Genomic DNA, 66,484 nt, shown 5'->3' with positions numbered 1-66,484 from the left:
AAATAGTAAGGAACATCATGGAACGTCAATACAATTGTATCCCTTGAAGACAGTAAGAGCATCACAACCTAAACTAAAGCCAAGTTGACAAAGGTCATTCGCCTGGTAATTCAACGCTCTAAGACCCAACTGCAACAACATTCCAACAAAAGAGAACAAAAAACCATAATGTTTGAAATGATATTCTTAATTATCCAATGAGCATTTTGCGGGGATTAGCAAAAGCTTCTACTACAAATAAAGCGTCAGTTTCAATGCAAATTTTCGACCATCCTGCATTATGGGCTAAGGAAAGGGCAAGAAGGACCGCAACAACTTTTGCTTGTAATAGTGATGTCGTCTTGATGGGTGCACACCATGACTGGATGATGATTTGATTGTGGAGTCGAGCTACCCCAATATCTATGCTTTTTCTCCTCTCCAAGCTGCATCAGAGCTGATTTTCTACTGTCCAGGTCTCAAGTTCTGCACAGCAATTCTCAGGGGCTGTGAAGTTCGATCATGTAGAGGGTCCAACATAATGGGTTAGTTCTCCGGCATGTCAGGACATTAGAGGTGGCTACACGCTTCAAGTTGGGGAGTTGCCGAGTTGTTGGAAGGTTGTGTCTGCTAATGGTCTATATGGCTCAAATGCTCCATCAAAGCGATGCGCTGCAGCATTCGGTTGAGTTCGGTCCTGGTTCCTGCGAATAAACTTTCATTTCTTAGGTTCCATAAAGTGTAGAGAGCAACCATAAGTTGAGAAAGACAAAGAATCTATGTGGTTAATAAGAAGCATAGTAAGAGGCTGCACAATAAAATTTAAAGTATCCGACAAAGAGTTTGCAGGGAAATTACCTGAGATCAAGTTCCATGGTGATTCCCTCCAAGTCACTCGATAATAGATACAACCACCAAATAGGTGCATAAAATTATCATAACCGGATTGACAATCTAACAAATTTGTAATATTCAGCACACTATCAACATCTACAAATTTGTAATCAAAGGAATATTCCACCTTTTCAGGTGGAAGAGCGTTAAGTCTCATGCCTTGCTGTCGTGGTTGTGTCAATATCAGGTAAGGGTTTAAAATTTGTCATACTTGGCACCCTTGGGTCATTCCATACTTAAATTGAGGCTCCGTTACCGATAAAGTGGAAAGCATCTACTTGGAGGGTGTCGCTACACCATTGCAACCCTTTCCAAATGTGTAATGAGCTAGTCATGGATCTTTGTTTAGGGGATAGGAAATTGCCATATTTACTTTCATTACCCTCATTGCTAAGCTATTTTGTTTCAAGTTAAAGCTCAAGCCAATTTGGAGAACATGGCCTTATTGGAGTCTTTTGCTATTCTAAAATCCAAGCCACCTGAGGTTTTCGATTGGCAGAGGTATCCTAGCTTTTCAGGGCGTAGGAGGAACCTGATTCCTCTTTGCTTCCCTACCAAAATCGTCTGATGAGCCGGTTCATCTTATTTAGAGTGGTCTTTGGTAAATGGAACAAAGACATAGTATATATTGGAGTAATACCAAGAATTGAGTTAATGAGGGTCGCTCTACTTGCCCATGAAAGGTTTTTTTTATTTCTAGGCCTCTAACTTACATTTGATCTTGTCTATGAAAAATTGAAAGGATTCCCTTATCCTTTTGCGGAGAAAGAGTGGATTGCCAAGGTATTAAGCATCGGCCTTGAGCTTTTTCATTCCGAGCATGTTCTTGATGCTTTGACGCTTTGAGGCTTGGGTATTTTTTTTTTAGAAGAATGGCCCAGATTTGTCAGGATTATTTGTTGGTTCAATTCATATATTGATGTGATGCTCGTGTTAGATGAAGTAATTCTCGTGATTTACAGGTTTTGATCTCCCAAAAGTGATAATCTCTCTCCTTTTTTTTATTCCGACAGATGAAGGGATCGAAGCCGGAAAAAAAAAAATTTTAAGCAGACAATTGCCAGTAAGAATAATAATCTACAAATTATAAAACAAGAAAAAAGAAGATGCGCAGCAACTTCGTCCTTGAGTGGGCTTTAGATATCCAACCTTGGACCTCGTCATCTCATATCCATTGTCCATTGGGCTTGTGGGTTGAGTGTACAAATTGGACCTAATGATAATGAGTTTTGCACTTCAATTAATTTGAGGCCCATCAGATAGTTTCTTTACGGTCTTAGAAAAATTCTACATCCCGAAGAAACAAGCGCTTTCGACCGTCTGTAACTATCAGGTTTTAATGTTTTTCATCATAAAAGTTGATATGGTGATTGCATGAGATCGGGATCGATCCCTTAATAAGTCATAGTATAATCTTCCTATACTTAAGGTCCAACTAATTCAATGATTACTGGCTCTCCCATATGGGCCGAATATATCAGTCGCATGAATTGATGACTAGGTTTCCTATAATGCACTAAGCTGGATGGTTTAGGTTTAGTTCGATTTTTAGCCTAAATGAAAATCAAATCATAAAATCTGTATCCATATTCAAATCGCTTTTAAAAAATAAAATCAAATTATGATATTCATTTTTTTTCAGTTAACTAAATAATCAAATTCTCTTTTGAACCGTATTAGACCTATGTATTGAATGATATTTTTTGAGTTAAGAGGTCAAAGGCGGAAAATACACTTTTTTTTTCGCTAGAAAGAGGAGGCCGAAGCCTACAAAAAATAGAAATACACTCTATGTAAGCATGGATAAAAGGTGAAGGAGAACCGGTAGAGGATTAAGATGTTTTATTAGGATTTCTTTAGTTTTTATCTTTATTTTCTTTTTCAAATTATAAAATTAAATTAAAAAGGATTCCTAAGGTTTGGGTTCATTGGAAAGAGAAATTCTATTTAGTAAAATATAAATATGAACTAAGGCCAATGGGAGGGAAACCTCATAGATAGAATATGGTTCCATTCAGATTTACCACAATTTTTTTTCCGAGTTATAAAGGAGGTTCAAGATAAATATAATGAAAAAAAAATATTAAATACTAAATAACTAATAAAGAGACTCGAGTAGTCTTGCTAGGTATTAAACTTGCGACCTCAGGTCAATAGGTAAGAATATGCGTTACTATGCTATTTTTTTTTAATGAATTTCCCAGATTTTCAATTCGAATATGCGTATTGATGTCGGTTGGATTTTTATGGTTTTCGGTTGTCTGATTTTTCCTCGGAAGCCCTACCCATTAAAACTAAAGTGCACCTCAAGCTGTCATTCCCTTGACAACTGCATCAACGTCTCACAACTGATTTTCAGTTATAAGGGAGGTTATGACTTAATATAAAAATATTGGATAACTAAATAAAGAGACACCAAAGTCCCGTTGACAAGAATCGAATCTAAAACCTTATGATTTCGAGTTAGTGACTTATGCAATTACACCAAACCTCCTTCCTCGTCCCACAACTAATTTTGATGATCCTATAATCGTGTCAAATGTATGAAATACTCAAACAAATACTTAACAAGGTATTATATATTCTTTCGTTTCTAGTTTTTTTCAACAAAAGTAAATTTGGTACTCAGAAGGTAGAATATTAATTCTTTTCCCGCTTAAGTTTTCAATGAGAAATAACATACGAATCTCGCACCCGAGCAGATCCTAACCATTGGTCACGTAAATTAGTGGTCTGGAAACATCTCATGTAAATTCACTGCAGACGTTGATTTCTCTCGTAAATTCAGTACAGTAACGTTATTCTCAACTTAAAATAACAATTTTTTTTTGGAAAAATAAGGGGGTTGAAGTCCAAATGCATTAAAATAAAGAGTTTAAGCAATACAAAGACGGGGTATGATAGCCCCTACAATATCTCCAAACAAAATAAGGTCAAGACCTTGAGGGCAGCTCGTAAGTCTATGAATTCCAAGAGGAAGCGTAATCGCATAATTCGCTAACCAATCGGTACACATATTCCCCTACCGATATACATGTTCCGTCACAACCATCCAGTCTCTGTGGCATAGGGACCTAATGTCATTAATCAGCGCCTCATTACCACCTACTTGATCACGATTAGGGCTCGAGATGACAGACGACCTCCGAGTCCACCTCGAGTGTTAACTTCTTGATTCAAAAAATCCCAAGCCAATTCAAGACCTGTTTTAACCGCCCATAACTCAGCTACCATAGACATCGTGATTCCAATGTTATGGGCATAGCCGCCAACCCATCTACCGAACTCATCTCGGATAAGGCCTCCGGTGCCCGCCTTTCCAGGGTTTCCTTTTGCGGCTCCATCGGTATTAAGCTTGCTCCACTCGTGGAAAGGTTTTCTCCATCCTATGTTCTTCAACTCTCTTAACACAGTAGGAGGATGAGGGAGATTAGTACTTGCAAAGCCACTAGCAGCCTTGAAGATAATACCAGCACATAGAAAGGTTTCTCGCTTGCCATTGATCTTTGCTATCGGAAAAGAAGACCTGTTGCAGATAGCTCGGGACCAATTGTTCCCACGTAGCAGCCACGATGCTACGGTCCCGAAGAGCATGTAATACAGTCTCGGATCTTGTGCCACATAATGACCACATACCTGACCCACCGATGCCTCTTCACGACCTCTGCTCATTCGTAAAAAGTTTGCCATGACCGGCTAACCACAAGAAGCTTCGAATCCGCTGAAGTCCTTTCCATTTCCACGCTAACTTCCACAAAGCATCTTCCTCTGCTAAGTATTCTCGAGACAGCAGCTCATATGCCGACTTAACTGTGAACGCTACGCTCGGTGACAGCCTCCAAAGCACCCTGTCAGGACCTCTATCATACGATGGAGCCCGGTTAGGAAGCAAATTAGAAAACAGCTCTCAGTGCCATACATGGTCAACGTGCGCAAAGAAGCAGACAGTTTTGTCCTTCCACTCATCCCTCACAGCAGTATTGGCGACCCCAGCAAGAGGCCCGTGATTCGGTACCCACTGATCGTGCCAGAAGTTTGCTGTTTCCTCCCGCTCCAATGGACCATCAGATGCCCCGATTTATCTTCGGCCACACGTCACAAAGGGCATTCCACAGCCATGAGCCTTTGGAATTAGCATTAAACGTTGGGATTATAGCTTTTGGGTCCCCTTATTTATGACGCAAAACCTGAGCCCATAAGTCATCTTTGTGAGCAATTAACCCCCAGCAAATCTTGGCTAAGAATGCGTCATTGACAGTGCGCAGCCTTCAAATACCAAGACCACCCCGAGATAAAGGCTGAGTAACAGTGTCCTAGTTCACGAGGTGTACCTTCCTCTCTGGTCATTGGTGTCGCCTCAAATGAAGTTTCGACGTAAGCGCTCCACCTCATCAAGGATGCCGTAAGGAATTCTTGTTGATTGCATGGTAAAAGATGGGATGGAAGTAAGGACCGATTTCACAAGCGCGATTCTCCCTGCCAGAGACAATGCTGATGCCGACCGGCCCAATAAACGAGCCTTAACCTGCTCAACTGTCTTGTAATATGTCTTCTTGGTAACCTTCCCGTGAAGCATGGGCACAACGAGGTATTTCCCCAAGTCATCTGTGATGGAGAAAGAGCTGCATTCTTTGAATTAAATGCCGCAAGCAATGGTCTACATTCCTAGAGAAGAACATCATCGTCTTTTCCCCACTGACGCGTTGACGTGAAGCTTCAAAAAATCTTCCTATAGCTTCCTTTATAACTGTCACCTACTCAACCATGGCTTCCGCAAATAAGAGGAGATCATCGGCAAACATCAAATGCAAAACTGCTGGACCATTGCTACCGATTTTAATTGGATTCCAGCTGCCACCTTGCACCATGTTGCTGATCAGATGCCCCAATTGCTCAATACACAATACAAAAAGATATGGAGACAAGGGGCAGCCTTGCCGAATTCCTTAGCCCATAGAAAATGCCTCAGTAGTCTCTCCATTCCACATGACCTGCAGTGTCGGTGATGTCACGCAGTCCATAATAACTTCACGAAGTTTTACTGGAATACCAACCACCCGAAGAGTATCCTCAATGAAATCCCATGCTAGACCATCGCATGCCTTCTGTAAATCCACCTTCACAGCCATGAAACATTTCTTCCTTCGCTAGCTTTTCATAATATGAATAAGTTCCTAGGCAACTATAATATTATCTTGTATGTGCCTTCCAGGAACAAAGCTTGCCTGATTAGGGGCTACCCACGACGGCATGAACGGTCTCAAGCGGTTGGCAATAAGCTTAGTAACGATCTTGTAAGACACGTTACATAAACTGATTGGCAAAAATTGCCGATTAGCTCCGGATGAGTGACCTTGGGGATAAGGACAATTAATGTGTTGTTGACCTCCCGAGCAGAACGTTTCCCGTCCATAATTTCACTAACCAGTTTCACAACTTGTTGCTCGACAACTGACCAGTTTGCTTGGTAGAAAAAAGCGTGGAATCCATCCGGCCCCGGAGCTTTGAAGGGAAACATACCCCACAGTGCTCTCTTCACTTCATCCACCGATACCTCCTCCTCTAGCTGCTTCAGCCTCTCAGCCTCTACACACGGGAACGGTAGTGATGTTGTAGGGCGCTCAAGACCTTCTGAACCAGAGTAAAATCTCCAGAAGTGGCTAGTGATGAAATTCTTCAAGGTATCATCATCAAAACACCAGTTGCCATCTGCAAGTCGTAGTCCCACAATCCGAATGGCTTTCCTTTTAATAATGGCCTTCGAGTGGGAGTACCTGGTGTTTCCGTCACCAAGTCTTACCCGATTGCTTCTAGATTTCTGGTACCACAATAGCTCCTCCTGCGACAATACTTCTTCGAGCTCCCTCTCCAAATCAATCTGAAGATTCTTCAGAAAATAATTATGACGAGTTTGTAACGAACGTTGAATCCCCTGAAGACGTGTAGGAGGATGCTCTTCCGTTTGTTTATATTCCCAAAGACCTCCTTAATCCAAAGGATGAGGTCTTGTTTAAAAACTTCAAGACCCATGTGCAGATCAGTTTCCTTCGGCCAAGTTTGAGAGATGAATTCCGAGGACGGATGACATTGCCAAGCTGCCAAGTAGCGAAAGGGCCTAGCATATCTCCGATAACTTGGTTCTTCTCGAAAATCAACCAATAAAGGATGGTGATCAGATTTGACGTGGGTTAGAACCCTCGCCGTGGCGTCTGGGAAGCAAAATCTCCAACTGGTTGGCTCACTGCTCGATCGAGTAGTTTAAATACTCTACTGTAGCTACCAACCTGTGATCATTCCCACGTGAAATTCGGCCCAGCACTACCGAGATCCAATAAATGGCAATCATCCAATATCTCTTTAAACTTTAGACATGCATTCACATTAGCTGGGGCACCTCCAGATTTCTCTTCTATATCAGCAATCTCATTAAAATCCCCCCAATACCAGCCACTCCTCGCACATACCACTAGAAATCCATTTGAGCTCAACCAATAAATCACGACGAATTGATTCCGTGGGACGCTTTACCACTCCCCCCGCTCCGCCTTGAAGTGCATGGCTTGGGAATGGCGGTTGATATGGTAAATGGTAACTCCCTGGTTCCTCCACAACACCCATATCCCTCCCGAGAGTCCCCGAGCTTCGATGCTTTCAGAGGTGTATTCCCGGAAGTTGCCAGCCACTCGATCAGCAGAAGGCCCTCTGATTCGCGGTTCAACTATGATCACAATCTCCAGCCTCAACTGCCTTACATAATTCCTTAAGGTTCGAACAAACTGAGGGTGCCGTGCCCCCCTTGCAGTTCCACATGAAAACACGCATTAATAAATTTCTTTCTAAAGGAAACCCGTTGATCAGGTTTGAAGTTCATTGGGGATTGGTCCCCTTCTCGTCCCCAATCGAGAACGCCTCGCTACAAAAGCAACAGCAATATCAGCCGTTTCGCGGAATATCTCCACCTCCTCCATCTCGTTTGTACTTCGACTCAGACTGACCCGTGTCACTAGGCTGCAACACGGTCGAATCTCCAAGGATCTCCCATGTGTCTGTCGACCATATCTGCATGGTTTTTGCATGGTCTGCGTCGTCAAAACCCCCGAGACATTGCCTCTGATGTCAACCCCCCGGTTGTCATTGGGCTGAGACTTTAACCCAACTTCTTCGGCTGATATATTTTCATTCACCTTGGGCTGACTGTGGGCACTCCTCTTCGGGCCCTTTTTATTCGACTTGGCATGGCCCACTTGGGCAATTCCCATGTCAAACCTCAAACATATTTCACCTAACCCAAGATTTCCTCCCAAATTAAATTGCTTGTCCCTGCACTGCTTCCCGTTCCCTGTATCTTCTCTCCACCGAAATCACCCCCCGCCAAACCTTCCAATTCAACATCCTGTTGATCACCACGGACTTGATCAGTCATGTCCTTCATGCGTATGCCCTGTTGGATTACCACCATCCATGGCTGTCTCAATTACGCGTCGAAATTCAACCTTCTTCACCCGCTTGACACTGCAGTCCAATCGATCTTGTTCTTCCCATTGATTTTCCTCCGTTCGACCCTGGAGGGTTCACCATCGCTCCCACACTCTCCATTTAAGCACTTGGTAGCTTTCAATGAAACTGTCAGCCACACTTGTTGTTTCTCTTGTGAAACTACTTACATATATGAGTGATTAATTCGGAACATGCAGTTCGCAGTTTAAATAACAAGTTTTGAATTAGGTATATTGACACCCAATGAGACTTCTTATTATCATTTACTTTCTTCTTCCTCTATCTCTTTCTAAACTTATAGATCTCTTTTGTAATAAAAAGAAATGTTCCGGTAAATTTTTCTTTTCGAATAAAAAATTCAGGAAGAGATGTTGTCAAATGGTATATCGTACTTATAAATAGCTTATGATATAGAGAAGTTAGGACGTCTTTAATTAATTCACCTCCATTAGAAAATGATTGCGTAGCTGTCATAGAGAGTTACATAAAGTTGACCTAAATAATTCTAGCTTATGTAAGATATGGCTGCCTAAATTTTTAGACTATATGAATTGTGAAAGATAAAATAAAGTTAGCACCGAGAATATGTAACGAAATCAATGTGAAGTGAACCAGGCCGGCCCACGGCTCCAAGTTCAAATCGCCATCGTGTCCTCTACTTTTGAAATTAGACGATCATATCTCATGAGGTTGATAGCTAAAAACACATCAGCGAAGTACAGGGTATAGTGCAGTTTCTGAAATGCGTTCTATGTGGATCGACATCACTTTATCAAGGTTTAAAATTGATTAAAATCAAATCACATTTTGGCTCAAGCCATATATGAGAATAAATCTCATTCAACTAGCTGAGAACTCCTCGAGCAGCTCATGTTTTCATCGTTCATTATATAAAAATATTATAATGTGAAAATCTTATTTATTTACTTGGGAAATATTAACTTAATTATATTAAACTGGACAAAAATGCAAATAGTACTCCTTTTTTTTTCTTCTAAGACTAGGAATATTTGGTGAAGCGTCAATCCGAACCGAGACGACGTTTCTCCAACATCATCGTCCTCTTTCCAAATGTCTCAGATTATAAATAGAGCTTTGTATATAATAATAAGTAGACAAATAAACACGCCGGAAATTCGAAAATTACGATGAACAAAATGACAAAATTGTCAATGCTGTCCTCCATATGTGTCTACTCGGTTCACACGGAGATTCCAGACACGTTTTCTGCTCAGCAAATTGATTTTCCTTGGCTTTTCTATTTTGATATTAAATTAAAGAAAAAAATCTAAGATGGGGAGAAATCTATATCTAATAGACCGATCTGACTCGAACCTTAATTAATTAAAACTTATTGAACTTTTGAATATCAAGCGGTGCATATCGAAAAAAAAGACTTGCGGCAATAAAAAAAGATGATAAGATCTTATTATTCTAAGAACATGAGGAAAAAGAATGAAGATCACAAAATTAGTTTCAAAAGTGGAATTGAATAATAATAAAGAAAATGCAAAAAACACCATCATATATATATATATATATATATAAAGAAATTGAGAGAAAATGTACAAGCACGAAGCATGCGGTTAGATATCATATGTAAGGATTACCAAACAATGAGCTCTAAAATAGTATACTCGATGATACTTCAGAGAGATCGGTTCACATTTTTCTCAGCGATTCAGTGGTATTAATTGCCAATCATATCATCAAATTCTGATCGGATCCCATTTTGGTCTAAGTTAAGATAGCAGGGGCAGGACTCTCGAATTGAGTAATTCGAAAGGAATTCACGAGAACATGTACAGTTAACGAAGCATAGATATCATATATGACGATTAGCAATAGAGAGCTCTATAATAAGATATCTGAATATACTTCATCGAGATCAGTTCACGCTTATCAGAAATTCGGTGTTATTAATTGCCTATGGCATGTGTCTTAGTGTCTCAATTAAGATAGCAAGGACAGGCCTCTCAAATTAATAAAAAAAATGGAGAGGAACTAATGAGAACATGTACAAGCACTAATCATGCAGTTAGATAACAGATATAATGATTAACAATACGAGACTCTATAATAAGAATTCGAATATATTATATTGAGATCAATTCTCACTTATCGGTAATTCGGTGCCATTATTTGCCAATCACACGCGTCGTCGAATTCCGATCGGATCCCAATTGGGTTACAATTAAGATCGCGGGGACAAGACTGTCGAGTTAAAAAAATTTGAAAGGAATTCAGGAGACCCCCAAGGGAAGCACAAATGATAAGTTGAACGTCATCCCACGCATATCCACCGTGCATTGCACAAAGTCTATGTAAATGCGTTTCCGACAATTTGTGCAGGCGGCAAGGCTGAAACAAGCAAAGAGGAGTGTGGGTCCCACGTGGTCGTCATTCAAATTCTGGATCATTGCCGTACACAGAATTTACTTTTCCACCCTCTAGGGGCCACGTGTCACGCTCAAGCAGCTTCTAAGTTGCAACTCATGTGGGCATTAAATGCTTCGACCTGACTTTTTCCTCGGCCTTTCCTCCCCTCTGCCACCGACACTGTTTCTAAATTATTATTATTTCTTTTAATATCGAATATCTCCGACCGATTCGATATTTATTTCTATTAAATAATATCACGAATTAGAATCTTATTAATAAAAAAGATATGAGATTGAAAGAATTTTATTTCTTAATGTGATGTCGGATTAAACTGAATTAATCAAAATTAATTGAATTTTTAAATATCAAAGTGTGCATTTTTTTTTATCTATCAAAGTTTTTTGATAATTTTATTGTCATTTTCCGGGGAAACACAAATTATTAATTAAAATAAAGGGGGGAAATGAAATATAGGCCTGACAGGCTGACATGTTGAAAATTTTGAAATATCTTGATTTTGACCAATAAAAGGAAGAATTGGAACCACGATGGTAGGCCAATCATTGCTCTCTAGCTCCTTCAACGTGGAGCATATTTTTATGAGAAAATAACACCGGTACGTCTTTTTTTTTTTCACACTGTAACATAAATTTAAATTATTTTTTATATAATATGGAAAAAAAATTGCCTCACAATATGCCGTACATATTTCATCAAAAAAATAAACGAAATGCTGACGTGACAACTTATTTGTTGAGAGTTTTGCAACAACAATTTAAAAGCATAAACAAGTAAAATATAGGTTAAAAATTTAAAATGATTTGAATTAATACTGCAACGTGAAAAAAAATTAAAAAATTGTGTTGTACAGATTTATTTTTTCTATTTTTATTTTGTGTAAAATTATTATTGATTACTTGCTCCATAAAATATTCTCCTGCTTGCCTGTCGACAAAGGAATTACTAACTAGTAGCTAGCACATCTAATTCCCAAAATTCTAATTTAAGTGATGAATTTTCAACATGGCTATGATTTTCTCCAACTGTACTATATATATATTACATATATATAAGGGGAATATATATTTATGAATCATTTGAAATTGTCAAGATATTGGACAGATATTGTGTGTCTGAATTCGATGTTATGTATTCATCATCGTAATTTACTGCAACCGAGAAGGAGAAAGTATCAAAATGTGTAAGGGAATGGGATGATAAGATAACCCATAGTAGTAATTATGACTGATTGCAACATGAGGCAAAACATCAATAGAATTAAAAAAAAAACCGAGTAAAAATGATATTACAACAAACAATTAATATTCTCCTTTTTTTTCCTGAATTACAACGAATTAATCATTCCATTGCTTATTGAATCAATTCTATAAATGCATTACGTTTTCATTGAATTCTTTTTTTCCTTTTATTTTTTTGAATAGATTAGTTAAAGGGGTTATATCATCTGGAAAAAATTGTCTTCCCAGCAACTTCCACTTAAAGATAGCACACCACCTGAAAGAGAAAGGGAGTGATAGGTACATTCCAAATTGACAACAGAAAAACCAAAAAATCTTTAACTTAAATCTTGCAATTAGAATTTTAGTTGTCGAGGCAGTTCACTTAATAAAGCCAATAATCTATTATATGCTTTCTGCGGAATATTAAATTAGAAAGATGCTATTTAACAATTCATATCATAAACAAATATTCTTCACTTATAAAAAAAAATCATAGACAAATATTTTTTCTCCCAAAAAAATTGTATTTATTTTATGAAAAAACCCGAAAGAAGGGACATGATAAATCTTGTTCGTTAAGAGATTAACACGATTAACACAATTTTACCGAAAACATTTTGCCGTCAGAGTCAACTCGGCACAAGCACCGATTGGTAACAGCCAATAGATTGAATGTGTTTTCACCGACAAAAAGAAATTCACACCATTATTTTTGAAATATTAACAAAATAAGCTGAGAGGAACGACATTATATAGAGAAATTAGACATTATATTGACTATCATTTCATTATCATTATTATTATTATTATTATTACATATGATTGAAATAATTCATGAATCCGCCTGGAGAAATTTAATGCCTCTTTTGCTATACAGATTTCGATACATACACTTAATCATGCAGCCGACCGGCAAATTCATGAACCAAAACCTTAAAGAAAAAGGAACAAAAGAATTATTCATCATCCCCCCTTATTCTTACACAGGCCACATGTCCCCTGCCCTCATGTAAGTAATTATAATGATATTCTTTTTTTGCTACTTACCCTAAAACCGGAAAATCTGTATATCCGATCGATCACTGTAGTAATCCATTTATACCGCGGCCGATCGATATCTACACCTTCCCCTCCTCCGTCTCCGAAACAGAGCCTAGCTAGCTGCAGGCTCTGTGCCGGGCTCGAAGGCTGGCTCTGTTTCGGTTCCTTATCGCCGAATATGATCTAACTTTGACCCGACAGGATCTCCGATCTGCTCGGCAATGGCCCCTAGGAATCCAATGAGAATGGAGTCTGTAGGAGGTCGTAGGGAGCCCACAATGCGTCAAGCGGGCAGGGGCGGTTTGCGTCGAGCCTCGCCCATGGCTTCCCCTTCCCGCTCCAATGGAGGAGGCTCACCGGCCCGGGGTGGAGGTCCCTGCACAGGCCCCGGAAGTTGTCCCCGCCGAGACCGTGCTGGTTCCACCGGTGGTCCACCGGGGCGATCCTGCCGGCAAAGACCAGGAGGAAGGGTGGGAGGGAGCCGAGCTCGTAGATCCGCATCCGCTTCTGGAGCTCCATCCACTCCTCAATCTTGGTCGTGTAGTCCCCGGCGCGCCACCGGGCGAGGTTGATGACCATGACGCCGGTGTTGAAGTAGCAGGGCTTCCGGTCGGCGAAGATCAATGAGAGGGAGGGGTTTGACCAGAAGGTCGGGGTGAAGTATGCTGTGAAGTTGGCGTTGCAGTACTCGGGCGCGGCCAGGACGGTGGAGCCCTCGAGCGGGGTGGCGGCGAGCTTTGCGATGTCATCGACGAGGACGAGGTCGGAGTCAAGGTAGACCACCCTGCGGACGCAGAGTGGGAGGATGTCAGCGAGGTAGCTCCGGGCGTAGTTGAGAGGACAGTCGAGGGCGGAGCGAATCGATGTCGAGATGAGTCCTGACACCGAGGAGTCATCAAACGGGTAAACCCGGAACTTCAGGTATGGGAAGGAGGCTGTGATGGTGGACTGGAGGAAGGAGGAGTTCGACGAAGCGGATGAGACGAAGTGGAAGGCAACGTTCTCGGGGCAGGAGGAATGCTGGAGGATGGAGAGAATTGCAGCCATCGAGCCGCGGAGGTAGTGAGCATCCAAGGTCATCGCCACGTGGACCGCGGCGTCCGAGCAGAGGATCTCATCCGGCTCGATGATGGGGCAATCGTGGGAGTTGTAGAACTCCGGGGCCTCCTTGAATTGCTGCTGCTGGCCCCGGGGCAGGGCGGCCCTGCCATTCTCGGCCGCGTCGAGGGCCGGGGAGGAGAGGAGGAAGAGGAGGAGTAGGAGTGGGGTTAGGAGGATAGGGGATTTGGGCATATTGGGGGCGAGTGAGACTATTTGGTGTCCCTAATTTATGAAGTGGGAGGTGGGTTATGCTTTATATTTATGTGTCCCAAGAGAGAATGAAATAATTTGATTTTAAAAAGGGAAAATTGAAGATTTCACACGCTTTTGGGTTGCTTTAATAATTAAAAAAAAAAGTAAAATGAAAAAAGAAGAAGAAAAATGTGGTAAATTAGAATTTGCACTAAAAAGTTGCCAAAGGGACGTTTGTTGAGTTGAGACGAAGAGTTAGAAAGGATATGGGAAAGGGATTAAACTACCAGCCTGCCGAGAAATGAAGTGTACTGTAATGTTATTTATTCTCATGCTTATCGTAGAGATTCTGCGTCTGATTTCACTAATAGGACTTCTTATGCCATTTGTTTTTCCCTTTCTTAATTAATAGAATTACAAACTTTTTTTGTAATTGAAAATTTTATAGGTAAATTTAAGCTTATTTTATTTTATTTTAAATTTTTTTGGGTGGGGTCAGATTATCCTCCTTATAATTTGTTGGTGAGGGTTTAATTATGTCTCTTTGCTTATTTCTTATGCTAGGAATGAAAATAACAGTGAATAGTGATAGGGAGTGACGGGAGGAGCAGTGTCTTTGAAATTTGGTGTCCACATAAAAACAGAACTTTGGGATCTAAAAAGTAATAATCCAAATTTAAAGAGAAATGGAAGAAAAGAAAAAGAAAAAGAATTGTGGCCACAACACAATCTTATGATTAGAGTGAATTGAATGTTCATTCTCTCTTCCTTTTCCTTGGTACGAGATTTACCATTTACTTGTGTCAAAAGTCATAGCAATGTTAGTTTTGTGGCGAGGATCGATGATATAAGACCGATGACTGTGATGACGGTTCGCTGCATTACAGTAAATAAATAAAATCGAGAAATTTAGTTTATCTAAAACAAAGAATACTTAGTACGAATATGTACTACTCGGGTAACTTAAGAAAGTGATAATATCATCTCTTCAATAATAAGAGAAGAAAAAAAAGTGCAGGAAAAGTAAAATTTAGGAAATCCTCCGGCATTTTTCACGTTTAAGCGTGTTAAAATATGTACCAATAAGAGAAATAGGATTTGATGAGTGGTACTCGCTCTCGTTTGAAATTTTAGATTCGATTCTCACAAGTGAAATCTTTCGTAGTCTGTTACACTCACGGGTTTCTATTGTAATTGAAATCAGAACGACCTAAAGCTCGAATGATTCAGATTAAGATAAGTGCGGTGTGTGTTGGTAGCAATAAAATGTCACATACAGAGAAGTGGTAGTTGATGCTTCAATTTCAGGAACTCACTAAATGTTGAACGATCACAATCGAGAAAGGTGCAATTTAGCCATCGGAGGATTGAATTGAATCTTTAAGACAGAGTTCCCTCTCTTGCTTTGAAACCAAGTCTGTGCTCTCCTCTTCTCCATTCCTTCGCATCAATATCAGCATACGCCACTTTCATTTGGAAAACGGAAACAGAAAAATAAAAAATAAAAAAAATCCTCCATTCCTCTCTTCAAAGGAAAATAAATTTCCCGGGAGTATCGTCTGTTTATTTATTAGCAGTGAAGACAAGGCCCAGCTGCTGGAATTTTAAGGTGCCTGGTAACACATTTTCTAATACATCGTCGGAAACCGGCTTGTCAACGGCCATTTATCTGTCTGATACGGTTCTTGATCACCGTTATTGCTTTGCTAAACTAGTTAAAACCATTGTCCAGTATTGGCATGGAGATTTCTGGAAAATAAAACGGTACTGGATATTAATTTGGAGAGGGAATTTGCTCAAGAAATTAATTTTTTGAAAGATATTTTCAAACTAAAAGAATAAGAGAACATATACAAATTTCAAAGATAAAAATCGAATTAAGAGAGGGGTATTCCACTGGTTAGGGCTGTCCCTCCGGCCACTGCCCCCTAGGAGGGACCGCCGGAGGCCTCTGCCAACCCCACCTCGAGGTGCTGGAGTTGGAGGGATATCTCCCACCGATGATCTGCTGGTTGAGGCTTTTTTATGTTTTTGGTCATTTTCCGTTTTTTTTTATATATTTTTTGTTTACTTTTTAAAATTTAAAAATAATATTTGAACTTACAAATCGGGAAAAATCACATGTGGAAAATATTAGTTGATCCGTCGATCCGTTAACAAAAGGAAATGTGGTGGGTGTCCTATTTCAAAAATAGAGGATATCATTGTCTTATTGCAAAACGGCAGGGATTGTTTTTTAAATTTACCGTTATTTATTAAAGATATCTTAAACATAATTCTAAAGTTGTCTCGGGAGTTATGCGAATGCTTTTCGAAAACTAATTAAAATCATCACTCTATGCTGCGACAAATTGTAATATCGAGTAGAAAAGGTCAAGATATATAGCCGTGAATAGCTAGTTTTTTGGCCAGCACTTCAAGTAGCTAGTTGAATTGATGAAATTAGGGAAGCAAGAACGGGAATTTAACCAAGCGAGTGTATGCAAAATCCTATTGAACACTTCTGGTCCATCTCTGGTCCAACATATTATCCGTTAAAAGATATTCAAATACAATTTTGGAAGTCGATTCAGAAAATAAGCACTAGAGAGAATTTTTTTTCAAAATGATCCCTCAGGGCTCTTTTCCCCTTTAACTCAATTTATATACGAGATACGTCGTAATTTAAAATTGATTACTTCTTTCCTAAGTTCAGTGCCGTGTCGATCGATTTTAAATGCATACATTATCATAAAAAGGTTTGCTTTAATACTTAATCGTTGTCCAAGACATGATTAAAGAGCGAACAATAAATTGATAATAAAAAAGGTAATGTTTACATTACTTTGCTTTAATGCAAAAATACCTTTATTATACTAATATTCTTTTCCACACAATTGATTATGCGTGCATTGGATTTTGACGGTGAAATTTGAGAACGAGAAGAAAAAGATAAAATACTTTTCCAAAATAATTTCTTTTAATTTATTTTTTTGGGTTTATTAATAAAGAAATAAATAATTTTCACAAGCAATGGTAAAACATAGAACCTAGACGGATTGGTTGACAGCCTAATGCCTTCCCCGGTTCGATCGGATAGTTAGTGGGTGTCTTCCCGAGTTCTGCCTAATTAGTCGACGGTCTTCCTTGGCCTTCGTTTCTTGTTGCAGATGTAATGTGATAGAAGCTGAATCGATTGGCAGCCTAGTATCTTCTCCGGCCCCGTCAAATTGGTAAACTGCCTTATGTCTTCCCCGGCTCAACTGGATTGTTCGACAGCCTTCCCCGGCCTAGGTATTTGATCTTATATGTCTGGCTCAGTTCTGTAAAGGGCTTCTCGATGCATGAGTACGGCTCAAGATCCCCCCCTATTTTCCTCTGATGTAGAGGTTTTTAGGAACTTCCACATTAGATCTCTGAAAACTACATGAATTTATGGCTTGAGAATCCTTTCCTTGGTTTTTTCGGGATCCATGTGGGACAACAAGGAACGTTGGGAGGCTACTACATCTGTTTTCTACAGTCATTTGCCTATGTTTTTTCACCTTTAAATTCTTTATGTAGTCTGCGAAGGAAGATCCCTCTGTTTTTCTTTTATCTCGAAATTTTTTCTTGAGCGTTTTGTCATGTGCTCTTTTTTGTTATTAATGAATTCTCATGATTCCTGAGTTAAAAAAAAAAGTACTTAGACGTACTTATATTTGTCATGATTGCGGATTTATGCGATAGGGTGGAAGCTAAGTACATAGTGTTTTCAATTATTTTTGGCTGGTGTAATTATACCTATAAGATGATCATGCTGAATGAACATATAATTTACATATAATTGTTCACGTTAAATAGGCCTTGATTGAGAAAATTTACTCCATGCAGTAAGACTCACGCTCGACCTAAACGTTGAAGTTACCGAATTCAATCACTATGAATGAAGTTTTCGACGTCCTTTTTTTCCCCATCGTAACTCCATCAAAATCCATAATCCAATGTGTCGCCATCGGAAAAGGCAAAAAATATATCGATGGTTTTTCTTTTATAGGCAAGGCAAGACGTAGTTAAGCTCTTCCTAATGGCTACATCGGTTTTTGACGGGAAAGAAAATAATTGAACCTACATAAAGATAGGCCCATTCGTCAATTCAATCATTTTCATATCATATCGCAAGTGCTCTATTGATCGAAGCCATACGTTATGGTTTGACTTGTCTAAGAAAGAAAATGCATAAACAGGTGCCCGATAATGACTCCGGTCCCCATATAATTCTATATATACGACTTTAACATTAATAATTATAATCTTTATGCGTTACAATATATATATATCTATACCATATATAAAAGTAGGAGGAGTTGTTACAATTTGTTTCCTATTTTGCCATCAATTTTATAATGATATTACAATTATATCCCTTTCATAATCAACTCTTATAATTCTCGTAACTTTTGATTAGTGTCATTTCACTCAAACAATACAAGTGAAAACTAATCAAGAGACATTTACACCTATATGCTTTTTCAGGCTAACAAATACATCATTTCGAAAAAGAACTATTGAAACCTCGAATATGATTCTATAAATCCATATTTATATCTATATTAAATATAAAAGTACGAGGAGTTTTTCCAATTTTTCTTCCAATTTTGCCTTCAATTTTATAATGATATTATAATTATATCTTTTTCATAACTAACTCTTATAATTATCATACATTTCAATCAGTGTCCTTTCACTCAAATAATACAAGTGAAAGCAAGTATTCAAGAGACACACCTATATGCTTTTTCACGTTAACAAACGCATCATTTCAAAAAAACAAACTATTGAAATATCGAATATGGTTCTATAAATCTATATCTATATCTATATCTATATTTATACCATATAAAAAAGCACGACTCCTCTTATAGTGTTTCTTCAATTTTTCTTTCCGTTTTACCCTCATTTAACATAATGATATTACAATTTTACTCCTATATATAATAACATAATAAGTCCCAACTTTTAAAATCACCATACATTTTCGCTAATAACTTATTTCTTTTCACTCAAAAAATGCAAGTGAAAGTAATATCTAAGATGCTCTCGCACCGCTCACAATGAAATAAAATTCACGTCACTTTTTTATTTTATTTGAACAATATTTTTTTAGCATAAGCAAAAAAATTATAAGAAGAAAACTATAATGTAATTAGACGATCAAATCTAATGATTAAATAACTGCAATTATAATTAGTCATCATAAATGGCATAATAAAAGAGTGAGGTTATTACGCCATGTATCCCATGGTTTTACCTATTTTTTTTCAAATTTATCACATGCTTTAAAAATTATCCAAAAAGGCTTATGGTTTACATCTTGTTCCAAATCTATCCAACCGTCAATTTATCCATTAATAAAACGTAAGTAGGCTCCAAACCTATGCCATGATTTCATTTTTTCTCAAATCTATCCCATGATTTTAAGTTTTTTCTCAAATATATCTCGGATAAAGGGTTACAGTGACAAGAACGGGCTTATTTACGTTTCACGTCAGCAACACCGTTAAATGTTGATGGAGAAATTAACACCATGATAGATTTGGAACCAGATGTAAACCATGGACCTTTCTGGGTAATTTTTAAACCATGAGATATATTTGAGAAACGGGTGATATTATGGGATATCTGGCGTAATAACCCCTAAACGAAATACATAATTTCATATTTCATATTTGAAAAAATGTGATTGGCCAATGAAATGATGTGATTGTGACCTAAATGAACATGACTATTCGAAAAGGTATATTTACTGGTACTATATATACTTTGTAGTTTTTCAAAAGACATGAGAAACCATTCAAACTTCCCCCTTTTCCATTTGAAATTTTTCTCTGTAATAATTCAATGAAAAGTCTCAAGAAATTCTCGGTATTGTTGCTAAAAAATCTCAGCGATCGTGTTCTCATAACATATAAAGGTATGTAATCTCTCTTATAAAATGTCCATTTTATTATATTTTATAGGTTTCTAACATGTCATCAATAAAGAATATTTATGTGTGCTATTTTGTTTAACCCTAGTTCATAGGTCATACCTTTTATTCTAGTAATACCATTAGCTCTTCCATTATTTCAAGATTATTTGATCGTCTTCCGTCTCCCTCACTTTAATTTTATATAGTCTTGATACTATTTTTTTTCTTGGGCCATTCAACTATGGCAATCCTTATTTAATCCCAGGTAGACGAAGAAATATCATTCTTATTTCATATGCTTATATGATCTTGAAGTTCTAATTGCCACTGAATATAGGTGAAAGAATAGACAAGTAAAAAATAATCTATTTATCACCATGTTCATCTTAAATTTGTATCATAACTGCACAAATTCAGTAATTTAATTTTTTGCCCTTTATTTTATTTTTTTAGGGTAAGCTTAGTTGAAGTTTGTCCACCAGTGAACGTGAGCCCCTACTTCTCGATCTCTCCGATGGAAGAGAGAGAGAGAGAGAGAGAGAGAGAATTGTAGCCTACCAAGAGCTATGGGTTTGGTTGGAGTTTGTAGAGAAGATAGAGGAAGGAGAGAGGAAGAGAGAAGCAGAGACAACAATTTTTCTTGAAGAGAAAGATCACAAAGGAGGGACGAAAGACGATATTTATTTTTCTGATAAAGTATAGAGATGGGGTTTCTATTTTCCCTTTATTAAAGAATACACGTAAATAAAGTTTTCAGGGAGTTTAATGAAGAAAAAACAACGGAATGAAAAGCAACTAGCCCTTGATTTGAATGGCAAACTCTTATTGGTATTTCTTTGCCAATGCAGGTTTGGGTTGGTGAAGCAAGATAATTGCATTTTCTAATTGTCCATGTATTGAGTCATTTTAAAAATTTGTAATTACTATATTTTTACATACATATATATATATATATATGTATTTTATGCGACAAAGATCTCAAAACAAAAATTAAGATAAATATACACCAACTTTACATATAAAGAAGATTAATTATAATTATTAATTATTCGTTAGTTTTGAGCTTGTTTCTATTTGTTTAAAAAGTTAGAATTATGAATATATGGACCCTTTTTTGTCATTTTTTTAAAAAAATTGTTCTTTTCTATCTCAATTATCTTGATTTTGTTCTTACTCTTTGCCAAATGCCAAGGCTTTGTATATTAATTAATTTGTCCCCTTATTTTTATTTTATGGTACTTTCCCTCTCATTTTACATACTATGAAAATATAATTGGATTTTTGTCCCATCATTTTTTATGCATAATTTATTTAAAAGTCCAGCGATAAGTATATAACATTTTAATAATGCAATTTTTCATACTTTAAATATATATGTGTATAAAAATTAATGGAAATTGGATATTTATAATATAATTCTTTTTAAACTACCTATTATCGTACTTCATATTGAATACTAGGCATTGAGCCTAAGGATTGCTTGAAATAATATGGAATACATATTTGAAAATTTTGAAAACATAGGAAAAATTATTTTATTTTAAAATTAGATAATTCAAAACATGCTTATGATATAATCATGAAAACTGTAAAAATTCAAAATACATTATGTAAATATTTCATTAGAAAATACTTATGTAAAAAATTAAGAATCAAATTTTATTAAATGATATATTGTGAAAAAATATGTAAAAGTCATAAATTTGAGACTTATTAATTATTCAACTTTACTAAGAATTTTTAAATATACCAAAAACTGAAAATATTTATTTAGTTTAAATATTAATAATTGTGCTTTATTGAATATTTTCCTAACTAATAGCACTTAATGTATTATGTTTTCATAATATATATATATATATATATATCATATATTTGTTAAAACTACACATGTATATTTCTTAATACTTCCATGACACAAGTTTAAATCTTCTTCACAGGACTTTGGTAATATAATTGATAAGATAGTGAATTTTTTTCACCCTTTACAATGATAAAAATTATGTCAATTCTCAGGTTAAATAAACTTATACCATTTTAAATTTTGCAGATATAAAATTTAGTTTCTGAGCACTATCATCTAATGAGATTTTATTTCATGTAATTGAGTGCATCTGATAGAAAGGAAAAATAAATGATGGTATAAGAGGTATCATTCATTGTTAATATTATTTTTGAAAATTTTCATAAATAGAATTTTATATGTAAATCAACTTCATTTTTTATAAACTCGGGCACAACAATTACTGTTAATTTAAATTAAAGTTTTATTAATTGATTTTGATGATCCATTAGTAATATATATATTTTTATTTTGTTCATTTAAACTGATTAATATGTAATGAGGCATGTTACATATGATTAAATTTTCTAATGAAATTTAAATTATATCTACATTTTTCTACATTTCAATAGTATTCATTATAACTTGATCAAAAAATATTTCACGTGTAACGCACGGTAGATCTACTAGTATATATATATAATCACGATAGTTGATAAATTGCACTATTTACAAAAGTACCTTACTGGATCCACCGAAAGTTTTTGTTATGGAGACAAATAAATCCGAAAAAAGAAAATTACAGTTTTAGGCATAATAATACCAATATTTCGTATTAAAAAGAAAAATAGCGAGCAAAATGTATGCATTTTCATCACTATAGAATTGACTGCTCGCAAAAGTTAGTTGCAATTATTAATGGAAAAAAGGTGACCTAGTATGCATGGAGATTCTCTTTATTAGGGAGGTCGTACGGAGTGAAGAAATTAATTTAGCCCTCCCCATTGACTACATATGTTCAGAAAGTTTGCCCTTGAGAAGTTTCCTAAAACTATAGAAAAGGATCGCCATGCGGTTGTTGTGCCCAATATAAAATTAATGAGGTCAAACCAAATTAGATTCAAAGAGAGTATAGTGTAGTCGCGTATGCTCTCGCCTGATAATTAAGAGATTTCATATACGATATTCACTCATACCCCTTTATTATTAAATTTTTTTATTTAATTATACTAAATTCATGAGCTTCCATTATGAGCAAAAGAAAAAACCAAATTAAATTCACTAACTAGGTACTCATATTGATATTTGGCCGCCGGTATATTTGCGTAATTCGACGGAAAAATTCATTTTCATGAACTGAATTCACTTTACTGATAGCCTAATTTAGCCCTTTCATTTAACTACGTCCATCCATCTTCAACAAATAAAAAAGAACCCATAGTTAGGCCAATCGCATTGTCCTCCATATCGCCAATAAAAGAACCCGTAGTTTCCTGACTGCCTACATGGCATGGGAAACTTCAAATGGCCCATAAATTCCCTACTAATTTTTTTCAGAAAGAACATGGGTCAAAGATATACATGTACTTCAAAGGACGGTCCGGTTCGGTTTGCTTCAATCGACTGGTTCTGAATTCGGCATCGAGGGCAAATGGGAACACCGACATGTGGCCCACAAACCCCATATGCGCGTGGGGCCCTGCCCTGTGAAAGTGAGTCCATGAAGTCGGCTCGACGAGTCGACGTGATAATAGGAGGATGCTATGCACATGCTCTTGGTCCCATACTAAGAGAGCAAAGGCTCGTTTGATTGCTTTTCACCTCGTGTAATTGTAACAAGTGATGATAGGTACAGTCCATATGCGTGGACAGAAAAAAGCCGGTACAATCCGGTGTTTTATTCCTAGTACACCTTGATGAGTCGATTCATTACGATTTTAATATGTCGCATCAAAACATGGTTCGAGAAGCATAGTAATTCATTGGTCGACCTTTAACTTACTCACGTTTTAATTACATAAAACTTTGTTGTTTCACTGCCATATGAATACCACCAAACATGAAACTATTGCGACATCGGATTTGCTAGTCTAGATTCACGTAGACGACAAGTGTAATGACATGCCTCTATTTTTTTTTTTTCTAAGTGTTGTATTTCATTAGTTAAAAAGGATTGTACGATTTGCACTTATTCAAAGAAACATCAAGAACTATTAGGACTATGTACGGCATAATTTAAAACTTCTAACAGCTAACGGAGACCTATTTTTAGCTTGTAAATTAATAATAGTTTACACTCTAAACTTTACAAATCCTATTATTTGCTGCAAAATGGAAGGGAGATGGGACTGCTCTTTTGTTGAAAAACACGAGCACTTTGTTCTCGCTTAAATTGATAGACGTAGCATGTCTAGAATAAACGCAGAGCTATTTCCTTTGTTTGATTTGTTAGTGTGATTTTAAATTCACGTTTTAACTTAATTATATCCATAATAAAACGAAATAATTTATATAAAGTCAAAAGTTATATTCTATTTATACTACATTTTTTTCTACAACAAAACAAAATAACTCATACAGAGTTAAAGGGTAGGCCTCATATATAACCATTTATATAACTTTTTTATAAAATTAAAATCTGATTTTAAAATGTTACTTACAAATCAAACGCGATAATAATGTCTAATTTGTTTCCTTTTATTAAACAGACCCATTGTACTTCAGATATCCAAGTCCTCACAATCTTATGGAATGTCACGGATTTAATGTCTACGAAGAAGTTTTTTTTTTTAAAAATTTAATTACGGTCAAGCTTACTGTTTACATTATTACTTGGTATTTTAGAAGAATCAATGGATTTTTATGGTTTGAATCTTAAACGCGGTCAAGCTCAGAAAGTGCCCTTATAACAATACAACGATGACTTAAAAAGTCAATTGTAATTAATTAAATCGATAAATAAACTAAGTAATAGTCTAATGGTGTTTAAGCCGGTTTTGGTTAAATGGTTGGCTGTCTCGAGGGAGAATCCTATAATTCGTTTAAATTTTCTAACTAAAAAATAAAATAAAAGATCTTCCGAAACTTCTCATCAGACACGGAGAGAGATCGGAAATTGTCAAAGCTTGGATTCCTAGCCATCCTCGTCGAGTTGCCAAGAAGCTCCCGATCTCTCAATAGTTCTTTTTTTTTTTTCCTTAGAATTTTAAGAAGCGAATAACATAAAGAAATGACTGTGATTTAAAGTTGAGTTGAGTTTTGATTTTAATTGAATTGTAATGATTATGTTGTTAAATTATGAGAAAAAGTATGAAAAAATAATGAATAATTAAGAAAATTTAGTATTAAAAATTGAATTGAATTGTTAAAAAAATTGAAAAAAAATGAAAAAGTAATAATTGTATTGTTGACTTTTGTTATGTAGTGAGTAGAGTTAAAGTTAAAGTTAAAATTTTAAAAATCGACTCTAAAACTAAACGAATTAAATTTAAAACTTTTAAATTTTACCTTGAGAATGATATCAGTGTACTAAATTTTTTTCTCCATTTTCTAGAAGTTTTATTATTGGATTAATAATCCAGAAAATATGAACTTGCTCACTTTTTTCAACTTTAGCATTGATTGATCGGAGAGGTTGAGGTTGTCATCGCTGGCTACCCACCCGCAACTGACGTTGCCGGCATGCTCAGCTCCGCCAGCGACTTTGAGCGGCAAGTAGCTTGGTGGCCGGCGGGGATGCCGACACCCCCAAATTGGGAGATCTAGCAGACTAAGATCTCCCAAATCTTAATCAACCAATTTATTCCGTACCTGTATTTTACTTAGAATGCGAAATCAACCAATTAATCCACGCTTTGACTTTAAGGACCGTACCTACATTAAGATGGTCTATATGCCCTAGTGAGTAGTGAGGAGGACAATCTTCCGTACCAAACAGCTCATGGCATGGTTTTCATTTTTAATTTCTGGACAATATTCTTTTGTCTTCTTAGACGGCATAATTTCTTCTTCTTACACATTCTTCTTTCCATTATTGACTTGCTCGTGCTTTTAGGTCCCGTTTGGATTCCGAATTCAATAATTTTAATTTTAACTTTAACTCAACACACTACACAACAAAAATACACATTTCCCAATTCAAAAATTTTAACTTTAACTTTAACTTTAATCAACACACTACACAACAAAAATACACATTTCCCAAGTCAAATTTATAATCACATCTTATTTGTCATTTTTCACAATTAAAATCAAAATCAAAATCAAAGTAACTTTAACTCTGAATTCAAACGACCTCTGAATGTTCATGGCACTCATTAAGCCATCTTGTCTAGTCGATAAATTAACCTATGCGTACACAATATAGACCGCAAATAGACGTATTTCACATCTACATATCCAAGTTTGGTTTTGATGGTTCATATCATGCTAAGGGTATACTACACTATTAACTGCTAGGTCGAGTCCATTATATACAAAACTTTCCATAGATCTAATGTACGTACTAAATGGTATGTAACGTAGTGGCGGCGCATACTCTAATTTGTCAAAAAGAAGTTTCATGCTCAATTATCGTAATGAAATTGTTTGTATCATTCTTATTAACTGTTATTATTATTATTTTATTATATTATACTATGTTCATAAACTTCTATCGTAGTCGTTAAACAACACGAAATCCATGAAGGAGAAAAGAGAAACCCCATATAACAGGAAACACCACTTTCCTTCGGTCGCATCAAAATAAAAAGGACAAGTAGAAGAGAGAGACGAAAATATCCTGCATCTTTGCTTTGTTGTGGCACCAGGCAAAATCGATCCATGTGCTTAGAAAAGTGCTTTTTGTTTAAGGGGCCACAAACCATTATTTCAAATTATCTTTCAATCTCGTGGATCATACAATATCTTCTTTTTTTTAATTAAATAGTTCATTTCGTTCACATATAATTAAAGAGTTAAAGATACAACACATAAAACATAGGGGCACACCATCACATACGCATACTATTCATAAAGAATCCGCCGGGACTACAGTTTCAAAAGGCACAGAAAGCACATCACTAAGAAAACCGCTCAACGCTTTGAGAGCAACAGATATATTTGCATAAAAAGCGGCTAAAATCGTGGTTCTATGGAGCACTGAAACATAATGAATCAGCAACGGGGAAGACTTAATGAGGACTGCACACCGCGTTGCCATTGCTAGAGTCTCGGTTCGGGTTTACTGTCGATGCCATTTTGATGACTTTGCCGGTGCAAAGTAGACCTAGAAAGCCCAAAAGCAGGTTACAATCTGAATCTTCCACCTACTCCAACTGCTAGGGGGTCTCGGTTCGTGGATCATACAATATTTCTCACGGTTTTGCAAATATATATGCCCACACTGCCTTATCCTCAAATTCACTTAAAAGGATCATAAGATGATGCCATTTGCCCCTAAAGTTCTAGAAACAAACATTCCATGTATGGTATACCGTTATCTGGAAAATGTAACAGAACGACCTCAAATTTGTTTCTGTTGATGCTTACCGTCCCGATGCATTACCATAACGGAAGCTCGATATACCCTTGAAGATGTACTATCATTTTTCTTTTGCCCTTTTCCAACAAATGTGAGAATATGTACAAGAAAAAATAAGACCATCAAAAGGCACATCCATCTTTCATTTTCTCTGGGGTGCAATAGAGATGAAAAGATGTATTCCGACAATGAAAAGGTTTTCTGGGAGCCAACGCGTTTCTTAGCAAGTAAGCATCTAATCAGACTGCTCTCGGAGCTCATGGGCTTGCATTCTATTGGGCCTAATAAGTGGGCCACACAAGTGCCTTTTTCTTTTTCTTTTTCTTTTTCCTGGACAACTTAAACTTCCACTTCATGGTCGAATCAATATTGTATATATTGATATTAAACTTCCACTATATATCGATATTATGCTAGTGAACCCGTGCATTGCATGGATTTTATAAAAAAAATATTATAAATATTATTATAAAACGTTAGATATTAAAATAATTATTAATATTGATTTATATGATTTTATACTTTATAAATTTTTATACGATAATTTTTATATTCACGCTCGATAATATTATAAAATAATTATAAAATCCATAAAATATAAAATTCCTAGCTTTAGTTAAAGAAAGAAATATTAATAATCATAGAGTCTATAACATTTTAACATTATGTATTTGCAATTGTCTTTTTCTCACTCATATTTCATATTATAAATATTTACTGCACAACACGCGAGTGCCAACTAGTTATTATTAATTGCAAGAATTCTATTAGTTGTTCCACACTAAATTATGAGGTGTGGTCATTTAATAATTTTCCTGGAAACATAACTTTTGTCGTGGATGTGATCTATCACTTCCCAAGCTTTCCAAAGGAAAAAGGCATTAACAACGTGAATGAGTTCTAATGGTTTGATACATCTTTCTCTTAAAAGGTTTTAGATTATTAGAATCATGTAAGGGGATAGAATTTACAATTGAAAGATCTTTACTCCTCGGTGGCTGACCCAGATTAATCAGGTCAATTGGAAGCCACTTATCAAGAAAGCTCAAGGTTTCGAGTTCGATATTCACCAACGGGGCTTTTCATTTTTTTTCCTACCCCCTGGTATTCGTAACCCAAAGGGCTTCGACTATTTCAATTTGAGTCAGGTCGGTCCATTAAGGAGTGAATTTTTTTCATTCACCAGATTTGAACCCCGAGATCTTGAGGAGAAATGTTGAACCACTTGAGCCGACCCATATTGAATCCTGGTACTTTATTTAACTTTTCATTTTCCTTTACAAGGCGTATAGGTATCTCTTATAATTTTAAAAAAGAAAATAGGAAGTATATACAGACTGCCAACTAACTGGAAAATCCTTTGCCTTGAGAACTTGGTGGCCAGGACTGCCGATGTTGGAACAAGAATTACTTCCGGCTCGTAGGTCGATTAAAAAAAAAAATGTAGTCCAACTTCAGAAACAGAGAACCCTTTGCCCGTGAAAGGGCGTTCGGACTACACCTAGAACCGAGAAGCACTTTAGCTTTAGTTCTCTTTCGGTGCGATTTCCCCGGTCGATTTGTTTCCCCTTTTCTTTATCCCGACAAGGCCGTAGTCTCTCTAGTAACCTTGAAATAGCCTCGCCAAAGGAAGACAAGGTCCGCACGTCGGACTACACATAGACATAGTTTTCGACCATCTGCCAGTGTCATAAATGTCCTCATTCGTGGCTGCAAAACTAGATAAATAGAATCAATAGCGTATTGCGGTAGAAGGCTGCTATTCTTGTGACAAGGAAATTATTCACTGTTTTGTGAATATACGACTTACATCTAGTCTCTCGCAGCGGTAGCATCAGGGAATCTGGTCACGAATCATGGGAAAGGCACTAGTACTGACACCGGTAGGGATGTGCTGAATGCTCAACTCGTACATCCACTGGCAGAAGCCGTAGATCTCGAGGCCATACCCGAATATTTTCGCAAAATCTAAGTGGATGACTCTCACACTTTACAAAATTCTTGCAGATATAACATTTGGGATGGTAACGCTCCTCGTGGAGATAGTTCTGGTAAGGACGCCCCTAAACTGCATAGCCATCGGATCTGTCATGAGCCGCTCGTGGAGACGTCTTTTACACTTCGAACGGTCTTGGGCTGTTCGGCTCCAGTTGTTCTGTAGTAACCAAACCGATCGACAAATCTAGGACATCAAAAATTCAAAGCCTTTCCTTTCCCTCTCTTTGACCAATCGTCGAATCTTCTTTTTTCTAGAAACCAAACCTTAAGTATATGAAATTGAAGCAAATCTTGGAAAATTCTATGCAACGATTCCTTTGACTGACCTCATTGCTTGCCTCTCAACCAAGCAAAGGAATTAAAGACAAATTGCGTTCCGTTGACTTCTCTTCTATCTTCTCAATCTACATCTCTTCTCCTTGGATCTGAACTAATCAGAATTTCTGGAAAACGTTCTCCATGAAACCATGGGCATCCCGATGCCAGAGACCGCGAAATTTTACCTTTCGGAGCACCCGACAATCATGAACTTCCAGTGGAGCCCCGCCCACGCTTGGGGCTCCACATGGTCCTTCCTCTTCGCCACAATCGCCGCCTACATCGCCGCTGCCTCGAGCCTCCACCTCCTCCTCCTTCTCATCCGGGGGCGCCACCCCCTGCCACTTGGCCCATTCCCTGCCCTCCACAGCCTTGCCGTGGCGGTTGCCTCCGCCGCCATTTTTGCTGGGATGATCCTCTGTGCAGAAGCGGAGATACGTGACACCCGCTGGTTCTGGCGGCGCACCAGGACTGCCACCCCTATCCACTGGCTTCTCTGCTTCCCGGTTGGCACGCGCCCATCCGGGCGGGTGTTCTTCTGGTCCTACGCTTTCTATCTCTCCCGCTTCCTTCACCTCTGCCGCACATTCTTGACCATCTTACGCCGCCGTAAGCTCACATTCTTCCAGTTGTTCAACCAATCCATCCTACTCGTTATGTCCTTCCTGTGGCTCGAGTTCTCGCAATCCTTCCAAGTCCTTGCGATCCTGTCGACAACATTGTTATACGCAATCATTTATGGGTAATACACCTGAGTTCTTTAACAAAATAACATGATCAATGAAACTTTCATAACAATGTTCTTATCGACCGACCATTTATATTATAAGTTTTATAACACGGTCTACTGTCTTGTCAATTCCTCAGGTACCGATTCTGGACAGAGGTGGGGCTCCCGGGTGCGAGCTTCCAGCTAGTCGGGAGCTGCCAACTGGCAATGCTAGGGTGCCACGTGGCGTGTCACTTCGGGGTGCTCTTCCTGCACTTGCTAGGGGGCGGCTGCAACGGCATCGGGGCATGGGTGTTCAACTCCGTGCTCAATGCTGCGATTTTGCTACTCTTCTTGAAGTTCTACGTGGCTAGACGATCGAGAAAGAGGGAGGAGAAGGAGAATTCTTCATCATCGAGAAGTCGGCGTTCCGAGCGGATTGAGAAGAAGGGTAGTTGATACAGTCATGACAAGATCAATGTTTCTGTTGTATCTAATCGTCGATTTTTTTTTCTCTTTTAAAAAATATAAATTTAAGGAGCTCATTTTTTGGTCCTTTGTCCATGGAGATTTGATGTATTGAGCCAAGTCGAGTGTTCCACTAAAATTGTCATATAATGAAAGCTAGCCAGTTTCAATTCAGCCCGGTCCAGAATGATGGAGGGACCGTCCCAGGCTAAGGCCCAAAGAAACTTATGGACGCTTCATGCCTTCATAAAGGTTGCAAGGGAGAGGGCTACGACATCTCCGGTGTAAGAAAGCCCCTACTCATGGACATGGAAGGTGATTTTCTGGGACACAACAAGGGAGTGGATCCAGTTGAGCCAGGACCCGCCTTAGATCACGATAAAGGGACTTATGGATCGGGCCTCAGCCATACAGGGGAGCTCCGGAGCGAGTCCCAGGGATTGGTTCTTGAGTTTGTTCCTGACGTGGAGACGCATGAGATGGATTGGGATGCCGAACTCCTGCAGTCGATGGCGGATGAGTCCGTTTCGGGCTTGGATGTATCTCCAATTTATCAAAGTAAAATGTCACCAGGAGCATTCTTGGGATTGGGCTAGAATTATGGGCTAAACAAAGCCTGAGGCCCAAGGCATAGGCATTTTCGGCTTTCGATAGGCCGAAAATTTACTGCCACTTTAGCAACATTGTATATAGTTTATGCCGATAATTCAGTACCCATTCAATCGTACGAGATAATGTGCCATAAGTTTCATGGGCAAATCCTTATTTATTTCTTCGAACCATTAGTCACTGTATCAAAAGCGGAAGCACAAAACGTTGTGCAAATTCATGATTTTGTCGATCTGCAAAATTTTTGAGAACATTCCTTAACAAGTAAAAGATTGCAGAATATCGCGGAGCTGTAATATGTGCAAAGACAGGTCTGCCGACCCACACATCGAAACCAAACTTTTAGTGAAAGAAAGCGAAACTAATTCCAAGCCGGAATCTCGCTCTCTGTTCACCTGGATATTGCAGAGGCCCTCAGACAATGCAAAATTATGACAGGTTCCTTGTTAGATAGAGTTGCTTTGCCGTAGTTTCCAGTTTAGTTCTTGTGCTGATTTTATTACTGAAACGGATATATGGCTGAAAAATTACTGAAAAAGATGTCTTCTGATGATGGATAATATACATGCCTGGATACATAAATCTGTGCAGCATGAATACATGCACAATGTACACCAGAAAATCTGGTTTGAGTTAGATAACCCGAGCAAAAAGGAATTATCCACTCGCGATTGAGCAAAAATAATGACCCCGAAATATAAAGAAAAAGAGCATCAGCGCACCGTAGAAGTTCCCCGGGATAATCTAATTCTTCCGTTTACATCCCTTACTTGTGTATTTATTAACTAATCAGTCCCTACCCAAGGCCATGGCCGATAACGGCTCCTTCCCTCTTGAAGAGCCAACCTCTTTCGGGTAAAAAACCTTGCACAGCTCGTTATACCGATCGACGTCAAAGTTCTGGGCCCTCATGAGCTTCCTCTGCTTGGTCCTGAACCTCTGGTCGAAGTAGCCCTTGAAGGAGGGCTCAGTCGATGTCCTTAGGAAGAATCCATATGCGAGGGCGAAGTGGAGGGATGTGACGAAGAAGCAGATGGGCTCCATCACGTCCCAGGTCAGCTCCCAGAAGGTGAGCCTCATGAACAAGAGCGTCTGGGCGACCAGGAGGCCCAGCCCGGAGTAGAGCTCGGCCTGGACATGGACCCGGGCCTTCCTGTCGATCGCCAACTTCTGCTCCTCCATCTGCTCTAGCTCCGCTCTTCTCGAGTCGTTAGGCACCGTCATGTATTGACAGAGAATCGCCTCCATCGATTTGGCCACCTGAAATATTATAGGTAGAATCATTAAGCCTCATGTCTGTGCAGATAAAACTAATGCTACCTATTCGTGCTCTCGAGCTGGATCAAAATGACCAGAATGCCCCTATTCTGGCTGGTTTGTCTGGCAAACCATTAATAACAGCATATGGACCCCCAATCTATTGCAACGCCCTAAAACTGTGTGGTTCAATGCTGCAAGCACAGGGGCATTTTAGTCATTTCGCTCATCTTATATCTCCGGCCAATGGAACAGTTGCTCTATTCACCTGCTCGGGCCGAAGGAAGACGACATTCCCCAAAACGATGACGTTCCCCGACTCATCCAGCATCTTTGCAAACTCCATTGCCTCATCATTGCTCCCACAGGTCCGATTGCAGATATTAATGAACTCGCTATACGATATCGAGCTCTCGGAGATCCCCCTGAGCTCCGCCTTTAGCAGCTCCATCCGGGCCAGCCTCAGCAGCTTTCTCGTATCGAGGACCGACAGCCCCCCAAACTCCGGAAATCCGGTGGCCGGCGCCGGTGCCGGCGGTGAGAGACCTTCAAGGCGGAGACGGTTTCTAGAGGCACCGATGCTGCTCAGCTGCTCCTGCAGCCGGCCGCCGGAGAGAATCTCGGTGGCGACATCGTTCAGGGGCCGCCGGCCGTGGAGGAACCGCCGCAGGATTCCTCTCCCACCGGACTTCGGCGAGGTGTAGTACTCCCGGCGCAGTGGCAGAGCAGGATCGGACGCCGGCGAGGGAGACGAGCCTAGCTTCGCCGCAGGAAGGGGCGGGGGAGCTCTCCGGCAGCCGAGGAGACGCTCCGTCAGGGTTTTACGAAGTGCCATTGATGAGTGAGCGAAGGAGGGGAGTTTTGAGTTCCGAGAGTCGAGAGGGGGCCGATGTGGCAAAGCCTGCGGAGTTGGGGCGGAGTATTTATAGGAATCCAAAGATGTCGGAGGAGGAGAGAATCGGCATTCAGATGTTATTTTTATTTCCATTTTTAAAAATTTAAAAAAATTTTATTTTATTTTTTATTTGTTAATCGGTACGAAATTGGCAAGTAAAAAAATCCGACACAACATGGCAAGTAATAAGAATCGAATAAAAATTTGGCCAAGAAAAAGCCTACAGAAAGAGAAAAAAATCTGGGGAGCTTTTTTTTTTTTAGGATTTATTGTCAATTCAATAAAGAAAAGAATAATAAAATGCCATTCGCAATTTATTAAACATTTTTCTTTTTTCCATACATTTTGTAACATAAAATATGTTATGAAATACGTTTCTCATTTTGGTTCATTTATTTTAATCGACGTGATATTACCACAGATATAATCGACGTGATCTTACCACAGATTATATTATATACCACAGTATATAATCTTACCACAATAAGTCTCTGGTAAAAAGTCGGGCTTCAAACAACTATCCCAAACAGTTTATTAGGCGATAAAGTATGGGTGTTGTATGATAAACAGTTAATTTTTTTTCTCATTGGAAAGGAAAAAAATTTAAAAATTGAATTATGGAACCATTTTACAGTGCTATTTGCATGAGAAAGCTTGAAGTCGTGTTATTAGACGGAAACGTAACTACAATGATAATCACTTGCCACGTGGAAATAGTAGTTTAAAACATATTTTGTTGGGATGATCCTATTTCGTCACGTGATCTGAAAAAAAAATCAATTAAAATGTAGTAAGCTCTTAAATGGGGAATTAATAACTTGACAATTGTCATAATTGTTGCTAATTGTAAAAATTCTATTGGTTCTACCAGCGGGAGTTAGTTCAAGTGGTTCAGCGGTTGTTTCTTAAATAAGGTCTCGGGTTCGAATCTTTGTGAATACAGAAAATCAACACTGAGAGAGTTTTACTCTTTAATGGGATGACCCGACTTAACTGGATTAGTCAGAATCTAATTGAACCTCTGGATATCAAGGTTCATACCGAAAAAGAAAATTTATTGGTTCTTTTTCATCATATTATTCTCACGTAGCATCAATTAAGGATTTCTTATTTGGTTGAGATTTACAATGACACGTATACACACAGTTTAAACTTAAGACTTAATCAAAACAATTAGAAAAAAGTTTAGATTATATTTTATTTTACAATGACATGTATAGTCACAGTTTAAACTTAAGACTTAATCAAAACAATTAGCAAAAATTTCAGATTATATTTTATTTGAGACATTCTAAACCAATTTGAGGACAGCATTCAAGAGAAGATCGGTGGTTAATAAAAGAGCCGTTCTAATGAAATTGGAGGCAGCATTAGCTCTTGGCAATAAAAGGAATCAACAAATGGATCGATTCGAAAGAAAAACGAAAGTTTATGGGTGTGAAGATAAAGAAAAGTACAGGCTGCAGCCTTGCGAAATGGGAAGAGAGAAAATTAGAGGGATGACATAGATCGGATAGAGAAGTGTCGTACGGGTATAGTAATAATTAATTGGGGACCATTTTGACCAATCTCCTCTCTATCAATTCCTTTGTTAATAATTTTTTTATTGATAGACAAACAAAATACATAGGGGTTTTCATCTTTTCTCTATATATACGTAACTCGTACAGATAGTATTGACAATAATAAACATATATGGGGGCTCCGTCCAAATTTTTCGTTGTCATCAGTCATGTGTATTTTATGTGTCATATATATTATATATAATCGGGGAAAAGCTTGATGTACGTAACTTTAAGATAAGAAAATGATGACTATACAGACAACGAATCGATGAGGTTGCATCAGTCATATGATAATTGAGCATGCAATGGATACAAATCTCAACCCCATCCTAACATCAGCCCTTTCTTCTATTTAACTTAATTCAATTATCTACAAATAATAATAATAATAATAATAATAATAATTAAGACTATTCTTTCTCGATGCCATGCATCCGCAATGTAATCTATTGTAATATATAATTTGATATATTTCGACGATACCCCTATAATTTGTGAAATGATCAAAGATAACCATCCTTTTAAAAATTAGTCACACATCACTCCTCTTTTAGCCTACGTTGCACCAAGAAAACATTCGTTCTACTACATGAATCTCATGTCATGGAACTGCACAAACGGATCCGTTACCTAATTTCTTTACTCGAATCAAATCTGACTAGATTTAAAAAAAAATGAAATCAGCAAAAAGAATGATGGTGTGTGACTAATTTTGAAAGGAAAAGGTATTGCTAATCATTTTACAAATTATTTGGAGTGTCGTCGAAATTTATTTATTATAATTTGATGACATGAGAGCCCATTATCGGATTAGGCGTACGATTCAGCATCCACACACCACAAGTGGTTTTCTGGATATAACCATTCCCGTAAACTATAATATATGTATATATCCTATATTAATATGGTGACTATATCAAATATATATATATATATATACACGCGTATCAATTATTATGATATATAGAAGAATCATGTTGGGAGAAAAGAAAAGCCAGAACAGAGAGCTTATGTCAGAACAGCTAATCGCATCACTCCCTCTATATTCTTTTTATTTTTTTTCCTTGAGATTTTTTATTTATTGCTTATTATTGTAATTACAGATAATTAAGGGTCCCAATATGGCTGAAAAATAGATAATTAGGAAGTATTAATGATTGGAAAGTAAGAATTGATTGGTTGCACCGTTTGTTAGAAAACTATGAATTTGGAAAAATTAGTGTGGTATCATGCATAACTTATCCCTTTAATTTCCAATTGTAAATGCAACAAAAAATAGGATATAAAAAACAAGAAAACAATCTACTTTGTGATTTCACATTTGTTTCTTGTGAACGTTTCGTCCATGAAAGTATATACAGCTTGGAATTCATCGAAGTCGACAACTTTTGCATAGATAGAATTGCAATTGTTTATTGAGCCAAACATATTTACCTTCGAAAAAACATGTGACATCCGTTCCTTTTGCTGACATAAACTGTCTCATGGCGCTTATGAACGGAACCAAGATTTGGATCGAGAGGATACATGGTGTTTTAAGATAATAATAATAATAATAATAGGAAAAAAAAGCAATTGTTTGAATTGAAGGGACGAATATATTTACCAAAAAAATTAACGATTGTAAATATTATAAAAAATTGAAAAATAGAATCAATATTTTTCTAATAATATCTAATTTTAGAGAGGCGATTGCTCGCCTTAGCACATCTCTCTCTTTTCCTTTATGTAAGAAATTGCATGCATTTCAAGAAATATTTTTTTCTTTTAAATGGGTTTATTTTTTGGAGAATTATTAATAAGAAATTCTTTGGTATATAATAATATTTTTCCTTGGTATATAATAAGAAATTCTTTGGGTTGCAATTGTGACAAACCTCTCTCTCCCTCTCTCTTCAACACCAGCCCCCCACCACAAAAAAAAAACCAATAATTGGCTTTGGCATGATTATCACGTGATTCAATTTCTATAGGCACATTAACTTGAAAACCATTTCCTCCTCATTCTCGACGAGCTTCCGACGGAACTGCACGCTCTTTTCTCACTCTGAGTCCGATAGGTCAGGGTAGATGAAGGTTCACGTAAAAGGTCAAAAAGGAATTGGAAAATGGTGAAAAAAATTTATTGTGTTAAAAAGGTGAGAAATATCGTTGTGTGGAACTAAGGCTATGCTTGACATACGAAAATGGAATGCAATGAATATCCTATATTTTCACTCAATTTTCTTATATGATATTCCTTTCATGAGTTAGAAAAAGCATTACATTTGGAGGTCATTTTTCCTTGAATTTAATGAAACGATTTTTTCTTTAAAATATTTAAGTAATGACCATTCGACTGTTTTCCACTAAGTTTTATGTTAGTATCATATTTATTCTTCTAATTTCTTATATCTGAAAAATATCCATAGAATGATATTTATTTAAATAAGTTTACATACAATTCTTTATATTCTTAAGTTCAACTTAAAAATCACTATTTTCTCTTTACATATTATATTTTCCTATATAAAATCCATTCCATTTTGATTCCATTCTCGTGCACCAACGTAATATAACTCTTTGTTCCCCTTGGTATTTCTACTAAGTCTATGTGTCTCTCTAAAATTCAAGAAAGAAAAAAATAGAAATACATATGTTGAGAGTCAAAATGCCAACCATTCGCACATCAAACCCCCCCCCCCCCCCCCCCCCCCAAAAAAAAAAAACAATTTTCTGCATTTATTAGACATGGGAGGAACACAGTCACTTTCAGATGCAAACTTAACAGTATACATCCATTTCTATACGTTATCTTGAATCATGAGTACTTCAATTCAGGTGCTATGAACGTGATTTTTTTTTTGTCCGGTTACATCTGAATGTGATCTGTTAAGTTCAGTAAATTCTCAGACACATTATAGGACAATAATGGAGCATCGGATGACGCACTAATTACTTCTTCTTCTTCTTTTTATAAATATCCATTAATTACTTCGCGGGTTGTTCTATGCGAGTTGTACATATTGATAATTGCACATCTTTCTTTTTTTGTTATATAATAAGTCCACCCTGATCCCGTTAGGCCGGTTCACAAGCTTTTGAAGTTGGACCTAATGCTTTCATATTCCGCGTTCGGAGAAGTTTAACTGAACAACATAATTGTCTAACCAAAAGAATGACACATGGGTTGCATGAACATCTAACATTTTTTTTTTCGGTGAGTTAACGGGGTTAGGCCCTATAATAAGTTAAGAAGATGAACAGAAACGGGGAGTAGTAACTCCCAGAACATCGCTTAACGACAAACTGCTTAAGCCATTAGGAAGAGAGAATAAAACATGAACAGAAAGCATCTAACATTTTAGGTATGGACATACCAACAAATTATATGAGAAAATACATTGTGAAGTACCGGATGACCCATCAATGACACACTGCACCATTTCACACGCTGTTCTGATATACGTGTGTGCATGTTATTGATTGTACCTGTTTTGTCTTTTAACGTAATATACTGGGAGCAATGCCGTTTGAATTAGTCGCTGCACCAAATTAAATTAGGAAGAGGCAATCGGGCATTTTCGGTTGACTGATGGCTGATTGTTTCTCTGACATATTACATAGTTTCGTGTAAATTTGTAATTGGAGCCTACGAATCCCAAATTTGGCTTTTCGGGCCTAATTCTTTTTTATTCTTAAGGGAAAAAAGGTTCTTTAAGACGGGTTTGTATTGAACTTGACGCTATTATTCTGACCCTTCATTTGGATCGAGAGAAAAACGAAGAGATGGAGGCGAGGAGGACGGATTTTATATGAGAGTTTAAAATTTCTATACAAATTTCCCTCCATTCCCTTCCTTTTCTTCATTTCCCTCGTCCCAAACAAAGTATAACTGCATCAGCTTATTTCCTTTTTCTTTCTTTTTCATGTTTTATTATTTTAACTTTATTATTAAAGCAAAATTTATTCTTGGTACTATTTATTTACAGATATTCGAAAATTATTTTAAGTAAAATAAAAAAATTAAATGTTTTTTTATTATTTATAATTATAATTCTAAGAATATGATATCAATTTTATTATATATAAGTATTTCTAAGTAAATTTATGTACATATCTTCATATTATAGTTAAGATAATATGTGCTTATCTTCATATTATAGTTAAGATAATCTTTTAATGTGTTAGTTTATAATTTAACTTTAATTGTTTAACCTAAATACTGTATGTAATGAGAATATTATTATGTTATATTTACAAAATCTTTCCCGTCAATATATATTATGTACAGATACCCAAACATTACATTATACTTTCCCATATATAATATATATTTATCTAACACAATAAAGTCATATTTCTTGAAATCTGACATTTATTGAATTTCCTATTTTTCCAGTTATCATGCATTTCCTATAACCTAAAAAAGCTGAAATAAAAAAAAAAATCAGCTTATCATATAGGTAAACCTCTTAGTAGGGTTTTCTTTTTGCATTTAGATGGGTTTTTTTCGGTGAATGCATTTAGATGAATTTCGAAAAGGATAATGTGAAAGCAATTGGTAAAGTGCTTGAAATTTATAGAATTCAGACTTGATCAAGTATATTTGTAAGCAATTTCAAGGTTTCCCACTATGTATATATTAACTGAATCGAGGCGCATATCTTTGGAGCAAAGTAAAAGAGAAACTTTTTCTTTGAAGTAAAATCACGAGATATATTCGATCCATCTATTGACTTAAACTAATTATCGATTAGACATTATTCGCTCAGCCTAAAAGCAACATGCGGTACTTAATAATGAAGGTGAGCGTTCGGATACTTGTTCTAAGTTGGGTAGGAGATTCCTTATTTTATTTTGTTTTAACCGTGAAGAGATTCCGAGCCCTAGAAAAAAGCAAGAGTCCCGGCGGCTTTTGAGGGAGCAATGAACCTGAATTATGGGAGAATCCAATGCCTTACGATAGGCTAGAGATTTCATCTTCAGCGAAACTTTCTATTCTATCTTTCATTCAAAAATGTTTTACGAGCTCGTTCACATTATATTCGTTTTGAAACTTTTTCTTACCGGAAGATGAGATTACTCACGAGATGACTTCTTGAAATTATATTATACAAGATATTTTTCTTTATGAACTCTTATATTGTAGGTAATGTATTCAATAGTAAGTTATGAAAAATGCGAATATCGCGATGCTCTATCCTTATGGGGGAATCTTTATTGGTTCGATACTGCAGTTTGGAATTTTAGAATCCAAACAATTTGGGGAGGGCACGAATCAATCAAGGGGGGTGGTGGATTCCATTTGGAGATTCTCAGCCCTGTTTGGATTCGAAGTTAAAATCACCATGATTTTAACTTTAACTTTAACTCTACACTACACAACAAAACACACATTTGAAAAGTCAAACTGATGGGTCTCATATCTTATTCAAACATACAATCTCATTATACACAATTATCTACTACATCCATTTATTTTATTTAAAGTCAAACTGGTGAGCCCACAAACCCTTGTCTTCTTCCTCAGTTAAAGTTAAAGTTAAAGTTTCGTTGACTTTAACTCCGAATCCAAACGGCCCGTCATTTTCGTGTCTTTAGTGGGAAGTCTACTATAATTCCATTAAATTCTCACGCGCTAATGTTTTGTTCAATTTGTCGGATCCCCCACACACAAAAAATAAAAACAGAAATAAAAATAAGTTCAACTCTCTCCAGACAGCCAGTGGGTTCCACACTAGAATCATCAAACCTCTATATAATCCATCGGTAACGCAAATAATTTAGGTAATTCGACATTTATTTCCTTCAAAAAAACAGATTTGAAGTTTGAATTTTGTATATAGAAAAAATTCACAGTTATGAGAATTTTATCCTTTAATAGATCAATTCAACTCGAGTTTGTATTAGTCGAAGTCCGTTGAACTTTTAGATCTCAAGTAATGCAGTCAAAAAAATCTCTATACAACCCTCAATTTTTCTACGTCGTGACCAATCAGTACTGTGCCACTCGTGCCCTACGCTTGAACCGGCAGAATCGGACAGTAGACAACTAATTTTTCGGCTTTATGTATTTGTCGAACCAAAAAAAAAAAACAAGAAAAAGACAAAACAGGATTAAACAGCTAGCTTAGAATTTCCCCAGAGTTGGGGGGGTTAATGTGTCTATATCATCAAATGGAAATCCTTCATGCACCACTATTAGTTCCGTACGTCTCCATTGAATTCTAGGACAATACGTGTATGGCAGATCGCTATCGTGTAATAATTCACACCTGTTCTTGAAATCAACCGATCGATCATTTAATTTATCTCGGCTTGGGGGCATGCAAGTGAGCGCCAAGTCTTAGTCCTCCTCACCCGAGCATGAAAGATGAGTCCGACTTGAGATCAGTTGTTGAGTGCGGATGTTTAAAGGCACGTGACAACTTACAGGTAGAAATAAATCACAGGTTGTATGTGAGAGCGAGTTTTGTTGAGTAAAATGAAATAAATTCTACATCGGAAAAGAAAAGAAAAATTCATTGGTTAATATATAACTTGGATACTACCACTAATCAGCTTGAGTTTCAAGTGAAAATGAGTCAAAGCCCGAATGAGTCCAATGAAAATTCAATAATCTGATTGAAGTGAAACGAGAATATTTTCATTGCGTTTGATAATAGAATTTAGTTTGATTTAATTTGATTTAGTTTGATTTGAGGAGATGAAGATAAAAGTAGTTGGAAAAAGTACGTGGGAGAATTTGAAGAAGAAAATAAAAAAAATAATTATGTTGTTGAATTGAGAAAAAAATGTTAAAATTGAGGAAAAATATTGAATAGTTAAGAGAATTTAATGTTAAAAAATAAATTGTAATAATAGATAAAAAAAATATGAGAGGTAATTTAAAGAAAAAGATAGAAAAGTAATAATTACATTGTTGAATTGTGAGAAAAATATAATAAAGTAAAATCAAATTAAATTTGATTTTATAAATAAACATGTATTTACGAGACGGATTCAATCTTGCTGCTTTTGCCTCTGCTCGTTAATGTTGGTTAAAGGTTCAATTTCGAACAACATTAGCTGAATTTACCAGAATTCTGGGATTCCATATTACCTTGAGGCATAATTTGTGCTAATCGATTCAAATGTGCGATTTTTGGTCACTAAAGCCAATACAAGAGGAGCTGAAATACGTAGTCCGGACAATGTGGGACCCGCATGCACTCATCTCCTTGATTAAGTGCAATTTACACATGATGCAAGCATCCGAAGCACGAAACTTGCATATATTATCAAGACGTAACCCAACACATTCGATATTAACACGGGAAGTTTTATATAAAGCTTATCCAAAAAGAAAGAAAGGCCAAAGCCAAAGTCCACCACCTTGGTGGCAACACAAATTATTTTGGCATATCTCCATTTGTAAACAGTTTTTTTGGTGTAAACCCGATATTCGGAAGTCCAATTGGGCCATGCTTAATCTAGTCAAGCCGAATCGACCCACTAGGGGGTAAAACTCTCTTAACTTAATTTTTTTGTATTCACAAGAATTCGAACCCGATACTGGGCTGTGGAATGATCTCTCATTCTCTAACTAGCTACCATTGGACATCCATTGATTGTCATGGCTGAGGCAATGAGTGACGAAATTGACTTCGTTAATTGAGTGAACCAAAAGGCGTACGTCACAATTTCCTTGGTAAAGTTAATCATGTTTTGTTTTTATATGTTTCCCCTTCTACGTAAGCCCACTAGGGAAGGATGTTTTTGTGGTGGAAGACATAAGTTGGAGCCTGACCTAATTAATAAGATCGTAAACTTTGGATTAGCTTTTCGTGGCTAGAAGCTCGTAAAGCTGTATTTAAAGACGTTTGATTTAGTGCATTATTTACACTCATTCTCTACCTAAGAAATTATGATATTATGAATTAGATATTTTCACTATTATTTATACATTTTTCTCTTATTTCTATCTTAATTTATTATGTTAGACTCATGAGTTTATCTGGTAACTAAATAAGAAAAAAAGTGGAGTATCGTCATCGTTGCTAGGGTAGCTCGAAGGTGACATTTTCATAAAGGTTATTAGTTGGCCATGATTAGCTCTCTGTTCGGCGAATTAAATTTAGATTAATAAATATTAATTAAATGAACAATGTTGGTTAAGGAATTATTGGCATGTTTTTGTATAAGTAGGATTTATTGGCATGGGGGGAATAATATCTTGTATCCAAAGGGACAAAAAATCAAAATTTCCAAAAGAAAATCAATGAGAAGTCCTTATCATGTGATTTTCAACACTTACTATTATTTTTTTTTTTAAAAAAAACAGTGAGAAGACTAATCATTAACGATTTTCTCCATTTTCCAACATCTCCTTCCATCCGCGTCGCTTTTTCAATATCATTCAGCTAAAAAAGCTAGTGCTTTTCTTTATGAAAAATATTTCTCCTTTTGTCGTATCTCAAGGATCAATCAAGCACATGTATGTTTGGTTTGGGAGTGCTATTACTGATGGAAAATTAAGAGTCAAAATAAAATTCTCAAAAGAAAATAAAAAGATTTTTGTAAAGATTTAGAAGTGCTTAAGCCACATATTGAAATTGGAAATGAATAATAAATTGATGCTGGAGATATCTATGTGCATAAATGTCACCGATTTTGACAACTAAATCAAAATTATTTGTGCCAATAGGATTTTGACAACTAAATCCTCCAATCATTCAAGAATCTGCCAATAGGAATGCACCATTCCTTGGTTTTGGGTTTGGCTCGTTCACATCAAGTTACGCTCTATTTTATATACATACATGTTTATATTATAAGGTAATATCTTGAGCACAAGATAATATGAGTGATCGTCATATTCACATCATGACTGAATATATATGGCAGTCACAAAAAGCATTTGATGATATATGATTATTTTAGGGTTGGTAAAATGTCGTGGCATGGATATGGAATGAGCAATGAGCATGCAATAATAACATATAATGTTAATGGATTTGGTCATGTTGATATATCCATTTCTTTTTACATGCATGCATGCCCATCTATTTTATCGGTTACTTCCCAGTTAAAATGCAATATATTAATAATATATTGAACTTTTTACTTATAAGTTTTTGTTTAATTATATAAATCGTACAATTAACCTATTACTTGAAATTAATTTTTACAAATAATATTTTGAGATTGAGGGCAAAAATACCTACATAGAATAATTCAAGTAAATTTTATGCGGATTCCGAAGTATAGATAATCGTAGTTTAATGAATACAAAATAATTATTTTTTATGTTAATATAAAATTTTATTTGCAATAATTAATTTTCCAACATAAATTTAAAATAATAGGAGATTTGTATTGTAATAGTCTAATAATAAATTTAACTTTGTATTATAAGTTTTAGTTCATTTATAGATTGTACAATTAGCCTAGCAATTAAAACTTAATTTGTTACAAGTACAATTTTTCAAAATGAGGGTCAAGATACCTATATAAATTAATCCAAGCAAAATTTTCTTTACTAACTTTGTTATTTTTAAAATTTAATTTAATTTCAATTTGACAAAGACGTAAATATTTAATTTAGATACTGACTTTGTAAACCCTATTTCAATAGATATTTACTTTTATGTCAAAGTTGTTTAATATATATTGACCTTTCTGCCCTATATCATTAAAATTTTACTTTTTTAACCCTCTTTAATACAAGGAATACAATTCTATATACATATATATATATATATATATATATCGATTATTATTATGATTTAATTTCTATACAACATACTAAATTATAAAGACATTTGTTATTTTAACCCCATTTATTAGGGCATTGTCAAGTTTATATATATTATATAGATTCATATTATCTAATTTCTATATAACATACTAAATTATAAAGACATTTACTATTTCACCTTTATTCATAGATGGTCTTGATCTCGAATCTTGTTAGGAGGGCGTCGGAAATAAAATTCATGTAATTAATACTTTGTAGTGATATATAATTTCACTGAGATTTTTCTGTCCAAACAAACAGTGAATTTGCAACGTTATATAATTAATATGCTATGAATAAATTATCGAGATCAAAAGTGAATGATTTTGATTTTCTATTTATAACTATAAAATTTCATTAGGACTTAAAAGCTCAGTACATCGAGGTGTACAAGAGTACGGAAGGAATACAAAAAAAGAAGGGAAAAACACAAAACCGAAAAGAACGGAATAGAGAGAGCACCAGGCTTACTGTTTTGATTATTAATGGATATGAGGTTGACACCTTAGTGACCAAACTTACTGTTTTCTTTATGGAATATGAAAATATCCTATGGAATTATAATAATAAACAAGAGCAGGTGACCCATTTTATATTGAGAACTTTATAGGAAGGTTATTATATTAGTCGCTGGCAACTCCACTAGTTTGCCAATACAATACTTCCTTTTCCATTTACACAAAGTACAGTACTTGGATGATCACTATCAAGTAACCCCTGGCATCAAGAAATGCTATAGTATAGCCGCGTCCGGCTTAGATATTAGTATTAATTCGGATTAAATAGCAACCGTGTCATCTAGTATGGGCATTTTTTTTTTTTGCTTACTTAAAATTAGTATTCTTTTTTCCTTTACAAATGGGGACCATGGGACTAGAAACGGATATATAGTGAAGGAAAATATCGGGACAAGCTAGACTCCCCCTAGCAAATCATACCCAAGATCTCTTGAATTTATGTTGAGGTCGACGATGCTACAGCAGCAAACCCCCTTTCTCAACTTAGTATATTATATCGGGCTTGCCTTGGTATCTTAGTTTGGAGTCGTTTAAAGTGAGATGATGATGATTTAATACGGACCATGAGCAACAACAAAAATGATTAAAAAAAAATATTCCAAAAAGAAGGAGAAAAACAAAACTGGTAGTTTATTAGTCTTACCCTATTGATACCTAATTAGGGTTTTGTGACTGTACGAATATACCTAACTATGTTTTCATATATCTGGCCAGATAAATTAAAATGTTCGGGTTTGTTTAGTTTCACAGACAAATTTTAACTGTATTACACTTAGCTTCAATTTAACAATACAATCATTACTTTCTCTCAATTTTTTATTATTTTTTCTATAATTCAACAACACAATCATTAACTACCAAGGTGGTAGCCCAACTGGTAATGAACTTCGTCTTCCAAAGGGGAGGTCAAAGAGTCGAAACTCGACTTAAACACGAAAGCGCTTGCGTTAGTAGATCCTTGTCCTCTACCCTATGGGAGTTGTTCTGATCTACTGTGCGCTTTGGTGAGGTCATGATGACCTAGATGGGCTATGTCTCACCGAATCCTTTACCCATTCGAGCGAATGGAACATTCCATGGCGGCTGTGGAGTCCCTTTAGTCTCCAGAGGGGGGTTGCTACGTTGGTCTCCCCCTCCTGGCCTTATTATTCAGCAAAAAAAAAAACAGCAGAATCATTATTTTTTCTCAACTATTTATTATTTTTTCCAAAATTCAATAACACAATAATTACTTTCTCTCAACTATTCATTAATTTTTTTTTAAATTCAACAATACAATCATTACTTTCTTTCAACTATTCATTATTTTTTCGCACTTTTTTTCTCATAATTCAATAACACAATCATTACAATCTAATTAAAATTAAAACACAACTCTACTTAACTTTAAAATCAAACACAACATTACTTTCTGATATTCTAAAGGGACAGCTCTTCTAAAGATACAGCTCTCTCTAAGGTTTAGCCACGTTACCGGGGGGGTGGGGGTGTTGGGTGGTTCCATCTACTGGAGAATTAGTGCAAGTATGGGATCCAAAACGAGACCCACTATGTATGCAATTCTACACATACAAATTGCAATAATATATTAACATATGAATTTATTTTATGAAGTTGAGAAATGACAGGACTGGGATAGGCACCATGAAAATATATATACATATTTCATATATGTATATAGACATCATTAGGTCCTATTTCACAGTGGGATCGAATTGATAGGCGAATTCAATCTTTAGGGACAAGTTTGATGGCTCTGAAACTTGATACATGAAATTGATGGTTCAATCAAATATTGGGATGAAAATGATAAATAACTCAAAAAATATATATACTTCCTAGGGGCTATTTGAATTTATCGGAAGGTATATATGTGGTCCATAGTGATATCTCAATAATATATGTATATATCTATATATATAATGATCAGGTCACTCACCATATTCCGCCATTTGTGCTAAACATTTAAGCCCGTCGCTCCTTATTTACCAACCCTTCATACGCCTAGATATAATATATTTAACTTTTATTACACAAGCGACTTTTCTTGAAACAATTCATGAATAGAGGGAAAAAAAAAACAAGAATCGTCGTACTCATCTTGGAATAATCTTTAATATTCAATCTCTCGAAATTGCGAGAGCAATACTATTTTGTTCACCGAAAAGTAGTTTTTTTAATGCAAATGAGGTACTCGATAGCTATAACTCAATAAGATTAATTTAACATATTTTGTTAACTGTTAACTTGAAAGTTATCAAAGAACTAATTCTACAAGTTTAAACTAATGAATATTATTAAAGACTCGATGCAATGCTCCAAACATATTTCTCTCAGGAACAACAATCTTGCAGAACGTAAGGTGAAATGATTAATTAAGAGTGACTGGGACTGACATTATTAAGAAACGAATGATAGAGAACAAAGACAGGGAAGAGGTTCCATTGGGAAAAAATCAGCGAAAAAGGTAAACCTCAGGACAAAGGGATTGTGATCAGAACTTCGATGTTATTAGCTCGCTAATATCAATAGTGTGGTTCTTATCCGATGTGATTTTTTCACATTATATATAGTTAACTTAAAGAATTCTTCCAATATTTTTGTTCTTGTAAAATTTTCTCTTGAATATTTTAACTCGTACATTTGTACTCATTTTTAAGTAATAATTAAATCCTTGATATTAAAAAAGAAAAAAGAAATAAAAAAACCTTAGAACAAAGCAGCTACATGTGAATCAGCTTCTGATTCATAATGAGATTCTGCGTCCCTCCCATTCTCAAGAAGCCAAAGCCTTTCTTATTCCGATTCCCTAACTAGGGAGAACATTTGATGGCAACATTATTCCTGCAAATACATAAGCTGCATGACGTAAATTATCTGCATAGGTGGCCCCCCTGCTTATCTACTCAGTGAAACAATCGATTCTATTGTAAGATCTTACAAAATAACTGACCATATCTCGAGCTATTACTCTCTCGCAATCGCAACGGGAAATGGAGACCATTGATCTTGGACTAGAGAATAGAGAATGGAGAACTGACTAGTATTTCGCTTCTGATGCGGTCACTTCTTTTTTATTGAGGTCGATTGTTGACATAATATATGAATTTCTTTTGAAAAATTGCCTCGATTATTGCAATTGACTTGTCACGGAAACCGGGAAACCTAGGCTCTGTTTGGTTTCAGAGTTGTATTTTAGAATCACAATTCTAACTTAATTCTACCCACTACAAAACAAAATAACTCATACAAAGTCAAAGAGTGAGTCCCATTTATATTACTTTTTCCCACAACAAAATAACATAACTCTTACAAAGTCAAAGGGTGGGTCCCATTTATACCACTCAAAATCAAAATCAAAATCACAATTCTAAAATCCTACTATGAAACTAAACACCACCCTAATCTTATTCATCATGCATTAATGTAATGTAAGAATCATCAGTGGAAGGCCGACGTAATGGGCAAAGTGTAGTTAGATTCGACATCATCAACATTAATTTGTTGGATTTGAAAGAGGTCATATGTTATTCTTAGTGCTTATTTTTTTTTGGATATGTACTCCGATATTCGAAAGCTCAACGAGTTTTGATTAATTTAGTTCGAGCTTGGTCGGCCTACTAAACTGGTAAACCTTTCCCAGTATGGATTTTCTCCATTTACAAGACTCGAATCCGAAATTTTACTTAAAAGGAACAAATGTCGAATCGCTTGAATCAATCCATATTAGTTATTATCGGTGCTTATTTACTTTTGTGGGGTTTGACGTTGTGTATCAAGTGGAGGAAATAAAATTCGACCACCTACGGGAATCAGGACATTGATCCATGATCACAGTACCCAGCAGAGGATCGTCCTCTTGGATCACTACTTTAATTCACATTAGATGTATGCCCGTGTTATGCACGAGACTCATCTTATCGAAAGGTTACGCAGAAATGAAAAAATGGTTCGCCACTCGGTTTTGTTGTCTCAGTTTATTTCTCGCTCGTATGGATATCCCTCAACTATAAAACATGAAAAGAAATTAGTGAACTTTAAATGAATATTATAATAATAAAACAAATATTAAAAGAAAAGCCCTTCCGTGATTAATCTGGGAGAGAGAAAAATGGAGGTAAGGAGAGAAAACTGGGAATTGTGCGATTATTTTGTAAAAATGATCATGTTATCGATTTAAGAGTAATTAAATAATTTTTACAAAAAAAACGATTAAGTAATAAAATATAGATTATATTGATCAGGCAAAGAAGGGTGAATTCTCCCTTTATTATAGTATAGATGGATAAATGAAAAGCTAATAAGTGCATGGACATCAAATTCGGAATTTGAAATTCTTTTTTGAAAAAATATATAACATAAGTCTTTGTTTTTACTTTTTTTTTCCCTTCATCATTTAGACTACCTGCTATATGAGGAGAAAATTGCGTTAATCTATCTTTAACATAAAATTATCTTATTTTTTAAAATATGTATCCGAATAATTAACTACGTAATACTTAATGATTATTTTTTATTCAACTATCAGATGTAGATAATGATATATTATTATATTGATGTGAAATTTCTCAGATTTAATATGGCAATTGGCTCGGCTAAATGCAAAAGAATTATTAATAGGAAATAATAAGGAGACGGCGCATAATATCCAATGGCCATAATATTCTTTTTAATAATAATAATAATTATTATTAATATTATTAAAATGTACAGTAACAGAGCTAATTTTAACTTTCCCATGCATCTATCTGTGACGGAAGTATGAAAAGAGATAGCGCTAATTCGAGGATATTTCAGAAAATGGATTCTTATTCTTCGGTGGGCATGAATAACACGGATTCGAGAACATTCATATCTAACTAATTTTCATGAATACGATAGATCCAACAAATATTATATAATTTTCTTGAATTAATTAGCGATGTATAAATCTGGTTAGAATTTCTCAAGAAAATTTGATATTCTTATTAAAGGGAAAAAAAAATAATTTACATGTCACTACAACAAAAATGACATTTCCCGACGCTTTCAGTGCCAACACACCGAGTATATATCGGGAAAAGTTCATGCCGAATTACTTCTACCAACACAATGAATGTGCGTCGGGAGAAAGTGAGTCTATGCCGACTCCCATGTAGTATGTCATGCTAAGGTCCCTTTTCCCGATGCACATATTTGAGTCGGCACAGATTCATACCTCTACCGACACATTTGCTTCAGCACAAGACCTCTGTTTCCGATTCACATACAATGAGTCGTGTTAAGTTACTTTTGCCGACACACGTGTGTTGGGATAGAGATTATTTTGCTGACACACAGATTGGTGAGTCGGCATAGAGATATACTTATGCCGGAACATGAGCGTCGGCATAAGCAGGTCAGGCGTCAATTTGAAAATCTGAGGAAATAAATCTTCCCGCCTTCGCCTTTTTTCCCGAGGTTTCGAAATAATTCCTCCCCCTCTCCCTTTTTCGTTTGTCCTCTGCCTTCGCCACTCTCTCTCATCACCCCCTTCCTCTCCACTCATCCCTTCAGCTGCCAATCCGTCTTTCCGTGAAGCCATGGACTCGAAAACAGGTGACTGCTCTTTCACTCGCTCTTCTGATGATGATGATTGGATTCCGGTTGTGGGTGTTTGTTCATTAGTAGGAGGGGCTGGTCGGTGCTACCGGGTATTGATTGACTTCTCGATTCGTGTGTGTCTGTGAAGGTTCCATCGAGGTTGACAATGGCAGCGAGTTAAAAGCCCACGTCTTTCCATCATCATCTGAGGTGAGAACTCAAAACCCATATATTCTTTCCGCCTTCAGTTCTCTTTCCGTGTCATTGATTGTCTTCACCGGATTTTATGTTAATTGTTCATAGAAAAATCTTTCCTTGATATATATTATACGCCCGATTATTATCAAAATGCCGGTTTGTCTTGGTTTGATGGTATCGAGTTATGCTTATTTGTTGTTAAGAAGCTTTCCCAATTATGAACATGGTCCGAAGTTATGAACATGCCAGATTTATTGGAAGGAGAATGGAGTACACTTCGAAAGAATTAGCAAATTTGAACTTTATTATGATTGTTCACTGGAAAATCTTTCCTTGACGTATATTTGTCCCGATGATTATCGAAATATTATTTTATCTAGCTTAGGTGGCATCAAGTTTCGCAATTTAGTTGTTAAGAAGCTTCATGGAACTGGGGTTTATGAACAGGGCAGATTTCTAGGAAGGTGAATGGAGTGAATCTCTTGAGGGTGAACAGAGGAAGACTGAAATGGTGTGTAGAGGGTGTACTGTGAAAGAGTTAGTAAATTCCAATTGATTTTGGAGTTCTTCTAGTGACTCGGATTACTTCATTCAATTCATATTACAATGGCAATGACTCTGGGATTTGGCGGCATGTCCGACTTCCATAAAAGGGATCATCATCTGTTCCCTTCTGATCGGCCTTGCTCTGAGTACTGTCCCGTTTGAACATGAAGCGCATGGATTATTCATTTCTTGAAATTATTGTCCCGATCAGCTGCTGGAGAAGCTGGACGAGAAGTAGAGTGCAGTGAAGAAGAAGCCGTACCCTGCGATGTACTCGAGCGTCTTTGGTGGGATAATACTTGACCCAGCAATGATGGTGCTCCCCGTAGATGATCGTATGGTCCATAGAGGACATGGCGTGTTTGATACAGCTATAAATTTAGATGGGTAAGCTCTGATTATTAAGTCTATGGAGTATGATGCCTTTAGTTCCTCCGAATAAATTCTGAACCCATTATTACTGTCACGTTATTGTTTACTACAGCTACCTTTACGAGCTAGATGTCCATTTGGATCGCTTCCTAAGATCCGTGGCAAAAGCGAGGATTTCCTCTGATCCAGTGACTTGTTCTTTCACGGCAAGGTACTCGCAAAAGCAAGTGCTTAGCGTTGTTCGTGGCTCCAGCTTGGTTCTTGCAGATTGGATTACCAGCGGATGAGAAGTATGTGATTTCAATCTTTTACAAGAGCGCCAACAACATAGTCTTACCATACGGAAATGACCTCCATCTTCTTCCCATTTTCTCAAATAAGTTCATGATTTTTCTTTTATTATTTTGATATGTTTTGTTTTATTTTTGAAATTAAAATAATATATTTTTTTATTTCTAAAATGCCGCGTGGGTATTTTTATGGGAATTAGAGGGGTAGAAGTATAAAAAACAAAACCTTTAATATTAAAAAAAATTGTACAAAAAAAGAATTAGGATAAAAAAATAACTTTAGAAGGTTGGAAATCAAAGTTAAAATCTTCTTTAACGATAAACTTGATAAAATGATGAAAATAGAAAAGTAACAAAATGTATGAGGTGAAAACGAATCAAGAACAAAGATTATGATTGAAACAGAAAAGTACTCAAAAGTATATGATGTAAATGATAAAATAAAATAGAAAAAGTACTAAAATAGAAAGACGTCCTAATCTAGAAGACCAAATATATAGATTTCCCCTTATTATGGTAGGCGTGGAGCCTCATCCACTAATTTCCTCCTATTAGAGAATTCTCTGAGATGCTTAGGGTTGCCCATTTATTAGATTCATATATATATGAGGCTGCAGAGATCCGCTGCCTAACTAATGCAGATAGAATTCGATTCATGCTTCGAAAACAGATTAGTCAATTCAAGTTCGATTAATCGATTTAAAGTTGCATTATAGTAGTGATTTCGTTGTGTTGGGACTAATCAGGACCAAGCAGGCAAGGCAAAAATTGGACCATTCCTATATATCTGAGCTTTCATAGTCTTAATATCTTCGCATCGTTGGTTTGTTTATTGTCGGAAAAACGTAATATATAGTTGAGCTCAATAGCATATGCTGTGGAGTTTTCTAACCGAGGCAAAAATATGCTGTCGAATATTTTCTGGGAAAGAAAATCTCAGGTGGCTTTTGGTATATTATCATATAAGATTAGTGGTAATTTAGATTTCAATTGAGATAGATTTCTACTTTTAAAATTACTGGTAATGTTCATTAATAGTCACTCCCTTCGCTTGGAAAGTACATTTCAGCTGAGTGGGAAGTGTATATCTTGAACATCCGAATTACCAATTATATGTTTAAGCTAAACATAATGATCTAGTGGACCTAGAAAATTTAAAATCAGATTTCCAGTAATTTACCTGCATTATCTCATATTTTAATACATTAATAGCTTCCCTCCCCTAAATTAAGAGATTTTGGATTAAAATATCCTTATATTTTTTAGGGCAAATTACAAAAAAAAAAAAACCCAAGTTTTGTAAAATGTCTCAATTTTGTCCTAAATTTTGTTTTGTAATAAAAAAAACCATAAGTTTTTTAAAATGTTTCAAAAATGACCTCCGTTATAACTTCCGTCAATTTTTACCTACGTGTGACCTACGTGGACTGTTAAAGGGACCCACTAGCCTACGTGTGATTTACGTAGACTGTTAAAGGGACCCACCATCAGCAGCAAAAATTGACGGAAGTATAACGGAGGTCATTTTTGAGACATTTTAGAAAACTTATGGTTTTTTTTGTTACAAAACAAAATTTAAGACAAAATTGAGACATTTTACAAAACTTGGGTTTTTTTTTTGTAATTTACCCTATTTTTTACCGTAAATATCAATGTATTTCATGCGCTCTTATTTCCTTTTCAATTTCCTTTTACTAAACTCATAAGTCTCTCTGTAATCATTTTTACCCCTTTTGTTTGGAAAACTTACATTTTTCTCTATGTGAGGGGAAACATTAGTCAAAATTGAGGACTGAAGATTTTGTTAGGGGGGGGGAACAAATGTCATTAACATTTTAATTTTTTAGATTTGCACCACATAATATTTTGAAATCCAATGAGCCGTGATCAATTCAGATTCGAGCCGGATGGTCCGCTTAACGGTAAAATTCTCACAGTCGTAAATTTTTTCAATTTACAATACTCGAATTCGAGACTTTTCTTAAAAAAAGAGAGGTACAAAACGAACTTAACCAACTACTGTTGGTTCAATAAGATTTTCATTAAGTATCCCTCTCTAATCTCTATCTCTCCGCCAACTCTCCCATTTATTTCTCTTTGATTTCCACCCATAAACTTTTCACATATTTAAGTTCATCCATTAAAAAAAAAGGGAGTGTAAATCTCGTAACTTCAAGATTTATACTGAAAATCTTATGTTAAATATGCAATTAATAATCAGTAAGGGATTTATTTAAACAGTTCGACACTTATTCTCTTAAACAAAATTTTGAGTTCAAGTTTTGTTAGTAGGGAAAATCTTTAATTGAGAGAGGTTTACACCTTAGTGAACCGCTCTATTCGAATTTGATTGGTCGAAGTCCATTAGATTTTTGGATATTAAGATACACATTGAATAAAAATATGGCATTAATACTCGATAGATCCAAGCATAATTTATTATATGATTTAATTATACATAAAATTCAATTCAATGATATGATATGATTTAACATATTGAATTTATGTGTGCTACGATTATTACTCTATGCACGCATGCTAAAAAATCGTGCGTTATGCCAAGCATAGGGCTGGCATGCAAAAACAAAATTTTAAGGATCAAATTAGCTAAAGGTTTCTGTAAAAATCAATCTTCTTTATGAATATCTCATAGCAAATTATCAATAATGCCTGGAAAAACTCTTTCTCATTTTTAAAGCAAAATGGGGGCAATATGATCCGAGCGTATATAAATATCTACATTAGTCCAACCCTAACAGTTGATCTCATGAATTTATATGCTTAGTATCGCCATTTTTTTATGTATAATCGTTAGTTCTCGATATTCAATCCCCATAATTTTCTCGGGTATGCCAAATGAGAAAGCTAATAACTCAGCATTACTTCGCTTGAATATGACTATTTTCTTTGAGAGCTCGACTTATCAAACACGACCAACCAACATGTAATTAGTCTTAACATATCATTGAATAATGATGCAAACAATCAATGGATGCATCTCATAATCCCACAATACCATCAATTAATCATGCGTAAAACTTTTTCGAAGTCGACAACATTTGATCAGTCACTCTTTGTGCTTACTTATCTTAATTCAGTAACAATCCACCACCCATTGGTTTAATTGCTCTTCATCAATCTCTGATTTAGCACCGTCCTTTTTGTTCCCTTTCTTCTCTAATTAACTCTTTATTGCGTGAGGGTCACTAACTAGTGGCCTCTTTTCGCAAGGTTGAGGGAAAAGTAAACCAAAAGCGCCCATCAATAATTTGATTTTTGCACTATCCGTCATTAATTTATAAATTAATATGACAAATGAAAGAATCTTTGACCCTTATTTTACACCGTGTCGATCTTATGAATAAAAGATTATTCAAATTGGTGATGTAAATAACAATGAATATTCTTTTCAGCGAGCAAAGAAATTTTTCATTTCAGTGGAGCGTAAAATCATGCATGTATCCGAATTTGAATAGCGTAAACCTGGTTATGAAATATCAAACAGCTTCAGAGAGTTCTATAGAGTATATGAATGAATAATAATTCTCGCATGAGAAAAAAATGAATAAATAGTAAACATAAAAACTACGAGTCCATTCCATTTGCCTTATTGTTTTTGGCCCTTGTATCATAAAAATTGTGTACATTTATATATTTTATTTGGTTGTGCGTGCCACTCTTGTGAACTTTTCGGAAAAAAAAAATGTTAATTCCTCTTAAGTGGTGTGACTTAATTCTCCTAATTCAAAATCCCATTCGCATCAATTGAATAGTTTTTTTTGATGTTGTATAAACTTTCTGACACCATTAAATAGATGAAAACCAACACCCTCTCTTAGTGCTAATTGGACGGTTCAGAGGGACGGATTGATCGTCCGACAAATGAATGACAGAAGTTTTGTTCTGTTAGGCAGCCTTCGTACCCAAATTGGCTGCTTAAAGTTTGTTGAAATCTTTGACTGACAAGTAATGAATTGCTTTTGGGGGTTGACATGATCATCCACCAAACCAATAGAGGGAAAAAAGTTGTTGGGCGTGTTTTTTGGGGTTACTTGTGAATTTTAATCTAATGTATTCTCTATTACATTACCTCTTCTTTTATTTTTATTTTTTTTCCATCCAAACGGGTATTTAACCTTCAATATACATATATATATATATGTATATATATATATACATATATGTATGTATTACGGATAGATTATTGAGATAAAAAGTGCACACCAACATAAGTTATTAGTTGATATTGTCAATATTTGTTCTCCTTAAATAAAATGTCGGATAGTCATATTTAAGCCTTGTGATTAGAAAATCCATAATTGGAAGAATTTTACTCGTTAGTTGGCTGATTAGTTCAAATTAAATTAATTGAAACTTGTTAGCCTTTGAATATCAAGGTATACATAAAAAAAAATGAAAAAAAGAGAGCATTATTTTAACAATTAATGCATTTCGAGGTTGACACGTTAGTGACCAAACTCATGCTTTCTTCATGTATTTTGCGAAAATTTCTGATAAACTATAGTAAACAAGAACTGGTGGCCCATTTTTATATTGAAAAGTCAATATATAGGAAAGTTATTATTAGTTGTTAGCAACTCCGTTTAACTTGCCAATGCAATACCTTCCATTTTCATTTTTAAAAAAAGTACAGTACTCGACCACTATCAAGTAACCCCTGGCATCGACAAATGCTATGATATCACCGCGTCACACTTGAAGCCACTATTGGTATTAATTCGCATCAATCATTAACCATGTAATGATGTACAAGCAATTTATACTATCAGGAATGATGACCTAGTGATTTCAAGTTCATTCTCATGTAGTTTGGAGATCCTTAGATCTTGAATTCAAATTCTCCTGAGGATATATGTTAGGGTGGGCTCTTTGGTTTGGGCCATCTCTGGTTTCTGTGAACTATATTAGGCCATGGTGGTGTTACGCTGAGTTGTTGTTCAGTTCGTCTGATATGTTTTAGAATGAATACGAGGGTCCAAGCATTACTTAGCGTGGGGAGATAATATTACCATCACTATTGCCTATTTTATTATTCATAAAAAAAAACTTCGAGCAATTTATTAGTATTTTTGTGTTGCGGATTGCCATGATATTGTGTTCGGAATTGTTCCAAGTGAGACGGTAAAGGTTCGATATGTAACTCTAGGAACAATAAAATGATCCAAACTTAATTTTCCGAACAAAAAAGCTGGCAGTTAGTCTTACCCTATGGTTATATATATTTGGCCAAATAAATAATAAAACAAATTAATCTTTATTTCATTCAAAAGTGAATGAATGTAACTAAGAATACAGTTCTCTCTAAGATTTGGCGACGTCATTTTGATTTACATTTTTCTTTTCGATAAGTCGAAATAAGATATACAACATTGGAGGTTGTAATCATCCACACGTACAAGTGATCATCCCTTAATTGTAGAGACCCCGTTAATATGGCAAAGAAGGGAACCATAGGGAACAAAGGCCGGCCAAGTTTTTTATATTAAAAAAGAAAAAGAAAAAGAGAGAGAGAGATATACTTCACAGAGAACAAAGCAGCCATATGTGTGAATCAGCTTCTGATTCATGATGATCGAGAGTCTGCGTCCCTCTCATTCTCAAGAAGCCAAGGCCTTCTTATTCTGATTCCGCCTAACCAACGAGGACATTTGATAACAATTATTCCTGCAAATACGTACATAAGCTGCATGATGTAAATTATCTATCCGCTTAGATCTAACATAATATTGACCCCTATCCCGGGCTATTACTCCTCCGCAAAAAGGAAGAACATTGAGCCTGGAACTGAGAACAACGAAAGGAGAGAACTTATAACGTCTAATATGCCCTTTCCGATGCGATCACTTCCTTTTTTATTTTTTAAGGTCGGTCGTGTGATATAATACTTGATATATTCTTAAAAGTTGACAAGATTATGGCAATTGACTCGTGGTTTCGATTCTTTCCAATATACTAATTAGAATTTTTTTAAAACATTTTTACGAAGGTTTATAATGATTATAACTCGTCATCGATCAACAATAACAATGGAAACCGGGAATTATATCCTAGTAAGAATCCCATACAATCATGCATCCATGTAATGTAACATTAATTAGTGGAAGGCTGACGCTGGTGGGTAAAGTGTGTGTAGTTGAATTCGGAATCATGAACGTTAGTTTGTTGGATATGAAAGAGACACAAATGAGGTCACACATTATTCTTGGTGCTTAATTACTTTTGTTGACATTGTCAGGGTGAATCAAGTTGAGGAAATATAATTCGACCACCCAGCACAAGATCCTCCGCTTAGGTCACGTCAGTTTTTTTTTTTAATAGAAAGAAGCAATTTTATTAAATGCACAATAATTTACATTGGGATGGCAAAGGTCACAGGCCAACACAATTACTAGACTGCTGACTACGGTATAAAAATAAGTAATTGAATTCACCTCCAACCTAAAAGCTCAAACTGATAGTTTGTGGTACCTAATAACGTATAAATTTGTGAATTTTTTTTAGTTTTTCCATATGGAATAATATGTCTCAACGCCCGGCCTCATGTGGCAACGTATGGCTTTGGTGTTTCACCTACACGTGCCATGTGAACTTGAACACTCGCCCTCAAGAACTGACTACGAGCTGGGATTGGACTTCCGTGCTTGGGACTTAACAACGAGGTGGAATTCTTCTTACACCTGGGGCGAGAGAAGGGGGGATAATTGATAATGGGGTCACACTTGGGCCGGACTAAGATGAGGCGCAATTTGGCTATCTCGAAACTAGACTTGGCATGGTGTAAGCCCACAGGTGCGCGCGGAAGCGTAACCTGTTTTGATATCATGTAAAATACCACTAGGCCTTTAAGCAATTGGGCTAATCTCTAACCTAAAAACTCGAGTTGATAGGTTGTGGTACCTAATAACTTATAAACTTGTGAATTTCTCTTTAGTTTTTCGGTGTGGAATAATATGTTTCAACATGTTGAGATACGTTATTCCACATGGAAAAATTGAGCAATAAACCATAAGCTTATATGAGATTTGGGTTTAGCAACCTATCAGCTTAAGTTTTTGGGTTGCTGATGGGCTCAAGTCTGTGTAGACTCAAATGAGAATTTTACATGGTATCAAAGTGGGTTATGCTTCCATGTGCTCATGTGGGCTTACACCACGCCATATTCAATTTCGAGGCAGCCAAGAGTGCGCTTCATGTTAATCGGGCCCAAGAGTGGCTTGGTCTAATTTCGAAGTAGTTAAAGGTGCACCTCTAGTTAGATCTGAGTAGTTTGATATGTATCCCCTCTTGCACGAGCACGGAAGAGGATGCTCGGCTCATAGTCAGTTGTTAAAGGCGGGTGTTTAAGGGCACGTAGCACGTGTTCGACCACACGATGCCGCGTGAGAGCGTGTGTTGAGATATATTATTGCACATGAAAAAATTGAAAAAAAACCACAAGCTTCTATGAGGTTTTGGTTCAACGACCTATCAGTTTAAGCTTTTGGGTTGCAGATGTGATCAAATCTGTGTAGGTGCAAGTGGAAATTTTACACACGGTGCTAGCTGAAATACAACCAAGACATTGTCGTGGCCACTGGCCAAATCAATGACTAGACTTCTAACAATGGGGCCAACCACATAGACCCTTATTAAGTAAACCCACAACATAAACAGCAACAAAAAATCAAGAAATCACACCCACGAGATTTCAACCAGATCTAACCCCAAGATACAAGACATAACAACCAACTATGATCTAACCAGACCGAGCACACCTTTTTATAGACACCGAGGTGGTAGACAGAACATCGAATAGGTGGGAACCTTCGGACCATACAAAACACGACAGTGGAAGGAACAGTGGAAGGATGGGGTGGTGGAGGACAGGGATAGGGAGCGGTGCAAAAAATTGCACTCAGTTGGTACCTTTAACATATAATTATCTTAATTTTGAAAAAAACTTAATATCGGAATCACTACCTAGTAATGATTATCTTTGGTAATTGGAGGATTTCAACTATATTCCGCTTTGGATAATCCCTTATCGACATGGAATTTCTCAAATTTTTCAAGTGGCAATTGCCTTGGCTTGGATTGGAATTTCCTATCTATATATATATATATATAAAGGGAGAAGCTTCTAAAACAACCCAATAGAATTGATATGGTGGTTAAAGGGACTGAATTATTTGGAAAATTCTCAAATTCAAGTTATCCAAGATATTATGCATGGTAATATTCTCTATTGAATTACGTGCACAGTTGTGGGCGAGATTGGTCCCACGGGAATGTAATACATCAGAGGATTTTAATTAAACGAAACCTGACACTCCTCGTTATTAAAAAAAAATCTAAAAGATGAATTTTTTTTCATTTCAATATGCATCATGGTAGTCGGAAGTTCAGTTGACCCCGATCAATCCAACTCTAACCAAGTTCACGAAGAAATAAAGTTATCCCATAGTGAATTTTCTCCATTCATAATACTCGAAATCGAGACCTTATTTAAGATAAATAAAGTGTCGAATCACTTGAATCATCTCATGTCGGTAGAAAACGACCTTTTTAAAAGAAAGACATGTACAGTGTCCGTAATTTGTGTAGTATCTTTATTTTAAAAAAAAATACCGTGACATATAGGCTAGAGCTGATTTTCACATTCCCATGCATTTATTCGCGGAGGAAGTATGAAAAAGGTGAATACGAATTCCAGAATATTTTAGAAAATCGATTCTGATGCTCTATTGAGCATGTATAACACGGATTCGAAAACCTTCAACTTAACTAATTCTCACGAATATGTTAGAGCCAATATAAATAATCTATTTGGATCGACTTGGGAAAAAATTTGGTTATAGTTTATTCATAAACTTGATTTTACTGTTATTAAAAAGTTTCATGAATTCAATATAATGAAATTGAAATCGTAATGACTAATAAAAGGGTTTAAAGAAGTATGAGTAGTCTCATAACGTCGAATCTACTTAATGCGTTATACCCTCTTTGACAAAATAGAATATCATTATACCATACTTAATATATTACTGCGCTACACTCTCTTAATCTTTCTACTGACAAACAAAAAAATCACGTATGGACCTCCTTTATTTATTTTCTCTTATATGGTGGTAGCAGCCGCATCCACTAATTTCCTACCGTAAGAAAATTCTCTTTCAATAGACTTAGCTTTGCCCTTTATTAGATTCGTATATATCAGGCGGAGGTCCGCCTCCTTAATGCAGATTACATTCGATTCATGCCTCATATTCGAGATTAGTCGATTCAAGTTGCATTGCATTATTGATTTTGTTTTGTGGACTAATTACGACCAAGAAGGCAACTGGGCAAAACTTGGGAGTTGCTATCTAAGATTGTGTTGGACAACTCAAATTAAGTGTTGAATCTAATTATTCAGCATTTAATTGATTTAAACTTATTTGATAACACAATATGAAAATTGACTTAGTTTCGTGACTAAGTAAAAAAAGTAGTGAATCATTAAGTAATCCAAAATCTACTTAATCATTCAACATTTTTTTAGCTAATTCGCTCAACTAGGGTATATTTTATCATATTTGCAGTGGTGCCCCAAAACTTTCACAATGTTTGCAAATCAGTCCACCCATTTTGGATAGAGAAGATGAGAGATTCCCAGCAACCTCAGACGTCGTCGGCGACCTCTTCTGTCCCATGGGGCTTGCGACTAAGCCCCCACGGCTCCTATTGAACTTTCTCCCTCCCTCTTCGAAGAGAGAGGGAGATTAGGGGCGATGGTGGCCCTCGATTCCAGCCACCACCGTCCAGCCGAGATCACCAGCAACCTCGATTACAACGGTGGTGGCTGGAATCGGGGGCCACTATTGCCCCCTCCCTCTCCAATTGAACTGCCTCCATTTTTTTTTTGTAAGTTTCTCTTTTTTTATAATGTTCTGAATTTTAAAATATTAAATAAAATATGGGGAAAAGTGAAAGAAGTTGAAGTAATGGGCCTTTATGTAAATATAATTTTAGTCATTATAATTTTCACCAAATCAAACACTTTTCACTTAATCATTTAAGCACTTATTCTATTTAGATCTTAAATTTTCAGCACTTAAAATTAAGTCCAAACAAACACTACCTAAGTTTTCAAAGTCTCAATATCTTCGAATTATCAGGTCTATTAACGGGAATACGTAATATAGCTGAGCTTTGAACATATATGCTGTGGACTATTTAGCCATCAGAGGTGCAGTGTGGTCTCCAATATAACCCACATCCAATTCTTTTGAGGGCCGGGAGAAAATTATATCTAATTTTGTACCCCAAAAAAATTCTACCTAATTTTGGCTTAGGAGATATGGTGTAATTGATAATACTTTTGATCTAAACATAAAAGGTTTTGAGTTCGATTTTTGTTTGTGAAACTTCATGCAATCTTCTATCTATTTCCTTTCATTTTCTCTTTATTACTAGTCTCATGAATTTTCCCATTTTCGAAAAAAATCAGCTTTTACCTTTTCTATTTCTTTTTCCCCCCTTTCTAAACCTACATTTTTTCCCCTATGTTAGGGGAGAAAATAGTTAAAAATAAGATTGCGTATTTTGTGATGGGAAAAAGAAATTTGATGTCATTAGGTTTTTAGTGTTGGTTCTCAAAGACATTACGAGTCTTATATCATTAAGATTTAATTTTCTTCATTTCTACCCATAAACTTTTCATAATTTTTAGCAACTGAAGGAAAAAAAGGGCGTGTAAATCTCACAGGTTCAAGATTTACCCAGAAAATCTAAATGTAAAGATGGTATTAATACTCGAAAAAGGTCCAAATGATGCATTGTTGCAAAATAATTTTTTGTACACAATATCAATTCAATGATATGAAAATATATTGAATTTTTTTACTATTATCACTTTATGCAGATGTTAAAATAGGGTGTTATGCCAAGCATAGTACGGGTGAAAAACACGAATTTGATGAACAAACTGCTGATTTAACTTACAATTACAGGGGCCAATTTGAAATATTTTACAATAGTTCTTGTACAGTATTTGATATATAAATTTCTCTAAATCTTATATTATAATATATATATATATATATATATATATATGAATTATCTGACTAGTTCCTGGACAAACTCTTCCTGAATTTTTAGTCCATCCTACATTTAAGCTCATGAATGTATGTGCTTGGAATTTAATGAAGGATGATCGTTGGTTTTTGCATATATGACTCCTCCGGATTGTTCTCGATCAATCTGGATATTCAGTCCATCACGATTTACTTAGTATGTCAAATAAGAAAGCTAATAATTAACCATTACTCAACATGATGAGTACGACTATTATCTGCTCAAATATATATGACCGACCAACATGTAGATTAATGGGTACTCATTCTTCATGTATCATCGACAAAAGATGCAACAATCAACAGATGTATCTCATAATCGCATTGCATCATCATTTACGCGTGACACATTCTTGAAGTCGACTGGCATTTGATCAATTACTCTTTTTTGTGCTTAATTATCTTAATTAAATATCAATCCACCCGTTGGTTAATTGATCTTCATCAATCTCTAATTTAGCACCGTCCTTTTTTCCGCTTTTGTCTCTAAAAATCAACCCTTCATTGCATGAATGAAATATGAAATTAATATAGTTAATATGTGGTTCACTAGTGGCCCTCTTTTCCCGAGGTTGAGGGCAAAAGTGAACCAAAAGGGCTCATCAATAATTTCATTTTGGACTATGCCCCAATTATAAATTAATATGACAAATGAAAGAATCTTTGACCCTTATTTTGCATCGTATTGATTTTCTAAGTCAAAATTAAGATAGTGAGAAAATAATCGGTCGATATAGCAAGCTTTTCCCTTTTCGGTGGCAAATAAATTTTTTCATTTCAGTGGAGCATAAAGTTATAAATTTCCCAGAAATCTTAAAAAATGTAAAACCGTTAATGAAAAATTAAACAACCTCAACATTCAACGCAATGTTGCATGTATGAATTTGTGTAGAAACCCAATCGATCGATTTTTTCTCATTGCCATGGATCATATATCTACACGGCACCCTTCTTTTCAAAGAGAATTTCATCGTTCCTTCTTCAGATGATCCGTTGGTCTTTTTTGGCGGTTAGATCAATCAACACTCACTTCATCATTTGTGGAAATGTGTGCTGATTGTGGGCTAAGGAGACGAAAGCGATCCAAAATTGATTTGTATGAGGAAATGTCCAAAATCTAAAAGAAGAACCAGATTGAATAAAATGAATTTTGCCAGTAAGAATCTTTGACCAAAAAGAGTTGAATCTTTGACCAAACGAGGTTGAATCTTTGCAGATCCAATTCGATTTTTTTGTTTTTTTTTGGCCATTAGATCCAATTTGATTGGAAAGCTCCAATCATCCATGAAAGATCCAATAGCTAATTAGTTGACCGAGGATTTCCAATCATATCTTGGTTTAAGCAGTCTAATTATTCGATCCATAACTCACCCATATAGATAGTAAGGGTTCAATCGAAGTCCCAATTTGAGATAATAACTTGCCCGAGGATTTCCGATTATATATCTCGGCGTTGTAATAACACTCGGACTTTCACTTTGAAACTTTCATAAGTATGTCATTCGGGTACGAAATCCAGATGGCTCCAACCAAAAGAGATAAAAGAAGATGGGAGTCGATCAAAATGATACCAGTGGACATATCTCCTTCATTGCTAATTAGTTGCCACACGACCGGTTCGCAGCTCGGTTAGCTGATCCCCGAGGCTAGACGATGTTAGCATTATTGAGCTCTGCCAGTGCCAAAAGGCCCAAAACCTGATATGATGAATAATGAGCTGAACTGTCCATGGAAATTGGTCTATGGAGGCCCAACATATGTATTTGGACCTCTTTATGTATTCGTGTCATCGACAGTTCTTTAATTCCCAGTAACGATAAGCACTTTGCATCCTACCTCGATAGCAAAGCAACCAATTTTCCTCTCGATTGAAATGCTGAACCGGATATATATAGGTCGAAACGTTGTCCGACTTATTCATCGAATGTCGTCCTCCCCATCTCGTCCTTGCTGGCTCTAACCTTCTTTCCAATCCCCTCGAGAGTTCATTCTCTCAAAGTTCTCACATACATACTATGCGCTTTTGAACTCTCTCAAATTCAGTCTATTTTGCCAAAAATGAAACGAGGGAATACATAATGAAAGACATCGCTAAGTACTTAACGTTATCGATAAACATATATGTTACCTCCCACTTCGAATATCCACAATGTCCGAGTCACCCATACTATATTTCCACGCTCTTCGGACGTTCTTTCCGGACTTGCCGGTCGACCACCCTTCATCGTTGCATGGGCTCCACAATAACTACCTACAACCATCCATCTTATGGCTCGATAGTACTTTCTGTGTCATTCAAAGGCCCGTTAGAAAATTGCTTTGTCCTCTGGCTGGCATATAATTGCATGTAAAAAAGAAAAGTATCCTCATGGTAGAAACATTAGCACGTGTATTTATTATTCAAAAAAAAAAAAAAGCGATTCTTCATGACCAACTGAATCTTAAAAATCTCCTCCCACACGTTCTTTATAGGACATGTGGTTCGACCGTGTTTAGATTACATATATATTACAAATTTATCTATGAAATCATTTATTCTATATGTACTGAGTGATTAGATTAAAAAATATTTTGACTCATAATTATAGAGAATTTTAGTCCGACGATATCATTGAGTGTTTAGATTAAAAAAGTATTTCTCGAATCATAATTATAAATAATTTTAATCCCATGATACCATTTATCCTAGATTATAAGTCGTATTGAGTGTTTATATTATAATTTTTTTCTGAATCACGGTCCTAA

At 36.0% G+C, this 66,484-nt stretch overlaps 3 protein-coding genes and 1 long non-coding RNA gene across 4 annotated transcripts; 2 read left to right on the top strand and 2 right to left on the bottom strand.

Moving 5' to 3' along the window:
- Nucleotides 1–12,766: 12,766 nt before the first annotated feature.
- On the bottom strand, nt 12,767–14,381 carry LOC116215046 (probable galacturonosyltransferase-like 1). Its single transcript, XM_031550609.1, has one exon. The coding sequence runs from the start codon at nt 14,325–14,327 to the stop codon at nt 13,263–13,265; it is 1,065 nt and encodes a 354-aa protein (XP_031406469.1). The 5' UTR covers nt 14,328–14,381; the 3' UTR covers nt 12,767–13,262.
- Nucleotides 14,382–29,952: 15,571 nt separating this feature from the next.
- On the top strand, nt 29,953–31,078 carry LOC116213219 (elongation of fatty acids protein 3-like). The gene is made up of 2 exons (XM_031548077.1): nt 29,953–30,618; nt 30,744–31,078. Exons 1-2 carry the CDS (start codon nt 30,026–30,028, stop codon nt 31,042–31,044), a joined length of 894 nt encoding a protein of 297 aa, XP_031403937.1. The 5' UTR covers nt 29,953–30,025; the 3' UTR covers nt 31,045–31,078.
- Nucleotides 31,079–32,189: 1,111 nt separating this feature from the next.
- Nucleotides 32,190–33,828, bottom strand: LOC116215725 (calcium uniporter protein 4, mitochondrial). Its single transcript, XM_031551561.1, has 2 exons — nt 33,188–33,828; nt 32,190–32,922 (listed from the first exon to the last, which is right to left on the bottom strand). The coding sequence occupies exons 1-2, from the start codon at nt 33,752–33,754 to the stop codon at nt 32,452–32,454; spliced, it is 1,038 nt and encodes a 345-aa protein (XP_031407421.1). The 5' UTR covers nt 33,755–33,828; the 3' UTR covers nt 32,190–32,451.
- Nucleotides 33,829–50,948: 17,120 nt separating this feature from the next.
- LOC116213309 lies at nt 50,949–53,347 on the top strand. The gene is made up of 4 exons (XR_004158037.1): nt 50,949–51,234; nt 51,368–51,429; nt 52,175–52,350; nt 52,448–53,347. It is a non-coding gene; the product is annotated as an uncharacterized LOC116213309 (long non-coding RNA).
- The last annotated feature ends 13,137 nt before the right edge of the window (nt 53,348–66,484 follow it).

The sequence above is a fragment of the Punica granatum genome, chromosome 7, assembly GCF_007655135.1.
Source record: "Punica granatum isolate Tunisia-2019 chromosome 7, ASM765513v2, whole genome shotgun sequence".
NCBI classification, from domain to species: domain Eukaryota; kingdom Viridiplantae; phylum Streptophyta; class Magnoliopsida; order Myrtales; family Lythraceae; genus Punica; species Punica granatum.
This window is presented reverse-complemented; position numbering and strand designations above follow the sequence as displayed.

What these genes read in the sequence shown, in the direction of transcription:
- LOC116215046 (XM_031550609.1), bottom strand. Translation starts at nt 14,327, where the DNA reads ATGCCCAAATCCCCTATCCTCCTAACCCCACTCCTACTCCTCCTCTTC.
- LOC116213219 (XM_031548077.1), top strand. Translation starts at nt 30,026, where the DNA reads ATGGGCATCCCGATGCCAGAGACCGCGAAATTTTACCTTTCGGAGCAC. An exon ending in TTATACGCAATCATTTATGG is followed by an intron (nt 30,619 to 30,743) that starts GTAATACACCTG and finishes TCAATTCCTCAG; the next exon opens with GTACCGATTCTGGACAGAGG.
- LOC116215725 (XM_031551561.1), bottom strand. Translation starts at nt 33,754, where the DNA reads ATGGCACTTCGTAAAACCCTGACGGAGCGTCTCCTCGGCTGCCGGAGA. An exon ending in TCTTCCTTCGGCCCGAGCAG is followed by an intron (nt 32,923 to 33,187) that starts GTGAATAGAGCA and finishes ATAATATTTCAG; the next exon opens with GTGGCCAAATCGATGGAGGC.